Here is a 72089-nt window from a genome sequence, read left to right on the forward strand (position 1 = left end):
GTTGAGTAAGACTCAAAGCCCGAATACCGAAGCCGAAATAGCAGAGATGAGCCGAGTACCTTATGCTTCCGCAGTTGGCTCAATCATGTATGTTATGACGTGTACTCGCCTTAATGTGGCCGTCGCTTTAAGCATGGTCAGCAGATATCAAGAGAAACCTGGTAGAGCACATTGGACCACAGTAAAGAATATTCTTAAGTACCTACGAAGGACTAAGGAATGGTTCCTTATCCTCGGTGGGAGTGATGACTTAATAGTGCGAGGGTATAGTGATGTCAGTTTTCAGACTTACCGAGATATATTCCGCTCTCAGTCGGGCTGGGTCTTTAACCTGAATGGAGGAGCAGTGACATGGAAAAGTTCCAAGCAGGAGACCATAGCTGATTCAACGTGCGAATCAGAGTACATAGCAGCAAGCAAAGCATCAAAGGAGGAAATATGGCTAAAGAACTTCATTGGAGACCTTGGAGTTGTACCGGCCATAAAGGAGCCTATGGAGATTTTCCGCGATATCGAAGGTGTGGTTGCCTTTACCAAGGAACTGATGGATCATGGCAGATCCAGGCATATCGACAGAAAATATCATTTCATTAGACATCGGGTGGAAGAGGGACTCCTCGTAGTAAAGAGGGTATCGTCAGAGGAGAACCCAACAAATCCCCGTACGAAGGGACTGAGTAAGGTTAAGCACTTGCAGCACGCTAGGAGCATTGGGCTGAAGGACGATATTAGTTTTAGTGATTAGATAGCTTTTATAAGCTTGTAATAGATTAATTGTAATTAACATTTGATGATTAAATAAAGGAGTATTATTTATAAGTAAAGCGACTATCTTGTGTTAATTATTTACTATTGTTTCACTATGCATGTTTTGACTTCCTAAATAATAAGATTATTTAAACTATCCATAGTCGATCATACATTGGAAGTAAGTATGAAAGAAGACTATCATGAATTGGCTTGTAGATTGTCTAAGTGTTTATACATAGCAAAGGTTTGCTACAACATTCATGAGTGCTCATGAAATAAGATTTAAGTATTGGATTAAACCCATGCTCACATGAATCACTACATGGAATTTAATCACGAGTGATTGTGAGACGATAATATCATATAGTCTTTAAACCTAGATATATGAGTTGTTGTTTATGAGTTGGTTGTGCATTGATAATTTGTAAACGCATCAGTAACTTGATGTCATAAAATACATTGTTGTGTATGATTTGATGAGTAAATAGTACAAGAATATAAGTCGAAGTTTAGTTGTTCCTTTTATCCTATGAGAGTAAAATCGATATATTGGCCCCTCGATGATTTGGTTTGACTTATGTGTCAGGCCCGGTCAGGACTAAATTGATGTGTTTAATTAAGTTCTATGTCAAACAAATAAGAGATCGAGAAACAAACTACTGGACAATATGTATGACAATGTTCCATGTAATTGTCCACACGATATCTTGAGAACGGAGGACTATACAATCCCTTGTCTAAAGGATGTGTCAGAGTTCGACAACAGCGTTTGAGAGTTACGATTGTTAATCGGATTTTGAAGTTGTACTTGAATTTATAGTTATTAGACTTATCCAAGTGGGAGACTGTTGGATTAGGTGTCTAATCCATAACTATTTCGTATGTACTTGACATGGTTGTAGCATTGTCCTTTTGGGTTGCCTTCACCAAAGCAACTTGACTGGAAGAATAATGGAGAAAGAGGATAAATATGATTTATTGATATATTATTTGAATAATATATTAAAAGAGAAATCATATTATTTAATTAACATTGGTCAATAATTAATTTAGAATTAATTATGTGGTCAAAAGAGGTTAATTGAATTAAAGGGACTGATATTGTAATTATGTGATAATTGCAATATGGGCTGAGGAACCCTAAAGATAGGGGTGGACGAAATCCTTATGGAAGCCCACTAGATTTCATCCATGGTACGGATTCTGGAAGATTCATGTGGGATGCTTAGGGCTTAAGCAACCTGATTAGGTATTTGACTGAAACCCTAATTTTTCAGCTATATAAGGACACCCTTGGCATCCCAAAACCGGCCACTGAACCCTAAGAAGGATAGGCGGCCGACTTTTGAGCCTCCTCCCTCCCTCTCTCTCTAAGATTCTCCAATTTCTCTTGGTGTTTGTGATCCATTAGAGGCATCACATTTGAGGTGCTGAGTTCTCAAAGGTTCAAGATTATCAAGCTACAATCAAAGGTAACATTCTAACTTGTTTATTAGATGTAGTTTTCGATTTTTGTATGCTAGTTATAGGGTTTACAAGCTTTTGATGATTATTGTATGTACAATTAGAAAAACCTAGATCCAAAGCTTTAGGGTTTGCATGTGCACCATAGGATTAATGTTTTGCTCATAACCCAACAACAACAACAACAACAACAACAACATAGCCCATTGCTTAGGAAATGACCCTAGCTCATAAAGCTTTTAGAAACAAACATAGCTCACATAGAGCGTCCCGTGGGTGTGATGGAACTAAACAATATTTCTAGGCATCATAATCCTAAACTCTCCGATATAAGACTTTAGAATACTTATAATTCTCTTATATAAGACTTAAGAATACTTATAAGACTTTAGAATGCTTATAATTCTTTAATATATTTCCAAATCTTATTTTCTTTCATGACAAAATTCGAGCAGCCTAACGACTATTTTTATAACATTTCCAGTTTTCAAACAACGTGAAAACCAAAAATTCTCATAATATTCATTAAGTTGCATAATTGATACGATATATAATTTATTTGGTAACAATTCTTAAAATCTGATAATCAATTATGTTATCATATATGACGAATTTTGTATTACAGTGAAAATGATTTATATTTTTATAATAATTATGAAAATAAAATATATCATTTTATTAAAAACCATTTATACATGATGATCAAGAGTATAATAATAATAATTGATTTTCAGTATATTTTTAATTAATTATTATGTATTTGTCCGATCTTCGTTTATCAACCGTTTGAGGTAATGTACATTTCTTTTGTACATAATTATGTTGAATAGTATATTTGGTCATGTGTATAACGTTTTTTCAGGATCTCTCAACATATTCGTGCATATATACGACAAGTATTACAATTTATGATTCGTCAAATAACTTATATCTTTATAGCAATCTACTTAAAATCTTGTGATTTTTATTAACATTAATCAGTGTTGTAAAAATCTTGATTAGGTCCCGATTAATCTCTGATTAATCCTTAGGCGCTACTTGACCGATTAGAGAGCGTCTAATAATTAGTCATTGCATACAAAATGACTGAAATAGTAGAAATAGTAGAACCCGATAAAATTTTAACACTTTGAAGAGTTATATCTCAATAGAAACTATTTGAGGTATGATTAGTGTTGTATTTATCATATTAACCTATTTTGTTATGATATTAGTGGTATTTATGAACTTTTATATGATATTAGTCATATTTAATTTTTAAAAATCTAACAAATTAGCAATTAATGGTCCCCGATTAATCTCCGCCTAGCCGATTGATCCATTGACGCAAGTCCACCGACAAGCTAACGTCGAGCTCTTTTTACAACCTTGACATTAATTAATATATCACAACAAGGTGTAATTATGACATTTATAGCATTCTACTACAACTTATATAATTTATTAATGATTTATACATTTTTTTTATTAATATTTCATAAACTTTTGACTAATAATAAAGTACGATGCTATTTTGTGTATAACTCTTGAAAATCATCAAGACTTTAATAGACATGCATGTATTCTCCCCCAAATATTAAAAATGTAAAAGAGAGGCCATAGACAATCACCCTTGAAGCGTGAGTTCGATTTGTTTGGAGTTGATTCATTTGTATGAAGCTTCGCATGAGAAACCAAAATCAATACCTTTTCTAGCTAAAAAAAATACCGACATTATTTTTATAACATTTTAAACTAACGGGACCTGTTTTTAAATACTTTGTATTTAAAAAGGGCTTATTTGTAATTTATCTAACACAAGGGACAGTTTTGTGATAAATTAAATCAAAAGGGATAGCTTTGATCATTTAAAGAAGTATAGGGATAACTGTGTAATGATTTAATTAAATAGGACTTGCTTTGTAAGGATATATGTCAAGGTACTGATTTTAATTTAAAACTACAATTTACGGGTTTGTTTTTGCCAAAATCCCTAAATGTACAAATGGGGGTTGCATCTTCGCCTTCACCAAATCGAGAAGGGGACCACGGAAGTAGAACATAGGACGGCGGCAGTGTCGAATCAGAGAAGGCAATTGAATCCTTGGTTGCCGGCAGGAAATCAAGTCGAAAAGATAACAGTAGCAGCCATCATCGATAATAGAGGAGCGGCTTGGGTTGTTCGAGGAAGGTAGACATAAGTGGAGGCGTAGATTGATGATTTTCGTTGCCGAAAGCAGTCGTTAGAGGGGTTACTCTGGCAACTCCTTATCGTTCTTCTTTTTATGACCTGACGACAAACGTAAAGGAGGGGAAAGCGTATTTTCCATCACCGATCAAAGGGGTGTTTTAGTAGCACTGATCGACGGGAAGGGACAAAGGAGGATGGAGTGGGTTTCTCCGGTGACGAACCACAAAGGAAACAGGGAAACAAAGGCAGAGGATTTGACAACTAGTTTTTCCGGTGGTCGCTTCTCGACTGACTCGTCCTCATCAAGGCTTCACTGGTGTCGAACAGCAACAGGGAGCACTGGTGTTTGGGTGTTGTTTCTTCGACATGAGGATGAGGAATGGTTGCAACCGCAACTTGCTTGTTGGATTTCCTTCTTCTCCATAAATGCCCAATGAGAGAGAGAGAGAGAGTCACACCCCAAAACCGAGAACGGCGGAATACGTTTTGGGGTGGAGGACGTCATGTACAGTATCATTACAATTTCATAATAGTAAAAACAAGAAACAACAACCATTTCATTAATATAGTGATTATAATTACAAATGTGTTCTGCACAGTTAATAGACACCAAAAGTATAACAAAAATAAAAGATGAGTCTTGTATATGCTCCATCTTCTCAAAAGCTGCACCAGTACCTGTCTATCTTTGACCTGAGGATACAAGTTATTTAGAAAACGAGTATCAGCATAAAGCTGGTGAGTTCATAAGAATTTAGTGTCGTTGTTTGTAGAAAAACATTCACAATCATTGTAATATAAAATTGAAACTTGTGTATATGAGTAATAGAAACCCCTAGGAAATCCTATATTTCCCAGAAATGTACATCTGTAAGTTAAATCCTTTAAGTGTATAAAAGTATTTCCATTAAACCTTCATTTATAAAAATAAAGTGAGTAGATGTTAAGTCTGCTGATAGTAGTAGTGTTGCAAGCTTCAATTAGCCGTAGATATTTATTTACTTCGGGATGTTAGTTAGACTTTAAGTCTTAGTGTATTAATTTGGATATGTATGTAACCCCTCATGTAACCAACTAAATGATAACAGAGAGCCCGATGGCCTTCCCGGTCATACGAAGTGTAGTGATGTAGTGCCACCCATGGGCCTAGTCGGCTCGGACTGTAATTAACAGTCGGGATGTAATAGCATTCGTCCCGTATAGATCTATACGTGTAGTTTTGCTTTCCTTCCGGGAAACCCTGGTCACATGGTGTAAGCGCGATAGAGTGCCTTATAGAGAGATAGTGTGTTATACTCTGGATTAGTGTATTCTCTTGTGTTATAGTGTAGTGGACTTTTAGTGTTGTTCATAGAGTGTTCTCTTATACGTACATTAACTTGTAATAGCAATTATAGTGAGTATAGTAGTAGTAGAGGTAACGAGCAGTAGTCTTAACTATACCTATTATAGTTAACTAGAGTGTGTAATTTCATGCCTTTGAATAACAAAGGTATTGAATAAAATAAAGACTTTCATATCTAACACAAATATATATGATATGTAACTAAGAAGTCAACGACAGTCGGACAGATAACAGATACCCTAAGACCACATCAAACAAGAACAGGAAATAAAGCGAGCTATCGGTCCTAAGTCCTTCAAGTCTTACTTATATAAATATATTAGTGTGGATATATTTAAAAGAAAAGTAGTTTAGACACTGGTTGAAAAATAGTTTAGCAACAATTTAACCTTGAAATGCATTTGATAATTATTTAAAAACCGTTTTATTGATAAGCATCCAAAAGTATAGAAAACCCCCTTTTTGAGGGTAAGTTATGAATCACATATGATTTGATAATAAAACTTGTAGCATTCTACTTGTATCCCCCCCCCCTAAAACATGTAAAAAAATTTGAAAAGGTTCATTAAGGGGTATGAACTCACCTGAGATGAGTAGATCGGGTAGAAGTGTCGGATGAGCGTTTGGTGTCAAGTAAAGACTTGAACACCCTTTATGACCCTAGTAACATATGAAGACATATTTTTACAAGTAATTAGTAATTTAAACTCTAATTAAACACATATCGACATCCTAATGTGAATAAGAGTTCTACGGTTGAGTGCTAGAAGGCTAATGGGTTGCTAGGAAGGAGTTTTAGGCCTCACTATGGAGTTTACTCCTCACAAACCCATCCTTGGTGCGTTTACGGCTGGGAGACCACATCCCCCATGAGTTTACGGCCGTAAACTCATGGGAGGAGTGTAAGTGAGTGATTTCAAGCCTCTTGTGGTTCTAGAAGGGATTCTAAGGAAATATACAAAGTTATAGGGGTGTTTTAAGGTTCCAAAAGAGTACTCCCTTGGAGTTTACGGTCCTAGGACCACTCCTTGGGAGTTTATGGCCGTAAGCCCCATGGCTTAGGCCGTGAACTCTTGGGCACCCTCCAACTTCGATTTTTAGGTCCTTGGCTCATTCCTAACAAGTTCTAGTGAGGGTATAAGGCTTTTTAGGGGTTTAGAGGGTCATTTGGCATGGTTTAAAGGAGTTTATGGTCTAAGCATATGCTTGGGCCATAAACTCTAGTTTACCCTTCAAATGATGATGTTTAGGTGTTCCAAGTTCGAAATAGTAAGTCCTTAAGTCATATCTAAGCCTAAAATGTGGTTTGGAAGGGTTTTGGGCTTGATTTGCATGCTTAGAGGGAGTTTACGGTCTAAGCATATGCTTGGGCCATAAACTCTCTTTCAAGGCCTCAAAGTTGTTGATTCATAACTCAAACACTTCTAGGTTAAAGCCAAAACTAGTTTCTAAGCCTAAAGGGAGGAGTTTTGGGCATTTTGGCACCATTTTAGGGGTTTACGGTCTAAGGAGTTTCTTAGGCCGTAAACTCCTTTTATTTGGCTTTCTTGAATGATTTTTGAGCCATAACAACAAGAAATGATGTTTAGAACAAGTTAGGGTAAGAGAACTTACGTTTTTGGAGTCGGAAACTTGCGGTTTTGGGATGAAATCGGATTTGAGGAGAGAGAATAGAGAGAGAAAGAATGTCTAGTGTGGTAAAAAGGTTCTAAGGAGTGTCCACTCTCCTTTATATAGGGCTTGAGTATTGTACCCGGTATACGACTACCCGATACTTATGTTTAACGCGGTTTAAAGTTTTACCCGATTAAATGGTCGTAATTAAATAAACTTTTTCCAACTAAATGGAAATGTAAATTACGTGTTTTTATTTATTTTATTACGACAGTAATAACATAAAATGAAAATGAAATAAAAGATTTCATTGATTTATCTACCCCAAATTAACGGAAATTTTATAAAACAGAATATTTTATTAACGGAAACAGGTTATAATGACGGAATAAATTTTGGGTTGTCACATCATTCCCCAGTTAAGGAAATTTCGTCCCGAAATTTAGAATTCAAGCAGCTAAGTTATTACAGTATAACTAAGCAAAGAGATGGGGATATTTGAGTTTCATTTGATCCTCGCGCTCCCAAGTGAACTCCGGTCCTCGTTTGGCGTTCCATCAAACCTTCACAATTAGGATGCGGCTTTGTTTTGTTCGTTTGACCTCCCGGTCCATAATCTCCGCAGACTCTTCCACGAAGTTGAGGCTCTCGTTGACTTCGATCTCGTCGAGTGGGATAACGAGAGTCTCGTCGGACAGTCATTTCTTCAGGTTTGAGACATGGAAGGTAGGATGTATGTTACTCAGCTCGCGGGGTAGGTTGAGTTTGTAAGCTACGGGGCCGATTCTCGCAAGAATCTCGAAAGGCCCTACGTACCTTGGGTTCAGCTTTCCACGCTTTCCAAAGCGTATCGTGCCCTTCCAAGGTGAGACTTTCAAAAGGACTCGGTCTCCCACCTGGAATTCCAAAGGTTTTCTTCGTTTGTCTGCGTAGCTTTTATGTCGATCTCTGGCAGCTTTTAATCGTTCGCGAATTGGTACAATCTTCTCGGTCGTTTCTCGAATGATCTCCAGACTCGTGAGAGCGTTGTCAGGAAACCATCCTTTAGCTAACTGAGTGTCACCCACCTCAGCCCAGCATAGAGGAGATCTGCACTTCCGGCCGTAGAGAGCTTCAAATGGAGCTGCCTTAATGCTCGTATGATAAATATTGTTGTAGGAAAACTCCACAAGGGGTAAGTGTGTATCCCACGCTTTACCAAAGTCAATCACACAGGTTCACAGCATATCCTTCAAGGTTTGGATCGTCCTTTCACTTTGCCCGTCGGTCTGCGGATGGTAGGCGGTACTCATGTCTAACCTTGTCCCTAAGGCGCTTTGTAGTGATTGCCAAAACCTCGAAGTGAACCTACTATCTCTATCGGAGATTATAGATATAGGGACACCATGCAGTCGTACGATTTCCTTAATGTATATTCTGGTGAGTTTCTCCATCTTATCTGTTTCTTTGATGGGGAGGAAGTGTGCGGACTTGGTCAGTCTGTCGACGATGACCCATATGGTATCCAGCCCACCCGTCGTCTTGGGTAGCTTGGTTATGAAATCCATAGTAATCCACTCCCACTTCCACTCTGGTATCTCCGGTTGCTGGAGAAGACCTGATGGCTTCTGGTATTCGACCTTAACCTTCGCGCAAGTAAGGCATTTACTCACAAAGGTAGCAATCTCTGCTTTCATGTTAGGCCACCAGTATAACTTTTTGAGATCCAGATACATCTTATCTGAACCTGGGTGAACGGAATATCGAGTGTTGTATGCTTCCTTCATGACCAAGTCTCTGAAACCACCGTGATGCAGCGTCCAGATTCGGTCCATGAGATAATAGGCTCCGTTACCCTTGACCTCCAAGTTCTTATCTATTCCACGTAAGGATTCTCCCGCCACATTCTCAGGCTTTAACACTTCGAGTTGAGCCTCCTTAATCTGGGTGGATAGATGCGAATGGATAGTCATTGTTAATGACTTGACCCTTCGACCATAATACTCTTTTCTACTTAGGGCGTCTGCTACTACATTGGGTTTTCCCGGGTGATAACGAATCTCGCAGTCATAATCATTGAGTAGTTCGACCCACCGTCGTTGTCTCATATTGAGCTCCATCTGGTTCAGTATGTGTTGGAGGATTTTGTAGTCAGTGTATATTGTGCTCTTCGTACCATACAGGTAATGTCTCCAGATTTTTAGAGCGAATACGACCGCTCCTAACTCGAGGTCATGCGTGGTGTAGTTAATCTCGTGCGTCTTCAGTTGTCTCGAGGCATAGGCGATGACCTTACCTCGTTGCATCAAGACACAACCGAGCCCTTGGTTCGATGCATCGCAGTACACCACGAAATCCTCTGTCCCTTCGGGAAGGGACAATACCGGTGCGGTGCATAGGGCTCGCTTCAGGGTTTGGAATGCCTTCTCCTGTTTCTCTTCCCAGTCAAATGTCACGCCTTTCTGTGTCAACGTGGTGAGAGGTTTCTCAATCCAAGAGAAGTTCTGAATGAATCTGCGGTAGTAGCCAGCGAGGCCTAGAAATTGACGAATTTCTGTAGGCGTCTTCGGTGCTGACCAATTCTCGATAGCTTTAATCTTGGATGGGTCCACGTGGATTCCTTCCTCACTTATCACATGCCCTAAGAATTCCACTATTCGGATCCAAAATTCGCACTTAGTGAACTTCGCGTATAACTTCTCCGATCGTAGAGTTTCTAGGACTCGTCATAGATGATTTCTATGTTCTTCCTCTCTCCGAGAGTAGACAAGTATGTCATCGATAAAGACAATGACGAACTGATCTAAGTATGGACGACACACCCTATTCATCAGGTCCATAAACACTATGGGTGCATTAGTCAGTCCAAAGGGCATCACCACGAACTCGTAGTGTCCGTAATGAGTTCGGAAGGCTGTCTTCGGAACATCCTCCTCAAGCACTCGTAACTGGTGATACCTGGACCTAAGATCAATCTTGGAAAAGTAACTCGCCCCTTGCAGTTGGTCGAACAGGTCGTCTATATGGGGAAGAGGGTAGCGATTTTTGACCGTGAGTTTGTTGAGCTCCCTGTAGTCGATGCACATACGGAATGATCCGTCCTTTTTCTTTACGAACAAGAATGGTGCTCCCCAGGGTGAGAAGCTTGGTCTTATAAAGCCCTTGTTGAGCAGCTCGTTAAGTTGACTGGACCGTTCTTGTATCTCTGCAGGCGCTAAACGATAGGGCAATTTAGCTACAGGGGTAGCTCCTGGGACTAGGTCGATTCTGAACTCAACCTGACGTTTGGGAGGTAAACCGAGGAGTTCTTCTAGAAAGACGTCGGGGAAATCGCATATGACTGGAAAGTCTTTTAAATCTTTCGTTTTCTAGCTCGTGTCAACGATGTGGGCAAGGAATGCGTGATATTCCTTACACAAGTACTTCTGAGCTTGAATACTCGAGATGATGCAAAGGCTCGTACCGGGTTTGTCTCCGTAGATTAACAGAGTTTCGTTATTTGGCAGATTTAAATGGATTGCTTTGTCGAAACACAGAATAGCGGCGCAATGGAGACTCAACCAGTCCATGCCCACAATGATATCGAAACTCTTGATCGAGACTGGTATGAGGTCAATTGGGAAAGTATGATCATCTAGTGTGAGAGTGCAACCTAAGTAGATTTTGTTAGAGCTCTCCGTCTTTCCGTTAGCCATTTCTACGACGAATGTTTCTTTTAGTGGTTGTGGAGATTGCTCAAGTAAGTGTTTAAAGTTTTGGTTTATGAAGCTTCTTTCTGCACCACTATCGAATAAGACACAGGCATAAAAGTTGTTGAGAAGGAACGTACCCGTGACTACTGTGGGGTCCGCTACTGCTTCATTGTGGCCAATAGTGAGTAGTCTTCCTGTTCCTCCCACATTCCCAGCCTTCGGACAGTTTTTCTTGAAGTGGCCAACTTCACCGCAGCCATAGCAGGCTTGGCTCACTCCCGAGCCGGAAACTTGAGAGATGGGTTTGGGTTGGGATCTGCAAAACCGGACTGTATGACCCTTCCGGCCGCAGTTGGTGCAGTGCAATTCACGGCAGGGGTCGTTTTGATGGAAAGGGCACTTGGGGCATTTGGGCAGGTTCCCAACATAGGTTTTTGCTGGTGTAGGGGTAGCAGGAGTGGTGGCAGCATGGACAGCCACAATTTGTTGGTCTTTGGAGGAAGTTTGAATTTTCTTGCCCTTCTTCTGATCCCAACGCTTCCTCTTTTTGTCAGTTGATTTGGGTGGTGCAGTGGCAGTTGTGGTTGTTGTTGCTGGAGTGGAAGGAGTTTCATGATCAATCAACCTGTGGGCCAACTCCTTAGCACTGTCAAATGTTGTAGGATGTGAAGATAGAACATTTCCTTGATACGAGGGCACTAAACCCCATATGTATCGTTCGATTTTCTTGCTCTCAGAAGGGATCATGTTAGGGCACATAGCCACCAGATCGCAAAACCTGTCCGTATAAGCCACTATATCTGTTCCCTTCATGTTTAGAACAAGTTAGGGTAAGAGAACTTACGTTTTTGGAGGCGGAAACTTGTGGTTTTGGGATGAAATCGGATTTGAGGAGAGAGAGTAGAGAGAGAAAGAGTGTCTAGTGTGGTAAAAAGGTTCTAAGGAGTTTCCACTCTCCTTTATATAGGGCTTGAGTGTTGTACCCGGTATACGACTACCCGATACTTATGTTTAATGAGGTTTAAAGTTTTACCCGATTAAATGGTCGTAATTAAAAATAAACTTTTTCCAACTAAATGGAAATGTAAATTACGTGTTTTTATTTATTTTATTACGACGATAATAACATAAAATGAAAATGAAATAAACATTTCATTGATTTGTCTACCCCAAATTAACGGAACTTTTATAAAATAGAATATTTTATTAACGGAAACAGGTTATAATGACGGAATAAATTTTGGGTTGTCACATCGAGTGTGTGTGGCTTGAGGTTAGAGATAGATTGAGAGTGAGAGAAAGGAATGTAGCTTTCTCTTTACGCTTGCTGGACAATCAAAAGTCTTCATTGACTTTTGGTTAGATATTTTTGGGAAATTAAACATGTGTCAAATACACTTAGTGATGTCGTTCCCGTTTCTCGACTCGTATGATAATAAATCCCGACATGTAAAACTTTTCTGAAAGTTCCTGCTTATTGTCCCGGTCGTGGTGATTCCATAAATGCAGACGAATTTTAATTTGGATATACGGAACTTCGGGAATTAACATTTAAAGTTTCGCGATTAATTGCTTCAGATTCGACAGATTTTGTGAATATAATTTTGGTCGAGATAAAAAATGTAATAAAATAATAAACCATAGTCTGAGTCCAAAACGTGCTCAAAACAATTTAGGAGGAGCATAGCTATTTCAAACAAAGCAGGGCACGGTTCATTTCGGGAAAATTAGATAAATACTGCTTTTATAACTTAAAATGGGCATAACTTCCTCATACGATATTTGTTTTGGATGCTTTTTATATCCACGGAATCAGGAGAATGTAATCTATTCAAATTTCTTATCCATAACTATCAGATATACTTAAAGCAAAAGTTTATTTTTAACGTCACAAATAGAATTAATTTTTGATGATTTTCGATTCGATTCTCAGTGATAGATGATTTGAGATGTTTGAGATATTCTGAAACTAATTATGAATATAATATCTTTCATATACAATATAAACATAAAGTTGCCCGAAATTGGTCTTTAATACATAGCGGTTCGCGGTGGTTTGACCGTCGAACTCTGACCAATTTTTACCAATTGTTACAGCTAAAGAACAAACGCTCAACAACGACCTCTGCAACTAAAATAGCCTACATAAGCCACCTAATGTCAAACTGAGACTACAATTTAGTCGGATACTGAATTCTTCGAAAGTTTCACCAAAAGTCAAACCGGTTAAAAAGTCAACGGTCAAAAGTCAAACTCAAAGTCCACGATAAACGACCTTCACGTCATAAACCTTTACCAATCAGAATACGTAACACTAAACAAAAAAATAGCATGGAATTCTCCAAAACACACCCCTTGACCCATAGAGGGTCGCACCATGACATCCAACTTAACAACCATCTACTTTAAGAACTTAATCCATTAAGTATGGTACCTCCATGGCTCCAAATCTCATATTCGAATCACACAATGGTCCTAACTGGTAAAGTTTCCAACTTTATCCATTCTAATGGCTTAAGAAAACAATATCTCAAACCTTAGGTCCAAAATCTCATTTATAATGACAAAACTTAGTGTGTGGCTTAAAGAGAAAGCATACATGGCCCTTTTATCACATGATAGAGGTCTATAACTTTAGAAAGGCCATAACCAAGTCCTAGAGTTGATCAAACTCCAAGAACATCCATAAAAGAGATCAAAACCACATATATCAACCAATACCTAAGAAAAAAATCATAAAGGAAGGAACATTATGACTCACCCACGTCCAGAAATACAAGGGAAGGTTAAATCTAAGCTGAAGCAACACTCCAATGCTCCAAGAATCACCTACTTTAACTTCAAGATTGAACCAAAAACTCTAAACTTGGAAAGGAATGGAGAGGGAACAATATGGAGGCTAGGGTCAGGGTAAGGGATGATCTCAAAGGATGAAGGCTACCAAATTACCTAAAAATACAGAGGCAACATCATTAAATATTGGTTAAAACCCTAAAAACGAAGTGGGCTTGGGCTACCTATCTTTGATTCCGTGACACCCTAAGTGTCACGCCGTGAAAGGTCCACACTAACAAAGCCAAATTCAACAATAGCACAAATGTCATTCCTACCCAAAACTCAACTTTTGCCTAACGGCTTATACACTAGCCTAATAACCTTTTCCCCTTAAGGTCTAAACTGCATCCCTTGAAGTCCGACACCTTTTCTTGTTCAAATTATGGTCCGCTATTCTAAAATAAGAAACATCTCGAAACTAGATGTTACAGAATATATTAACATTTAACTAAGCAATCGATTCATAATAGCATCGTACTATCAAAAATATCGTAGCTTTTAGGATCTACAAACCACTGTAAAATACTTACATGCACATAATTATGTAATAACACGATAAAATGCTTTGACTCATCTCATAGCTCAACCTTCGTACCCCCCGTACACTAGTGTAACTCTTTGGTTATAAGTCTTCGGAAACACCTCCCGAGCAACTCCCCCGATCGCACATGCCAAAACTCTTCAAATGACATCATGGTTGTAGAACTCGCTACTCTGTACCTGCTTCGCCGACTACTGAGTAGCGAGTACTCGGGAGTACCTGCGGAGTACTCGGATTCGGTAATTCATGTGGAAATATTTTTAGGAAAATTATATAAATCCAAATCATAAGTTAAAACCATAAGTTGATTGAAATATATAATAAAGTTAGATATATGTACATACACAAAAACTGAAAAACACACAATGCTCTCTCTTTGTGAATAATTACTGAAAATTTAAGATAGATATATATATATATATATATATATATATATATATATATATATATATATATATATATATATAGGGTTAAGTTCAAATGAGAACACTATTTAATGTGAAAACGTGAGAACACTACTTTATGTTATTATTCTACTATGAATTTAATATGTATAGTATTGTAGTAATTATAATATGAATATATTCAATTTTATATTGCTATTCTACTATAATATATATATATATATATATATATATATATATATATATATATATATATATATTCGGCAATGAATAGTGTCATAAAGTTGTACATACAAAATTTTAATGTGAATATTAATGTGTGATTGTTCGTATATTTGTTGATGAATAATGTCATATCATTGTATATACAAAATTCATAGTAGAATAGTAACATAAAGTAGTGTTCTCACGTTCTCACATTAAATAGTGTTCTCATTTGAACTTAACTATATATATATATATATATATATATATATATATATATATATATATATATATATATAGGGTTAGGTTATTTTGTTTTTAGTAACTATTGTGTGCCGGAATGCACAGATCTGGACCATTGGATGGAATATAATCAAAGATCATGATCTGAAGGTCTATGATAGTAGAATAGGATAACATGTACCATATAATCACATAAATTTGAGCATAAGGGCATTCTAGTCAATTAACCTATATTAAAAAAGGAAATTTTCGGATTTTTAGGGATAATTAATTCATTTATTTTTAAAGATCTAAATACTTTAAATTAATTTAAAATTAAAAATCTGATTTTTATTCTGTCAGAATGATAGAAGTTTAACCATAAAGTAGTAAACATATTTTTCGATTTTATTCTGTTAGAATGACAGAATGTCAACCATAAACTAGTAAATATATTCTGAAAGAATACACAAAATCGATTCTTGAACTAATAATATACCAAATAATTACATTGTACGATTGTGATTCATTGAATTATAACAAACATTCTGAAAGAATAACAAGTATAATTCCTAAAAAAATAACAACATTCTAGATGTCTTGTGTATGTTTGACCTCTAAGCCAATTCAAAATATGCTAGCATTCTATGAGATTGACATTTTGTGACATTGACATTCTGTCAGAATTGTATTGCATGAGAATGATTTTATACAAGGAGTCTTTCCCATCAGGTCTTCAATCCATTCTTCAAGCCATTTATATCACAAATTCATTGCCAAATACTTTATAGTGATACACTTGTAACAACTGCACATTAAACATATAATTAATTAACTACAAATTCTATCAGAATAAAGCAATAATATTCTTATATAATAAACTATTCTTTCAGAATGGAAATATTATAAAAAGGTAAACAAGGTCAAAGCTATGATCAACCCATATGTCTATTTGCTTCAACATCATAAACATAAGGAAAAGTCAGTTTGCTTCAACATCAAATCTATGATCAGGATAAATGTTTGCTTCAACATCATAAACATAGATTGAATCATCAATACTTCCAGCTACAAGTTCTTTGCCATCAAAGAATGGTGTCTCTGAATTTCTGAAAAAAATAAAAAATTACAAAAACCCAACTCAAAAAACTTAATCAAAGATCAATAAAGTTCATGTAAATTGGATTTCAAAATGACAAATTGAACCAAAACAATACATAGACAAATTAATTATCTTTTTAAACAATTACATAAACCATGTGTTGCTAGTAATTCTGACAGAATGCATACCACAAAGTTAAATTCTTTATATTCTCTTTCAAGCATTTCAACAAACACTTGTTATGCATTTTCATCAAACAAGCCAAAATCCATCTACAACAATTAATGAAGTTAGAATAATAATATAGGTGCCGACAATCAAAGAACAGAGGATGTGGCTTTAAAAAAAATTGAAATTTACAGATAGAGATATTCTATAAGAGTTTAATTTTGATAAAACAAGAATTTTTGAAAAATTACCTTGTAACTACTAGATGTTCTTTTGTTTCTAACGCATAACTAAGAAATTGAAGGTCTTTGGATCGAGCAACAAATTGGAAGCCTTTGAATCAACAGTAGCAAAGATGATTTGGAAGGCAGCCAATCGTGGAGGTAAATCAAGAATAATCAGCTATTGTGTGAGGAAGAGAGGTCTGCTTCAAGAATCGGTTGTTGTGTGAGGAAGAAATGTCGATGACTTTCGTGATTTAGGGTTGGATCGTGAAGAAGCGGATCAGTCGTTCTTCCTCCTTTTATTTTGGTAATTTTAAAATCAAATCCCCCATTTATCTCAATTACCATAATTTTAGAGTCATGATTTACTAATTTACCCTTTTTAATTTATTTAATGATTAAATTATTCTTAAATTCCTATTGGTGCATTCATGCACACAATAGTTGCTAAAAACATTTGAACCTAGCTCTCTCTCTCTCTCTCTCTCTCTCTCTCTCTATATATATATATATATATATATATATATATATATATATATATATATATATATATATGTAGCAATAATCACATGTGTATGTGTGTGTGTTAAATAATAAATCATTAAGTATATTATACATATTAATCACCGAGTTAGCTAAGTTTTACAACATTGCTCGCTTTGCACCGATCGGGGAGTACTCAGATTCTGTAACTCGCATCGGTGAAGGGCCAACTATGGAGTATGCGGTCGATTAATCATACAATTCGGCGAGTTTTACAACACTGAATGACATAAACACAAACTATATATACCGGTCGAAAAGAACGTCGCAAATTGGTGTTTTCTCCGAGATATCGACAGATGTATACAATTTTAAGTAATTTTATATATGTGTTATAATTAGAATTTGTTCCTATATTTATTGTGTTCGTATTTTCGTTCTATCGCTTGTTTTTGTTCAATCATTGTTAGTTTCTTATGTAGATTATTGAAATTAATTTGATTGCAAGGATTATTTTGAAAGCCCATAATTTTCATGTTCATTAGACAATCCGTTATACCCACCACATACCACATATGTGGTGGATGTCACATCAGCACCACATTCTCCTACCATTAGTATGGGATACCTACTACTAACACAATACTCCACCTCATTTTTTTATTTAAATTTAATTCAAAAATACATTAAAATCATTATTTTGATACTAGTTTTCCATTAAATTAAAAGACCAAATTACATTAAATAAAAACTACAATAATTGAAATAAAAATAAAAAAACTAACAATAAAAATAAAAATTACATTTCTTAAAATAAAAAAAATTTAAAAAAAAAACATTAAAAAAAACTAAAAATTCCAACCATAAAAGAAATAAACTACCCCATACGTCTACGTCGGGCTCAAACCGACTCTTTCATCGCTTGGAAAAGTTCCAAGTCTTCTCCCTCGAGGTTGTCCGCTTTCATTTTCAAGATTTCCATATCGGTTTTTGTTTGGATCGTCGCTTGTGCCTAGGGGTGTCTAAAAAAACCGAAAAACCGAGCCGATCCAGCCAATCTGAAACCGAAAAAACCGAAAACCGAAAAAAACCGAAACTGAAAAAACCGGATACCTACGGGTCGGTTTCGGTTTGGATATTTAGATATCCGTGGATACCCGAACCGAACCGTCATATATATATATATATATATATATATATATATATATATATATATATATATATATATATATATATATATATATATATATATATATATATATATATAATAAAAGAATACTCAATCCAGTTTTAAATTGAAATGTTAACAACAAATTAATCAAAGATATATATATATATATATATATATATATATATATATATATATATATATATATATATATATATATATATATATATATATATAATAAAAGAATACCCAATCCAGTTTTAAATTGAAATGTTAACAACAAATTAATCAAAGATGCCCGATGCCCACACAGTAGCCACATAAATTACTAAATTAGCAATTTAGCATGATGTACATATGCTTTTGATCAACTTTATCAAACGTATGTTTTATGAAATTCATAAAATGTATATTTTATCATGTTTATAAAACGTATGTTTCAGAAAGAATTGAATATTTTTTTTTTCTGATTTTGTGAGTATTTGATTTCATAAATAAATGGTTGAAATAGAGTTACTAGTTTTGAATTATTATTATTTTTTATATTTTACCCGTGAACCGAACCGCGATTACCCGTCTTCATACGGCTCGGTTCGGTTCGGGTTTTTTAGCAATTCGGTCCGGTTTCGGTTAGTGCATGCAAGGTACCCGCCCCGCTGTCACGGTTCACAATTTTATTAATATTCGATCCGAACCGCCCCATGAACATCCCTACTTTTGCCTCTTGAAATGATGTTTGTGCTTCAATCATTTTTTGTTCCATCCTAGTCATCACCTCGGCCTTCGTTTCTTGAAGTTGCACATATCGATCAAATTTATCGCCATACATATCCATAACACTAGAATTCAAAAATGTTCAAGCCGCTTTTTTTGCTTTATTTCTTCCAACGGGCCAACGTAGAGGTTGGTCGTTTTCAAAATCTAGCGGATCGTCGTTGATGTCGATGTGTGTTCGGCCGTCCGATTGTTGGGAGGTTCCATCGGGGTTTCTCGAACGCTTTGAACCGGAAGATTGCGAACTTCCTTCCGTTTGCTCTTTCCATTTTGGAGCGTCTTTCAATTTTACTCATGGTTTCATATACGGAAAAGCTTTGCGTGTTGGCGTTGTTTTTTCAAATTGCTCCATGACCGCCTTGAAAACATCAAAATCGTTCGAGCCACTTCTGCGTATGTTTAGGAGGTTGTTGTAGATTCCTCCAAACTTGGTGCATTTTAGTCGAATATCTCGCCATTTCGACGTAATTTGATTAGCATTTCGAGTTTCACTTTCCATTAACTCGTAGAAAATGACTCGGACTTTCTCCCAAAAACTTCCGTAAGGCTGACTATCTCCTACAATTGGATCTTCGGAAGCCGCCACCCGTGCATCCGCTAACTTTTCTTCTTCTGTTTTTTGTCCATGGGACCCTTTCTTGGGTGGTAGTGGGTCGGGCCGGTTTTTTTCCTTTTTTCTTTTTTGGTTGAGGTGGTGATGAAGGTTGCGTTTCCGCAACAAAATCCAGCGAAAGTGGTGGTTGTGAGCTTGGTGGTTGTGAAATTGGTGGTTGTTGTTGTTGTGACGATTGTTGTTGGAGTTGTTGTAGTTATTGGAATTGTTGAAATTGTTGGTATTGCTATGAAATTTGTTGTTGTTGGAAAGATGGAAAAGGTTAATATTGTTGTTGGAAAAATGGTGTTTGTTGGATAGGGGAACCGGTTTGAAGTAGATTGATAAAACCACCTTGAGGTGACTCCATAGTCGGGAATTGACGATATGTTGTATCTAACGCAAAAGCGTTATCGGTTTTACGATTGCTATAGTTGGGGGGGGGGGGGGGGGGGGGGGGGTATTTTGGTTGGGATCCATGGGTTTTGGTTGTGAAGATGTAGTGTGTAGTTTGCGTATAGAGAAAGAAAAGAATGGTGTAAAAAATAAGGAGTAAAAGTGTTGTATTTATAGGTAAATAAATTGGTTAATTTTTTTTTTTAAACAAACTAGTCGTTGAACGACTATAGTAAACGGTCAAATTTTAGGCTTCGATTTCATTGGTCGTGCGATTCCGTTGTGTCGAGCACGAGAGTAAACGACAACAAGCAACCATGAAACAACGGGATAGCGTACACGCCCGTTATTCGTGGCCAGCTCAACCACAAACAACCTTGTGGTAAGTATACCACTCGGCCTTAACTACGGCCGAAAGCTTTTTGTTTAATATTGATCATAAAAATATAGTTCAGTATAACAATTAATAAAAATATTTCATAATTAATGGTTTTATTGATTTGATAAGATATATAATATATAAAACATGCATCTCCTATCAAATTGTACATGCTTAGTTAAAAACATATATGGTTAGCAAAGTGTTTGCTCCCCCGTTATTATATATAAAAACTGCTTTTATATTCCAACTTCTCATTTTCCATCACCTCAGGCCACCACCTCTTCCATCTTGATTATTTCCCTCTACTCCACCTCCAGACATACTATCACCACCACCTGTTCCACCTTGATTATTTCCCCCATCCCCTCCACCAAGCACCGGGTTCGGATTAATAATAGCAAGGACAAATTGAATAAAACTAATAAGGCCTCTAGTAATTTGGTTTACAAGTGTACCAGGCAATGTTGTAACAACTTCCGCTTGCGAGTCCTTTATATAATCCTTGAGTCCTTCTCTAATATCATCATCTAGTCCTCCTGTGAGGTTAACCACTTCATGTCCTTCATCTATATCTTTAATAACTCCACATGATATGTGTGTTTTGGAGATACAACCAATTTGACTATTACCCTCAAGATATCCACTCAGAGTTGTCTCCTCTCCAACATGATTTTCACAACAAACATTGTCAACTACACAAAGCAACAACACAAAAAGTACAGCATTAATAGGCCTAAGAACCATTGTTAAGTATTATATTACTGTTCTACAATGACATGAAAATGTGATAACAATTCGCATGGTATTTATACCCATTTAATTGGAAAGAAATTTATTAGGACAACTCACATACTAGTACGACAAAGACAAACTATATTGCGTGTAAATTGGAATCTGTTATCACATTTTTATGTCATCGGATTTTTTTGGTACCAATACTCTCTCTCTCTCTCTCTCTCTCTCTCTCTCTCTCTATATATATATATATATATATATATATATATATATATATATATATATATATATATATATATATTAACCATTTACTCGCGCCAAGGGACGGGTGACAATAATTTCTTTATAAAAGTTAGTTGCTAGAGGCGATAAGTAAGTTTATCTATAGTTTGAAGTATGATAGTTTAATGAAAATAAAAACTATAAATTTATAAAAATAATTGCTAAATATGTAAAATATTAATATATTTAAAGTTGTTTTAGCTTAGTAGCTAGTGATTACTTTTAACTAAGTAAAAAATGTTTATATAACTCGCTAAACCAACAATAGAGGGTAGGGTTGTGTATAAAGACAAAACATAACTATTGGTCCGTATGGTTTGCAAAAAAGTATCATGCTGATGAAAATCAGGCCTAACAATAATATATGGGTTGACGGGTTGGTGGGTCAGAAAACATAAACTCAACCCAACCCATATAATATATGGGTTGACGGGTTGGTGGGTTGGAAACCTCAACCCAACCCAACCCATATAACCCGTTTAAATATATGGGTTCGCGGGTTCACAAGTTAATGGGTCAAAACCAACTCATATAACCTATTTAATAAATAAACAATACATTTTAAATAAATGAGGTTTTTTCAACAAAAATTCATAAAATAATTAAAGTAATTAACATAAAAAAAGGTTTTCAACATAAATTCATAAAGTCATTAACATCCAAATAAAAATGAAAAATGAAAACATTCATAGAAAGTGGATGTGTTCTTCGTTCGTGACTCGTGAAATAACGACATGTATTTTTTCTTTTTTCTGATTAACGAAACACAAACGCAGATTAGTCACATACGAATATGAAAGGAATATAATGATACGGAATATTACGAATACGGATGAAAATCAAATTTAATTAATAATTATATATATATATATATATATATATATATATATATATATATATATATATATATACGGGTTGGCGGGTTGACCCGCAAACCCAAACCGATAACCCAACCCAACCCATGAAATAAACAGGTTGGTGGGTTGGCGAGTTGACGGGTCAAAAATCTCAACCCAAACCCATCGATTTTCGGGTTGGGTCAGTGTCGGGTTACGGGTTGTATCGAAAGTTATCACCCTTAACGAAAACTATTTGTTTGGTCCGTAGGTTTTTATTATGTGGCATTTTTAGTCTTTCAAACTTTAATTCTACTTATTTAGCTGTTTTTTACATGACAAATATGCCATTTATATTAAACCTATAAAATACGATATGTCTCTAAGGATCTTTTCTACAATACCCTCATATATTATTTATATTTATATTTATAATACTATTAATTTTGAGTTCCCTTAGGAACAGTGACCTTTGAAGTTTGACATTTTTTGCTATTAAGTTTGGTGTGATATTCATTTAATGCCTTTTGTTTATTTTTCTTTTCAAGAGTGATATTGTTTATTTTATTAGGTATGTAATTTAGTTTTTTGGTTAATTAGCTGCCAGTGACACTTGGCGTAACTTTAATATGATCCCGTTATCACTAACGTGGCATTTACCTCTTGCTTTATCATGACTCGCCGACTATGTAACCCAATCAGATTAGGATTGGTGTCAACGTATCGAAATAGTCAGCGGAAATTATCGTTTCATGAAGGAATGGCATCGGTTCATCTCCAAAACCAGTTTTACCACCGCCACTCGCCTTCCTCACTAGATTCGTCTTTTCCGCTCATCTGCTCTCGAGATGCATATCAATCAGGAGGAACAACCGACCCATATATTATGCTATGTTTCTTACTCTTATCTCTACAGCAAAGAAGCTACCGACCCTTATTTCTTATGTTGTTCTCCAAGGTCACTGATCACAGGCACCGCTTTCGACTCCTTTGCAACTTCCTTTGCAGGCCATTACTACGACAAAAACCGTCGTCGCATGCCAAAGGTGGTTCGACCAATAGTAACTTGTCGTAACTGCCATCATAGGAACCACTTCGATTAGGGTTTGGTTCCCCCCAATTCCGCATCATGTTCCTTGCCTTTGGTTTTCCCCACCTTCCATCTTAGGTACACTTACTCTATCTTCCTTATATCTATTTTGATTTTGCTTTCCCAAACATTCACTGTGTGTGATTTGTATTCCATATAATTGTATTTTCGATTCTTTAGGTTTCCTCTGTTATTTACCTGTTAAATTTGCCATTTTTGCCCTTACTTTCTTCTACTGAATTGCAAGTTCCGCCCTTTTATTAGGGGTACAGGTTTAGGGAGTTATGTAAGCTTTGATTGAAAGGATTTTCTTACCCAGAACGTCTTCAAATTGTAAGTATTATGTTTTACTTTTCCTTTTAATTTCTAAAGTTATGATGGAAACATAAATTCATAATTTCACTTAAACTTGGTTAAAGTTGGGAGAGTTTTTCATCCATGAAGGTTATCAAATTTGTGTTATTGATATGTATGGATATAAAGTTTGTATCTTATCATATTAACTTAAGAAACTTCAAAAAATAGCGGCAAAATGAAAGTAGTTTCACACTGAGGTTCTCATAATTTGATGATTAATTTGGTCGTGTCAGACAAATCGCATCTTTTCAATGCTTATTGGAGAATTTCAATTGCAGATTGAGTTGAAATTCCTGTGTTTCTAAATACACATATAAACAATATGCTGGTAAGATTTCAACACTTGCAATAATTATTTTTGATTTTTCTACTTCAGGTGTTTGGTCGTAGGGATAGTTTGATTATTTGTTTTTTCACCACGATCGCTCTCAAATATCTTTAATTATCATCATAACTACAATCCGGTAAGTTGTTATATGTATGCATGGTGATTATCTGTCTACACGACAACCAACTGTTATTGGTTTCTTTTTATCTTTACTTAATCTTCTAATTTTGATTTTTTGTTGTAATAGCAGAAGTTGAACAATGATGAAGAAGGATGAATGGAATTTATGACTTACAAGTTTGCATTTGTGTCTAATGAAGTTGCCTTAAAAATGTTGTTTTCCAAACAACATAAGAAAAAAGGATATATGTAAGTCGAAGAGGTTAATATATTTTTTGTTTGAATGAATCTATGATTTTTATGTTTATTGTAGCATGATTGTGTATTATTATTGATCTCTATATAAAGTTTTGGAGTCTGCTGGATGAAGGTACATTAATGGAGGTATGAATGAATTACAATGTTTATCTTCATCTATTTTTTTTCTCAGCTTATTTGTCTCTCATATAGTAAATTTTCTCCTTTTGATATCGATATTTCCAATAATGTGCTTTGCTTAAACCGCCTAACTTGCCATGTTTTACATCACAATTAATTGTCTCTGTTCAATGAGAAAAGGGCAACAAATTTGTTTCGACTTTTTAAGGTCAGATTAGTTATAATTTGATTTCATAACTGACATGAATTGTTTTTTTGGTGTTTCATCTTGCGGGCTCTTCTAAAAGTTTTGTGGACAGGTAAGAGTGCGGCCCTCTTATAATAATCCCTTATTTTAAATAAAACCTCTCTTTTAATTTTATAAAGGGTATATAAGTAATTTTACTCAGATATGTGTATTAATCTTGGGTTTATGTTCTTGTGTTTAAGGTTTCTTGATATGAAAGGTCACTATAATCCTAGGTTATGTTATAGCAATGAAGAAATGGCGACAAGGATTACAGGTTACTTATATTTCATTTATAATAACTAGCTATCACAATCTTCATAAGATTATTACAAAAATGCTATGCAAATGTACATATTTTTACACTTATATTGTTTTTAATAACTAGCTATTACAGTCTTCATAATATTATGCCTAGATCTACAAGGATAAGCTCCATAAACGTCCTTAGCTCACAAAACCAACCAAAATAGCCAAAAGCAAGCCAAGGAATAAGATTTATCAAATGAAATGACAAGCTTTGAACTTTATACCTCAAAAGCCAAGAAATGAAGGTGTTAAATCTGGATCTCAAGGCTCTCCTCCAAAGAATGAGTCTTCAAGCTTCTTCTACCACTTCAAGATGCACAACACAAAGGCAAGGGACAAACTAGGGTTTTCAAAGTTATGGAGGTTGGTTAAACAACGCCAAAAGAGACTATCTTATGGCTTATATAGGGTACAAGCCCTAAAATTAGGGTTTTAACTTGCTCACATACGCTAAGGGTCTAAACTGAAAAGTACAATGAATCAAGTGTTACACTTGGTGGGTTAAACCATACTCTTTTAGTTGAAACAGACCTGTTGGGTTGAAACATACCCGTTCGGTTGAAACATACATGTTAGGTAGAGATATGCTCGTTACTATTATGAATAGTCTATGATGTATGTGATATTTTGGGGAACTTACTAATCTTTGTGCTTACAATTTTGGATTAAATGTTATAGGTACTTGCGGTGATCGTGAGAACACGAAGGTATGATTGTGCATACGCATCGACAACTTTCATGTTTTGACAATTTGTGTTTATTTTATTATACCATGATTTTGGGATTACAACTTATTGAACAAATGGCTTTTATCAATATTATAATATATGGATATAGGTATTTTATCTTATATAAAAATGAAAATTTTATTGTGAAAATTGAGACTTTATATGCTTCATGTGGTACATATATGATGTTCACGTACGACCAAATTTTGAGATGATTAGGTCTCTATTTTCTAAGTATGGTTTATGTTTACTTATCTAACATGCTCTACTTGATCATCATCCCTAGAGGATAGGCCTTGCGAGTCCCTTAAGAGATAAAGGATATAGTTTAAAAGTTAGAAGTGACTTAGGGTTTTGTACATGTGAGTACATATCATGCATTGTATCCTTAACATTGTTATTATTTGAATTGTTCTATCTAACGTACTATTGAGACATGTGTACATGTTAGAATCATGCACTACAACAATGATTAAGAAGTCGAGATAGTCACGTGAATATAAAGATGATGATTTTGGGCTTCAGATAACTTACAAACTTACTTGATAAATATTTGTCTTCAGGTTTAATTACGATTATCCCTCATCTACTTTTAAATTATTTAAATCTTTTTGAAAGCTTCTTATATATTGACACCTATACCTTAGATTAAAGATTTTTATGCTATTTCAAATTGGCCATATACAAGGTGAGTTACATACCATTTACATTGATCATGATGTTGCAAAGCAAGATCGAAGACAACCTCTAAATATAGGTTTGAAGATTTAAGCAAACGTCTATAATATGCATCTAAAGTTTAAACTATTTTTTGTTTCTCACAGAAGTAAGAAAATCATTAGATTTTTTCCTTCTTTCGGTAACATATACCGAAACATGATAGAAAATCCTTCTTCGATAAACAAGTGGCAACTTAACCTCTAAGAGGTTGCTTGTTTCTTGTCTGCAATCTACATGATCACTTTTGTTTGCGCCTTGGAGACCACGCACATACATATGCATTTGTAGACTGTTTGTTTTTTTTGGAAGTACACAGATCTAAAAACATCTGTGTGAGGTCTTCTTGGCATAGACATGGATCAACATCTTCTAACATCTTCACAACTCATTTAACCCTAACCAAAAAACAAAAAGAAAAAAAAAAGAAAGAAAGATTGAACACGCTCTTTTCTTTCAGTGCCTCTATATCTTTCCTCACCATCAATTATTCCTCCACCGCTCGTCCTCCCCCTTCCGACCAACCACCAGAATCATTGTCCACCATACGCACTAGAATATCGACTATGCTCCAACGGTCAGCCACACCTTTGTTTCCAACCAATTCTCGCCCAAACCGACATCTGCTTGCTCCTCATCCGTCCACTACCGGCTTCATCCACGGGTACGAGAAATTTGTTCTTCCCTGAAATCATATGTTGTTTTTTTTCAATGTCCAATCTGATTGAATAATAATCACGTGAGTTTTGGCATGTGGAATCCTTCTAATTTTGTTTTTTGCTCATTTGAATTGCTTGGTTTTGGTATGTGAAATCCTTCTAATAATCAGGTTCATATAGAGTTGGTTTCATATTACATACCAAGTGTTTAATAAAAGTCTTCAAAGAAATCAAAAGTTTTATTGGTCAAGAACTGGTTTCATATTACATACCAAGTGTTTAATAAAAGTCTTCAAAGAAATCAAAAGTTTTATTGGTCAAGAACAAGTCTTCAAAGAAATCAAAAGTTTTATTGGTCAAGAACAAGGGCTGATGGATTTTTAAAGTTCTGTCATTGTAAAAATATTGATAGTATATGATTTTGTTTGTTGTATTTATTTATTATTATCTATTATAAATATTGGTTATATATGATTAGGGCTGATGGATTTTTAAAGTTCTGTCATTGTAAAAATATTGATAGCATATGATTTTGTTTGTTGTATTTATTTATTATTATCTATTATAAATATTGGTTATATATGATTTGTATATTGTAGCATTTATTTATCTATTATGATGAAAAATATAATTATAGATGTTGTAAATCTCAAATAAAATGTTGTAAAATTAGTTTATTTAAAGTTCAGTTTATTTCAGTAGTCTGCAGACGTTAAAAAATAAATAGACTTCTTATTGTAGACTGCAGACGTTTGGTCCCCCTCTTGTGTCGCAGAGACTTGCAGATGTGGTTTACAAATTGCAGACATTTTAGCTTCGGAAAAACAAACACCACCTAAGTAACGACATGCAAGCTAATCTTCTCACATAATAAAGAGAGAGCTTTACATCTCCTTGATCGATAAAAATTGATCCATGAATCTATAAATATTATTAAAAGAAAACCCTTAATTTATTAATGAAGCAATCAGGGTCCTTGATTATATTTCAATCTGGTGGTTGTCGAGGCCAACACAAATAATAACCTTAAATATTACACACTAAAATAGTGTATAGTGGTAAAGGGATCGAATCCACGGAGATTGGTTCAATTTATAACTCTATGAAAAATCTCTTTGTAAAAATACTTGTAAAATGACAATAAAAATAAAATGGGGGGTTTTGGTGTTTTGAAATACTTGAAACAAACTAGAATTAACTATGATTTAAATAGATAAATGCAACAAAAATAAGGGTTTGATGTAAAATCAATAAGGGAGAGATGGTTGACTTAAAGTTTCCTCACTTTGACTTTTGATGAACAGAGTCAAAGTTTCCTCACTTTGACTTTTGATGAACATATCATTAGAATCCAATGGTGCAATACTTTGATTTAAATCCTTAATTTGGCTATAGTAATCCAAGGAGTTTGAGATTACCTAGACTTTTCTTAATTGTTAAAATGGCTAGAGAAGCTCATAATAATTTCCTTAGTCAAAGTCACTAATTCCAAATAGCATGTAATTAGTGAAAGTTGTAACGCCCGTAGATCAGGGCTAGTCAATTTAGAGACGATAAGCATCAAAAATGACTTTTTGATGGAAGATTATTTAGAAGGATTAATCTTAACCAAGTTGTAGTATATGTCACAAGGTTTCCGTGCATATAAAGAACGCCAAAATCCGAGTTATAACGAAGAAGTTATGACCTGTCGAAGTTTTGCGACAGAACCGACACGACCCAGCGCGACGTAAATAGTGAATTTAAGGTAGATAGATATCTATCCTTAGTGATCCAAATGAGAATTGAAGATCTCATCGATAGTAGTACAACAACGGAAAGACGGACGGAATCGGAGTTCAGATGAAGGAGTTATGAATTTCGAACGGAGTTTTCCTGTCCCGGCCTACTAAAGATAATATATAAGTAATATACTTATAATATATTAAAAATAAAGTCAAAATTAGCCAATGGAGTCTAAAAGAGAGTTGTAGAGCATAATCTCACCTTCGCGGCGATATAAAGAACGTCGAAAACGGAGTTCGTATGCGAAAGTTATGGATTTCTGAAGTTCGGGGCGTGAAACCCCAAAACTGTCAGAGACCACGACGTGGCAAGCAGTGCCACGACGTGGCAAATCTCCTGACACCTCCGGGAGGCCCCCAGATGCAACTTGGGATGACGCATGCAGTGACGACCAAGCCCACGACGTGGAAAAAGGTTGCCACGACGTGGCAAGGGCCAAATTTGCCCTATAAATAGATTTGAAGGGCCAACCGAGTTTGGTTGCTCATTCTCTCTTCTCTCTCTCCCATTTTACCTCGATTTGCGTGTCAGAAGTACCCCGAAGCCCCGGTATCAACCCCGAGACCTGAAGCAAGTCCCGAAGCCTGAAGATCCCGAGAAGTGCGATTCCCGAGTCGAAGCTCTGCCCGCGAGAAGTTCGATTTTTGTAGAGATCTTCCAAATCTGCTGAGGATTTCTACTTCTGCAAGCCGTAGTGCTATCTGATCATCTTCTGATCAGGTGAGTGTATACTACCTTTCATAAACACGATAATAATACAAGTATGGTTTGAGTGTATTAAGTATATTGTTGTTTATATGTGTGGGTGTGTAGTTACTTTCTTCTAACACATAAATATGAAGTATTTGCTATGAAATACGTGTTATGTGTTTATATGTTATTTGTCTATTTGAGATGGGCATGGAAATTGGAGTTTTATACAGGTGTTAAATGATTTAAACTGTGTAAGTATTTATATCTACAAAATTGTTGGGTAGAACATAGGTAGATGGAATAGTTGGTGACTATGGAGTTAGCACCTATTGTATAAACCTTGGCAACGATGTGACTTCGTGCCTATTGTATAAACCTTGGCAACGATGTGACTTCGTGCCTAGTTGATGAACCTTGGCGACTATGGAGTTAGCGCTTGTAGAGTAAACCTTGGTGACTATGGATTTAGCGCCTATTGTAGAGTAAACCTTGGTGACTATGGAGTTAGCGCCTATTGTAGAGTAAACCTTGGTGACTATGGAGTTAGCGCCTATTGTAGAGTAAACCTTGGTGACTATGGAGTTAGCGCCTATTATAGAGTAAACCTTGGTGACTATGGAGTTAGCGCCTATTGTAGAGTAAACCTTGGTGACTATGGAGTTAGCGCCTATTGTAGAGTAAACCTTGGTGACTATGGAGTTAACGCCTATTGTTGAGTAAACCTTGGTGACTATGGAGTTAGCGCCTATTGATAAGTGAACCTTGGTGGCTATGGAGTTAGCGCCTATTGTAAGTGAACCTTGGTGACTATGGAGTTAGCGCCTATTGTTGAGTAAACCTTGGCAACTATGGAGTTAACGCCAGATAACTATGGATTTAGTACTTGATAAATAAGCTTTGGCAGCAATGGAATTCGTGCCGATTCCTTACGAATAAATGAATGAAGGATAGTTGGTTCTTAGGGTAAAACCTTAAGAAGATAATGGGGAAGGGTAATTGGGTTGATTGTTTGTTGATTAAATATAATAATTATATTATTGTGGGTTGAAAACCCTATATGCTCACCAGGCTCCCAAGCCTGACCCACTCAGTTTTCTTTGCATTACAGGTAATGGCACAAGAGTGTAAGTTGGTGGACTTGACGAGGGATTTTGGAGTATATGCCAGTAGTTATGAATAACTGTTGTAAGGTCTATTTTGTTCTGTTTATGCTTTTGGTCTGTATTGAACATGACATCCCGTGATTTTGTTATATAATGAAAATACATTTCTTTAAGGAAATGCTTTGATAATTTTTATCATATTTTGTTCTGGGAACAAATTCCGCAACTGTTTTCTTTAAACGATCACTCTGATTTATAAAACAAAGCATAAACAAATGGGTCTTTTCTGGCCGTGAAATTGGGAATGTCACAAAAGTCAACTAGCATTAAGAACCAAAAGTCACCAAATCCAAGAGGGGTCAAATGCTTTCACCACCATGTTGGAGAAAATGTTTTTATGATTGTGTGAAGCAAAAACAACACAAAAATCATTTGTTGCTTGCTAATTTGAGGATCCTTTACTTAATCAAGAAATTAGTCAACTAATCACCACAAACACATTTAAACTCATGAATAAAAACATACTAGTAGTGATAATATGATAAAACACAAAACATTTCCATAAAGCTTTAAGAACAAGTTCATGGATTCTTCAACATTCAACAAAAGTTCAAAGGATTCAACAAAAAAGTCAACCAAGATTAGTTTAGCCAAGCATGGCTAAACTCAAAGAAATAAAGTTAGAGAAGATTGTACCAAACATTTTACAATAATCAAGAGGTGAAATCAAGATGTTCTTGAGGTGTTCTTGGCCTTCAAAAGCACTCCAAACTCCAGAGAGAACAAGTCAAACTCGGACCTTCAAGATAAGGCTAAAGAGGCACACCAACCTTCCCAATATAGAGCTCTTAGCAAAATCCCGAAATTGCCCTTGTCAAGAATCCACTCGGGCCACGGGCTTCAACGGGATTTTTGGGCTTCTTCAAGTTTTGGGCCCCCACAGCTAATCCATTGGCCCAGTTCGAATCCAATCAGCTCCTAGCCCATTTTTCTTCAATATTTCTTCAATTAAAGCCCAATTTGTCTTTCCACATCACTCAAAACTTCCGCAAACTCCCAAATATTGATCTTGCACACTCAAGAATTCTCCCGCGTCTTTCAAATTGAAAGCTCAATTCTTCCAAGCCTTCAAGCAATTGACAAGTCCACTCCATGAATCACCTCCATAGCCATCAAGCACGAAATCCCCATTTCCCTTCAAGCCCAATCGCCTCCCAAGAGTGCCGCTCTGCTAGTTTCCAAGAAAATCTGCAATAATGCTCAAGAAACTAGAAAGCACCTGAAAATGGTCATAAAAATAACAAAAGGAAAAATATGCATGGAAATTAACTAAAATGCGAATGAAATGTGATAAAATAAACTATAAAAAGAAGTAAATAAAACAAACTATCACAATCCTATGATTTCCACCGTTAGATCAATTTGCTGACATCATCTTCCCAAAATATAATCCGAACATTTAATTATAGAATCTTTAAATTTAGCAATTACATTTCAAACACAATTGCATTTAATTATAGAATCTATACATACTTTCTAAAATATATTTCACAATTCGAACACAATTACATTTAATTATAGAATTTTTAAAATCAACAATTATGTTATCGATTAAAGCATATCATTCTATTTATATATGAGATATCAGTTTCTCCATAAATCTGGCCAAAAAACATGAATAGCCGCACCATCTTTCTCCTTTATTTTTCTATCTTAAACCATAATTCCCTAATACTCTTCGTCCTCATGTCAATTGTCGTGCTTCAATTGATGCTTTTTTTGTTCATAACATAATGTAGCACCATGAGTTGGTTCTTTTTTGCTCATGTATTCTTAGAATTTGCGAATTGCCTCTTCCTTGCATCTCCAGTTATCATACCTCTATTTTGCTTCACACAAATCTTTACAAATTGAATAACGCATCTCCTTCAAGACATCTTTTGACGAATTTATGCCATCATTAACCCTAATTAATATTGTTCATAATTTAACTCCATTATTTATAGCTTTTCGCTTCAAAATTCACATCCGTTTAGTTTTTTCTTTTTTAAAAAAAGTCATTAAATGAGCATATTAATAATTATGTTATCTTTAGTATATATTAAAACAAAAAATCTTATGACATCATCGTAAACAATCTGGGTCTTGATTGTGTTTCAATCCTATGTTTTCCACCCTTAGATCAAATTGCTGATGTCATCCTCCCCAAATGGAATGTATTTAATTCCAATAAGAGCTTTCCACAAAATTAACTTAAATCCATTGAAATTGAATGTATTTAATTCTAATAAAAGATTCCTAAATTTTAAATCTTGAATTTTCGGTTATCAAGGTTTTAAAATGGTGAACTTTAAAAAAATATTAATAAAAACAATTTCAATTAAATATCAACCATTAATATAAATCCGTTAATATTAGTAAACCTTTAATATAAAAAACTTTTTTTATTGGGAAACCATTAATACCAAAAAATCAGATTTAAATTAACACATACATATACGATTCATCTCTGAATCTGCGGCTCACACTTATTTTCAATCGTTGCTTTTCTTTAAGCCTTCTCCTACAACATCATTCTTATTGCTTATAACTTTCATCATCATTCTCTGCTTCAAACATTCGTTGTTATACACTAGAAGGTTAGTACCTTCTTTCGCTTTTTTATATTTTTTTCGATTATTTTTTTGTTCATGTATCAAATATATGTATTTATATATTTCGATTTTCTTTGTCACAAATTACATGAAATCGGTTAACTACTTTTCTGATACTTTTCAAATAAATAGGAAAATATATTACATACCTTTAATCTATAAAAAATAATAATGTACTTTGATGGAAAACAGTTAAAACACAATATAACAAAGTACTTTGATGGAATGACAAATGCACCCTACCCGTTTTCTTGTTCATTGTAATCAAATTTTTTATGTATTTGTTTAGCATGATACTTCCATTTTTTTATCGAAGGGTAAATCATTATTTTTGAATGTACAATGTTCATCAGAATGGTAAATCAGTAATTTAATTTAAACATTGATCAAATCATGAGTTGCTACTATTTTTGTTTGTTTGATTATCTCAACCTGGCTACTGTTTTGGATTGTATAAAATATCTTAAATTGCTGGCTGAATTACAGGGATTGCAATCTTGATATAGAACTCAAATAATGTATTGTTAAGATAAATATATGGTAATACCGAATGGAAAATGGAGGATAAGGGTATAATAAGAATAAAGATATATTTTTTAGTGTTTGAATGTAAATTAATTTCCTAATATGATGGTTGAATTACAACATTTCTAAGTTTAAATTGAAATCATAACTAAAGGTTATTGATATTGTTGGATGGATTTTTTTAACTGTTAAGTATGATTTTAAGGTTTAGGGGCAGAAAGGTAATTTTATTTGGGATAGAATAAAGAAGGAAGATTCGAATTTACCTTCTAAAGGTATCAATAAACTCCTAAATTTATGTGATTTATTTTAATTTAATTGCAAATTAGATACGTGAAACATTTACGTAAGAAAATATAAGGGCAAAAGGGTAATTCAACTTAAGAAACTAGAAAAACATTGGGCTGGAAAAGCAATTCAACAATAGATATTGAGATGACACGTGTACTAAATTGATTTTTTTTACATGATACTTCCATATTTTATCCTAAGGCTAAATAAAAAATTTAGTATGGATAATGTTCATCAGAAGGGTAAATCGGTAATGTAATTTAAAAATGGATCAAATCGGTTGTCGCTACTATTTCTGTTTGTTTGATTATCTCTACTTGGTTACTATTTATAACCTTATTGTCGAATATAATAACTTCATATTATACCATTTTTAGGAATATACTTTAAAGTACATTGTTATACCATTTTTAATAGTAACCTGTTGTGATTTTTTTCATGTTTTAGATGTCTCTTTTAATTTATTTTTTATTCACTATTAAGGGGATGAATTTTATAAACAGTTTAATCTAGAAAAGGTTAAACTATAATTATTCAAATATTATATATTTATGTACAGTAAATACAACCATTCAAAGATTGTTTTCTATGACTAACAAAATTATGTTTCTATTTTTCAAATCTCATAAAACATTACATAAGGTTTATTTTAGCTTAACATATTACATCATTCAGACTAGATTAAGTTAAACAAAACAACAATGTATAACTTTTCATATTAAATGTTTAACCTATTAACTTGGACTCAATCCTTAACAACATCTACAAACTGCAATGGCTATGTAATTTTTTTTTTACAAATTATAGCAACATACTTACCATGAAAAAAAATTAAAATAAAACTTAGTAACAACAAATATACAACACTTAATATCAACATTCTTGCCTATCGGTTGCTCTAAATATTAATACATGAACCACATCAAAAGTAGGCTAAGAAGTTAGAATCTAAATTTGGAATGATATTATTTCCTTGAATATTAGATTTACGGTATTATAGACAAAATTTTTATTTGATTATTAAATTTTCTATGTGGTCGTATTTATATGGTAGAATCAAATTTTATAATTACAAGTAACATTTTTTTTATTAAACTTTGTATGTAGGTATGAAACAATAATAAGTATATTTTTGAAGGGACATTGTTCAAAATAATTTGCATAATCTAAATACATGTTAATTTAGTTCATTTCCTACACTTTCCTGTGACATTGGATTTTTTTTTTGTCATGTTACATTCAAAAGATAGGTTATTAGAAGATGCATCTTAGATGTTTGACGAAATGTCTCAAAGAATCTGACAAAAGTTCTCTATGCTCACCTCACAACCTGGTATAAATTTTTGTTTTTTTTTTTCTAGATTTTTAGCATCATGTGTTTTTGTTTTTTGCAACTTTTTAGTGTTACATGTTTTTCTTTTGTCTTGTCCTCAGGTTTTTCTATCCCTGTTAGGGCTTCATTTTTATATTTATTGTAAACTATCGATTCAATCTATTGCACTTTGTTATGACTTTTATCAATGTGATAGGATTCTAATAAACTGTCTATTTCTTGATATTTTAAAAAAAGATGTTCTAACTGTATTACCATCTACGACTGTGGTATTCTATTTTATTGATTAAGCGATCTATTATTTGGCTATGATGGTTTTTACGGATTATGTTTGACCTGATAATTGTTCCTATCATCAAAAAATACATCCAACAAAAAGTGAAATACGATTTTTTAAATTAATACCCTCATCTAACTATAAAAGATATTTTTTTCAACTTTGATGGCATGTAACTGAGTTTTGGCTGAAATTATCAGTTTTTCGGCATATAACAGATTATGACTTAAATAATGATATTATATATTTTGGCAATCTGGTTTTCTTCGGTACTTAAATTATTTTGCAGAAAGTGGTCAAATTTGGTATTATTGATCTCACAAAAGGCGAGTCTCATGTCTTTTTTAACGTATCCATTGAGTTTAAATGGTTTTTTTTGTCTATATTTGTTTTAAAAAAATGTTAAATCTTGATTTAATGAATGTAAGTCAGTAGGTATTAAAGGTGCAAGAAGAGAAAATTATTAAATATGAGATGATCATAACTATGTCAAGCCAAAATAAAATTCTAAAGTAACAAATACTAAATTCAAAAGCTAGACACTTGTAATGCAGAATACATATTATGTTTCCTAAATAAATAACCAAAAACTAACATCTTCCACAAATAAATTACATTTGAACTAACATCAATAAATTATGATTACATTATCTTAATTTTTAATTATACATTATAGAGAGTCGGTTAATATATAGTCAGTATTTTTGTGTTCGTATCAGTTTTGAACTACAAAAACTATATTCAAATAATAAAAATGAAATGGAACATATACGATGGTAATAATGCGAAAATAACCTTCAAATTTGGTTTGATACAAAAAATTTGTCTGAAACTTATTTCTAAAAGCAATAAGAAATAACAACGAACTTTAAAGAATAAATGAGAAATTGCAACAAACTTTTCAAAACTATCAAGAATGTATAATACAGGATGATAATAATGCTAAAAAACACCGAGTTTGGTCTGGTGCGAAAAAACAATTTTATATGATAGTAGGATTGTAGTAATACTAAAAGAACATATATGTTTTTTATCTGTTGCAAAAATGGTCGAAACATACTTCTAAACCGGCAAGAAATAGCAACGAACTTCTAATTCATCTTGAATAACCATTTAATAGCTATATGTAAGAGATATGAATACTCAGCAGTTAAGACCATAGACCTTACTCAAATGTTCGCAAATGTCTTGAAGTAAGCATTTCTTTTTCCATTATTTTATCATTATCATAAAAAAAAAAAAGACATTCTCATGTGTTTCAGTTGTTTAATTCGTATCATAACAAGTAAGTTGTGTGCCAATTATGTATTTTGACATTTTCAATAAATCATGGACAATATGTAAATCAAACAAACATAATTGTTTTTATATATTTTTGTTAGAGTTTCTTTATATTTAATATTGTTGGGGGGGGGGGGGGTAGGGGGGGGTATGTGTTTCGTTTCCAATGAACATAAATAAGTTGCTATTTTTTGAAATAAACAATTATATTTCGTAATATAACCATAAAATAATAATGTATTTTGAAAATACATTTTCACATGTTGGATTATACTTGCGTACACCTGTTTTCACTCATGGTCAGTTATGTAGTTGTTTCCCGTGTCATAAGTAAAAAAAGTTTGAAGTTACTTTGTGACGAGGAAGGTCGTTCACTTAATAAAAAAAATATTGTCTACAGAGAGGTCCTTCGACGACTATATATATTTATCGATTTCAGTGTATTTTCTATACATTTCAATAATATTAATAACACTGATTTTTTTTTTAATTATTTTGCAATATCTATATACATTTATATTTTATTTATAAGTCCTCGCGTTTAACGCGAGTCATAATCTAATTTTCAATAAAAAGAAGATGACTTTGTCGATAACCGACCCAAAGTAGTTGAATTTTTTATGCGGCAATAAACCACAAATCTAGAATTCTAGATCGACCAACAAGAATGTCAAATTTAAGATGTTGACACAAATATTTCACAAAAGGAAAAAACATATAACAAAATAACAAATCAAAAAATATCTATTTATTTATTTATTTTTTTTTGTCCTATAATATATATAACCACCAACTTGATAGGATCTATTTTGGTATAGGTTAGGCCGAAATCCCATTTTTCAAGGAGAGTTATTTTACATTAATGGGATATAATCTTTAAGGCCAAAATGTATCTAGAACACCAAAAGTAAAGCTATACCAGGATTTTGTAGCCCTTGAGAGTTGAGAGTTGAAACCCATTTGGCCATTGGGCAACTAGTGGCCTAAAGCCCAAATTTTGCAGGTTCTTACATAAATTCCCATGGTTGCTGACCTGTTTTCGGAACTTCCAAAGCTCTCCAACGGCACACACAAAGACAGCGATATAATTCAGCTTAGTTATTATCGAAGCTTTATTACCATATATAACCAACCAAGGTGTGAGTAGGAATTCGAAAGATTGATTGTTCAAGGTTTTTGCAGATCAGATAGGTCAGTGACACTCAACCCTTGTTTATAATCGTAAATTGTCCTTCCGATTTGGTGCATTGCATTTGATCGTGGTTTTGCTTTCATAACTATGCGAATTTATTGTTACCTTGATCTAAGTTCAGGTTTATCGCTGTGGGTTTTAGGGTTTAACTAAACGTTGCTGATTTGTGTGGTTTTTGTTCATGATATCAAGTTGTTTTCTTCGAATTCAAAACTGAAATGATTTTGTTCAAGTTCGGAGTAAATGCACCACTCTGAAATGAAATTTATGATCTTTTGGTGAATCAAAGCAGCTCACTGGCGTTTTCAAATAGAAAACTAAAATGAGTTTTTTCAAGCTTATGTAACGAATATTTTGCAAGAATGATGTTTTCGAGACTTGAATCCATGGTCTTTTGGCCATAGTTGCCCAAAAGCTTATTCCCTTTTGTTATCTTGAAAAACTATAGAAGATTTCAAAGATATCAAGTTTGATCATTATTAGATCCAAGAAATATCAACTTACCTTCATTTCTTCCTATTCCAACATTACAGTTTGAAAATTTTATACAAAATTCTTTCTTGGACCAAATGAACCATTTGAATAAAAGTAAATGATCATGTTACCCTTCTTTAACACCTCCTATAACAATTCATTTACTTTCATGACTGCAGTTTTTGATATTCAACATATAGCGAAATGGCAACTGCGACTTCAAACATGCATGTTGCTATAGCAAAACCCTTCACTTTTGCTTCATGTGAAGTTTCAAAGCCAAGTGTTGCAGTTTTCAGCAGTGGGATTAAAGAGGCGCCATGGATGAAGCTTAAGAGCTCTTGTCACATCTCTTCAACACATGTAATATCTCAGAAAATTGCACCCAACACCCTGAAATTTAACCGAATTGTCACAAAAGCAATGTCTGAGTCAAACGACACAAAACCCCTCCCTGGATTGCCTGTTGATCTCAGAGGTTAGATTTCCAATCTTGTTTTCTTTTGTCTAAATGCAAGAAAAAGTAATTTGCTTTCTTTTATTTCTTTCTATTAAAGCATTATACTTCCAATTTTATTTATTTATTGAATGAAAAACATGATTGATTTTATGAAATTATTTGTAGGAAAAAGAGCATTCATTGCTGGAATAGCTGATGATAATGGATATGGATGGGCAATAGCAAAATCTCTAGCTGCTGCTGGAGCTGAAATCCTTGTTGGCACGTGGGTCCCGGTAAGAATTTATTAAAATTGGTTAAATGCAAGAAATAACAATGTACTTTCATTGATTTTTTATTATTGTAATTGAAAGCATCCTACTTTCATTTCTTCCTGTTAATTTTACATCACAAATTATAGCAATTCCATGATCTAAATACAAACTAATTTCATTTCTATGATTTGTAATTTTTTCAAAGTATTAAGAAAAAAAATGTTTTTTTTTTGTTGTTGATGAATGTTCATTTGTTGTAGGCACTCAATATTTTTGAGACAAGTCTTCGAAGGGGAAAGTTTGATGAATCACGTGTGTAAGTCTCTACTTTCTACCAATTATTTTTAATAAATATAATTATAAGTTTTTTTTCTTTTTTTTTTGACTTAATACAGAAAGAATGACTTAACAGAGAAAGTCAAGGAAATGAAACTTTCCCCTTTAAGCCTAACTTTTTACAAATTTGCCCTCATTTATTTTTCCTTCCATTACACCATTGGTCTTTTCAAATTTTCTCTTATTACTAATAAGGTTGAAAAATATCCAATTACGCCATTTTAGCACTGAAATTTGCTTTGTATGAATTGCTAAAAATAGTAAGATTTTCAAAGTACAACTGTTGTAATAGGAAGAAATGAAAGTAAGATGCTTTAATAAACAAATCAACAAAATTTTATTGCTATTTCTTGCATTTATAACAAAAAAAAGGTCTAAAGCAAGAGTGTGATTTTTTAACTAACTAGTAAGTGTTTTTTTTATTATTATTTTTTTTAGGTTGCCAGATGGATCTTTGATGGAAATTACTAAAGTTTATCCATTAGATGCAGTTTATGATTGCCCTGAAGATGTTCCTGAAGATGTATGTTTAATTTTCAAGATAATATTCCTCCAAATTTTTTTGCATTATAAGCATCATATCGTATATTTACATATGTATCTATTTATATTTTATAATAATACTAAATTATGCAGGTAAAAGCAAATAAACGTTATGCTGGATCCTCAAAATGGACTGTTAAGGTATGAATTCCCCTATTATCTATGATGAGGATGAGGAAGGGTATTTACGTCTTTTTGTTAAAACTTGTTGAATAATTGGCTTTTGTATTTATGTTATGCAGGAAGTTGCTGAATCTGTAAAAGAGGACTTTGGCACCATTGATATTCTTGTGCATTCACTAGCTAATGGACCCGAGGTATTTTCTAATATAATCTTATTGTTTTTTTTGTAAATTCCAAAATTAATTAATTATAATTAACAAATGTACAAAGTAGAGTTAAAATTAAACATTCTATTTACATGTAATATAAAATTTTCTTATGACAAACCCTTATTTTTTATCCATTTGCTTGTTCTTTCTTGTATTAAGTAATAAAGAAACAATACTGTTGAGGGTATTTTGGTAATTAAACAATTCACAAACAGGTAAGCAAACCACTATTGGAGACATCAAGGTATGGGTATCTTGCAGCTATCTCAGCATCCAGCTACTCTTATGTATCTTTACTCCAGCATTTTATCCCAATAATGAACCCAGGTATTTATTTTTTATTTTTTTTTATTCTTCAAACTACAAATATAAATAAAAAAAGTTATATATTTCTAACATTTATAGTTGATATCTTTTATGTAAACAGGGGGTGCTTCAATTTCTTTAACCTACATTGCATCTGAAAGAATCATACCAGGGTAACTAACAGCTTATTATTTACTAATTTGCCCTTATTTTGTTTTTCCTTAAATATTTTAAAATCATTTATCTGTTCAGAGAACATTTTATAATTGTATTTTTTTTTATGATGCAGATATGGTGGAGGTATGAGTTCAGCCAAGGCTGCTTTAGAGAGTGACACAAAGGTTAATAATTTATTTTTATTTTTATTTTTTTTAATTTTTATAATAATGGTGGTGTTTTTTTTTTTTTTTATAAGAATTCCATTAACTGTGATTGGTCATCACTTTATTTTCAGGTACTTGCTTTTGAAGCTGGAAGAAAACATAGAGTCAGAGTGAACACTATATCTGCAGGTAATTACAGATTACACTTTTGCCCTTTTAATGTGATATATTGTTGTTAATTAATTAATTAATTAAATATGTTTTAACAGGACCATTGAGAAGTCGTGCTGCTAAAGCTATCGGATTCATTGATATGATGATTGATTATTCATCCGAGAATGCACCTCTAATGAAAGAGCTATCTGCAGGTCAGTTCAGTTGTGTTAAATGACCATTTTACCCTTGCATGAAAAATATATATAAGTATGTTGCTATTATGGGTCCTATTTTTAGTCCATGCTTGCTAAGCACAAGCACAGTACAACTCGTTCTTCCCTAATATTGCTAGTAAAATGACCATTTTACCCTTGTAGGGTTTTAAAAATTAACTGTAGTAAATGACGATTTTACCCTCGTGTACTAATAGTGTGATAAAAAATGGAATTAAGCACAAGCACATGCATGGTACAACTTGTTCTTCCCTATTCTTGCTAGGAAATTGACCATTTTACCCTCGTATGGTTTTGAAAAATTAACTGTAGTAAATGACGATTTTACCCTCGTGTACTAATAGTGTGATAAAAAATGGAATTAAGCACAAGCACATGCATGGTACAACTTGTTCTTCCCTATTCTTGCTAGGAAATTGACCATTTTACCCTCGTATGGTTTTGAAAAATTAAATGTAGTAAATGACGATTTTACCCTCCCATACTAATAATGTGATAAAAAAAATGGAATTAAGCACAAGCACATGCATGGTACAACTTGTTCTTCCCTAATCTTGCTAGGAAAATGAGCATTTTATCCTCGTATGGTTTTGAAAAATTAAATGTAGTAAATGACGATTTTACCCTCGCGTACTAATAGTGATTAAAAAAATGGAATTAAGCACAAGCACATGCATGGTACAACTTGTTCTTCCCTAATCTTGCTAGGAAAATGAGCATTTTATCCTCGTATGGTTTTGAAAAATTAAATGTAGTAAATGACGATTTTACCCTCGTGTACTAATAGTGTGATAAAAAATGGAATTAAGCACAAGCACATGCATGGTACAACTTGTTCTTCCCTATTCTTGCTAGGAAATTGACCATTTTACCCTCGTATGGTTTTGAAAAATTAAATGTAGTAAATGACGATTTTACCCTCGCATACTAATAATGTGATAAAAAAAATGGAATTAAGCACAAGCACATGCATGGTACAACAACTTGTTCTTCCCTAATATTGCTAGGAAAATGACCATTTTACCCTCGTATGGTTTTGAAAAATTAAATGTAGTAAATGACGATTTTACCGTCGTGTAGTAATAGTGTGATAAAAAATGGAATTAAGCACAAGCACATGCATGGTACAACAACTTGTTCTTCCCTAATATTGCTAGGAAAATGACCATTTTACCCTCGTATGGTTTTGAAAAATTAAATGTAGTAAATGACGATTTTACCCTCGTGTAGTAATAGTGTGATAAAAAATGGAATTAAGCACAAGCACATGCATGGTACAACAACTTGTTCTTCCCTAATATTGCTAGGAAAATGATCATTTTACCCTCGTATGGTTTTGAAAAATTAAATGTAGTAAATGACGATTTTACCCTCGTGTAGTAATAGTGTGATAAAAAAATGGAATTAAGCACAAGCACATGCATGGTACAACAACTTGTTCTTCCCTAATATTGCTAGGAAAATGACCATTTTACCCTCGTATGGTTTTAAAAAAAAATTAAATGTAGTAAATGACGATTTTACCCTCATGTAGTAATAGTGTGATAAAAAAATGGAATTAAGCACAAGCACACGCATAGTATTCTTCCCTAATCGTGCTAGTAAAATGACCATTTTACCCTTGTATGGTTTTAAAAAAATTAAATGTAAGTAAATGACGATTTTACCCTCGTGTACTAACAGTGTGATAAAAAAAATGGAATTAAGCACAAGCACATGCATAGTGTTCTTCCCTAATTTTGCTAGTAAAATGACCATTTTACTCTCATGTGCTTTTAAAAAAATTAAATGCAAGTAAATGACAATTTTACCCCTCGCATACTAATAAATGGAATTAAACAGAGGAGGTGGGAAACGCGGCTGCTTTTTTGGCGTCCCCATTGGCTTCAGCCATCACAGGGACAGTTCTGTATGTGGACAACGGTCTGAATGCAATGGGAGTTGGAGTCGATAGCCCGGTGTTTAAGGATTTGAACATTCCAAGAGACAACAACAAAAGTTAGAAAATAGCGAGTCAACTCATTGAGAGCACATTTATGTTTTCGCTTTTTTTTTATTTAAGTAAAACTTGTGTAATGGATTTTCGGATAGTTGAGTTGAGTTGAGTTGAGTTGGGATTCTCATTCGGAGATATTGGTGTTTAAACTTAGCTACTCTTTCTTGACTTAATTCGGTAAAACTATATATAAAGAGTATCCGTTTAAATAAAACATAAGCATTTAGGTAATGCATTAAGAAATGTATTTTGAGCTTTCATATGAGAAAAGTAATTGCTCATTCGTCTTATTCTCTTATTAAGAGATGACAACTTGAAATCCATTGAGGGACAATGTGCGCGCTTTAATGGTTGTCTTATGCAAAGTGACAAAAAACGAGAAAATCATGCATAACAGCAAGAGGTATTTTTGGTTTCATAGCAACGAGGTGCTATAAAATCCTCAATAGAGTCCAATGGGTCAATAATATTAAGCTTTATCTGTGAATGAAGTTCTAAATGAGTTAATTTTGCAATCCATAGAGGGTTAACAGTAGCCTTGTTGTTCGTTTGTCTCGATGCAATTTATGCATTTTGATTAAAATTAAAATACTCTCTCATCTTCTATGAATGTTGATCTAGAGTAATATATCTCTACTTGCAAAACTCTTTAACACCTAGAAAATCATTACCATTATGATCAAATTGCAAACTCTATACAAGCAAATGTTATGCGATCATATGAATGAATTCTAAGTCGTTTAAAATTGGGGAACAAATTAGCAAATACCTGCCTAAATAAAGGAAACTACAATTAGAAAACGTATCATTGACAAGCCTCGAAGTCGCGTCTATTTGTTGTATCTCAAACAACAAACATGTCACCTAATTCCTTAGCCATTGGCAAATCCAATATATTGGATGGACCCCACTTGGAATTGGATTTCATCATATATTTTAATGAGTTAAACTCATATTTTGGTAAAATAACATTTTTTGTCACTCTATTTTGCTGAAAACCCCTCTTTTGCATCATTTTTTTTCCCTGTAAAAACCCCCAAAAAAATCTCATACTTTCAAAAATTAAAATAAAGTAAAGTCTCTCGCGTAGCCACCCGTTGTTTCTACATTTGCTTCATTTTAATAAGGAATCACAATTACAAAAAATCCAAATGTCACTTTTGGATTTCCAAAACATTTGTTTTTTCACAAAATGTATAAAATTTATGCCCTCCATGACATATATCTTACTAGTTTCAACAATAGAAATCGAAGTGTCCATAAATATATTCTTGAAAGCAATTGTTTCTACAGCAAATCTATAGAAAAATCTCAGTATTTTGGAAAAAATTGTAATAAAGTCCTAAGTTTTATTTTTTGAATAGAAAAGTACCGACTTTTTAACTTTTTGAATAGAAAAGCTCATGAAACCGGTTAATTTATTCACTTTAGTCATTTTTGACCTGTTCAGCAGGTCATAGGACCAAATCGTTAATTTTTCCAAAATAATGAGACTTTTCTGCAGATTTCGTCAAAACTTATATATAATATATAAACGTATTTCTTTTACGTATTTATATCTATTATTACGTACTTTTGTATTTTTTTTAAGTTTTTATATGTATATGTTTATGTATTTTAAATGTATGAACATATTTTTTTATGTATTTATATATATTTTTAAGTATTTACACAATTGTTTATGTATTTTTATGTATTATGTATTTATTTATATTTTTACATATTTATGTCTTTTTGTAAGTTGTTATATGTATATGTTTACATCGTTTATGTATTTTAAATTTATAAACATACTTTTTAACGTATTTATATACATTTTTTAAGTATTTTATAAATTTTTTATTTATTTTGATGTGTTATTGTTTTATATATATTATGTATTTATGTATTTTTTAAAGTTTTTTTTTATATAGATGTGTATGTATTTTTATGTATTTTAAATGCATAAACGTATTTTGTTACATGTTTATATGTATTTTTAAGTATTTTATATACTTTTATGTGTTATTTTATGTATTACGTATTTATATGTATTTTTATATATTTATGTATTTTTTTTAAAGTTTTTTATATAGATGTTTATGTATTTTAAATGTATAACTGTATTTTTTTTTTACATATTTATGTATTTTTTACTTCAAGTCGTCTTCACCATTTCATAAAATTTATATGACTTTTTCGAGTATGTTTAAATGGTTTTCCTACATACCCATATATTTTAAGCTATTTTCATTAGCTTATCTTGAAATTAAACATCGAATGGAAAAAGCTTAAAATATATGGGTATGTAGTAAAACCATCTAAACATACTTGAAAAAACTTTGCGAATTAAATGAAATGATGAAGATGACTTGAAGTAAAAAAAATACATAAATACCTAAATACAATACGATTAAACATGAAAAATACATAAAAATCTATATAAAAAACTAAAAAAAAATACATAAATACATACAAATACATAATACATAAAAAACACATAAAAATACACAAAAAATATGTAAAGTACTTAAAAAAATACATATAAATACGTAAAACAATACGTTTATACATTTAAAATACATAAAGTTCTATAAAAAAAATTTTAAAAATACACAAATACGTAATACATAAAAAAACACATAAAAATTACATGAATTGTCCCTATGGTTTGGATTAATTTGCGTGTTTGGTCCCTAACTTATTTTTTTAACTCGGAAAGTCTCTATTGTTTGTTTTTGTTATGCGCTTGATCCATTTCTTATCTAAAAAGACTATTATTTAAATAGAGAAAAATAATGGGGTAGGTAATGTAAGGTGAGGGGGGTTAGGTTGAGGGTGTGTTTATTTAAATAAATTAAAAAATCAATGGCAAAATAGTTTTTTTAGGTAAGACAGAGACCAAACGCGTAACAAAAACAAACAGTAGGGACCTTCCGAGTTAAAAAAAATAAGTTAGGGACCACACACGCAAATTACCCTAAACTGTAGTGATTTATGAACATGGTTTGACATGCGGAATTAAAGAACACACAATGAACATGGTGATTTTGGTGGTTAAGAGATGCATTCGATTATGTATGGTGTTACACAAAAAGGGATCTAGATTTAAATCTACATAAATAACACACACACACACATTCAATGTTACATCTCTCAAGCACCCCTCTACGAGTGGTATGAACCCACCTTATATAGATGTGTTTACTTGTCTCTCTCTCACTCTCTATCTCATAAGTCAAAAGGCTAATGCACCACATGCAAGTGGGTTTTACAAAATTCAACACATTTACAAAGTCATATATGGATAACTTTGCACCCAACATAAACCATAGGGACCATTCGTGTAATTTACTCAAAAAAATATGTAAAATACTTAAAAATAGATATAAATACGTAACAAAATAACACATAAAAATACATTAAAAAAATATGTAAAATGGTTTAAAATACATATAAATAAGTAAAAAAAATATGTTTATACATCTAAAATACATAAAAATACGTAAATATATACATATAAAAACTTAAAAAATACACAAATATGTAAAAATAAATATAAATACATAAAAAATATGTTTATACATTATATACAAATTTTGATGAAATCTGCAAAAAAAATCCATTATTTTCGAAAAATTTACAATTTAGTCTCATAACCTGCTGAACAGGTCAAAATAGGCTAAAATGAATAAGTTAGTCGGTTTCTTGGGCTTTTCTATTCAAAAAGTGAAAAAGTCAGGATTTTTTTGTTCGACAAATAAAATTTAGGACTTTATTAAAGATTTTTCCAAAATATTGAGACTTTTTTTTGAAGATTTCCCTTGTTTCTATATTAGTATGCAATATCAATTATCTTTCGAGTATGGTCTCACTATCGCATCAACTCAACAACTATATATTTTTAACAAATTCTTAATTATTGAATAATAGAATAACATGAATATAATTATTTATAATTTAAATAAACAATAATTATTAATATATATTATTCAAATAATAATAAATTTTTAATTAAACTAACTAAACATTTCAAAAATATTAACATCGGAAAAGCACTTTATCTTACTCTTAGTTATAATATATAAACAATTGATTTTAAAAATATAAAAATTAAAGGATATCTAATTTATAAATACATTTATATAATAAAAAGTTAATATATTAAGTATATTAAATAAAAAATAAAAAGAATTAATATTATTACAAGTCTTTCAAGTTCTAAAGATGTAATCATAAGACCATCCGCATCATCTCTTTCAAACATAATTTGCAATATCACTAAGCAAGTATTTAATGTCACTTAGTACTTAGTCTTTCTATATTCGAAAGACTTGGCAAGTGTTTTTATATTATTACTAGTTTATAACCCTTGGGAACCACGGTTATAAAATTAATCAAACTTTTATAGTAAAAACTCAAAATTATTAATAAGGTATTTTAAATAAATTATTAATTTAAGAGATATTTTTATTAGTTATGTGGAATTATAATCATTGATTCAAATAAATATATAAAATTAATTTTTAATATATATTAGATATTTTTTATTTGTGAATTAATGAAAACAATAATTTAAAATTTAAAATTTAAAATAGAATCACATTAATGAGGATGTCTAATAAATTTAAAATAGAAAATTAATAAATTGATAAGTGGCAACACATTAATTAAAATGTCTAATATGATGACACATGACAAAAGAGCTGCTCTTTTATTAGTATATGAATTTTAATCTAATAATCATATTTAAATATTAAAAACCAAAATGTTTTGCCATTATTTTATCTTTCTAAAAATTAATAGATATGTTGAGTTGGCTCACCATTTGCTCAATATTATTACTAGTCTTAAAGGTTAAAGACAGAGATTCGGTTAGTATAAAAAATAAACAATTTTAAACTTCAATTCCAATAATTACCAACCTTGTATTGATATATTTTTCGCACGGTTGATTGCATACATATATATGCTATCGTGTATCAATTTTTTTATTCAATTTATACAACAAAATAATGTTCATAATCATGCTTCGAAATATTATTAAAATAATGGGATTTATGTCTTTGTTTGTAATGCATTGAACTGAGAGTAAAATTAATATCAAGAAAACAAATATTACAACTTTTTGTCCACCTAAATAAATAATTTAAAAAACACACACACACACATACAATCTCACTTTCTTTCCAATATGTGAAAGACATAAATACCCTTCTCACCTTCTCATCATCAAATATTGAAAGTAACATTCAACCATTTTGAAATCTAAAGTGGATAAACAAGCATCAATTTCCATATTGTATAGCCAACAAAGGGTAACCCCCAAAAAAGACTTAGAGAAAATTTTGTTTTAGTATCCAACAAATTTGCTTGTAATAAGCAAAAGGATGATGTTATTCATACAAGAATCCAAGAACATGTTTTTATTTGAAAACCAACACATAAAACAAGACTTAGTCATGGGGATTGAGATGTTCATTAGTAGTTGGAATTGTAGAAATTTTTGAGAAATGGAGATAATCCTTCATCCTTTGTATCCACATCTTGAACAAGCCCTTTATTACCAACCACATATTGGCCAATAATATGATGTCGTTGCTTTGCATGTTCTGTTATGTTGCTTAGCTCTTCCATTCCCTTGAATAGCAGCATATCAATCACCTACAAAATGACCATTTTACCCTTACACTCCCAATAAAAAACAAATGTCACAATATTCATCAATTTTAACATGAGAGGAGTATTATCAATTATGTTCAATTATCAATACATCAAATAACTTTTACTTGAATAATCGATAAGTTGATAATTTTTGCCATTTAGACTTTTTTATTCGGAATAAATATGGTAGTCATTTTACATTAAACAATTATTCTAGACAGATGTGTAGATCACTATCAAATACCTCAACATAGGTTTTTGAAAGAAATTTCTCCAAAATGAGTTTCTCAAAATTTAAAATTTTTAGTTTTTTCTCTTTTCATTCAACATGCATTTCTCAAATTTTCATTCTTTCTCTTTTCAAAAGAATTTCTCAAACAAATCAAGGAAGATGAGGTTTTTGGAAGGACCAATTAAAATAAGTTAATAAGAATTATACACGAGTAAGTATATAAAAAAAATAGATAGATTAGGTAATATGTAATGATAAGATCATAAGAATAAAGGATTAAATCATTAAAGAAGCCAAAAAGAGAGGGAAAGTACTTATTTTGGGTGTCAAGTTAGGTTCTTTTTTTTGTTATAATGATTTTTATGTTTTTGAAGGAATGCTTGCTCTTTGGAGGAATGGAGTGTAGTTTTGTTTGTTAATGAAAGAAAATTTTGGTTGTTTAATGGAGGGAAAAAAACTAAATATGAAGCTTATATGTAGAGATATTAATAGGAGAAGGAATGGAATGGTTGATTCCAATAAAATAGTCATTAAGTTGACTAAACTCCCTAAATCCATACAAGTAAGCCTTCCAACTTAGGCTACATACTCCCAACAAATCCAGGATGATAAAGATGTTGCAACGAAACCTTAGTGAGCTAATTTTCATTTAAATGATTTTTACTAACAGGAATTTGTAAGTGAATTACTTGAAAAGGACCAAGAAATGAGAAGAGTAGAGGATAAATCTTTAAAAAGATGTATACAATACAGCATTCTAGATGGCATAACCATTAAAACCCTTTAGGCATTTGACAAAATCTATAAAGCTTCAAGACTCTTAAGAAGTAAATAAACAACTTATAGCAAAATATAACTAATAAAGCTTTACCTTATCAACTTAAAGCTACGACATTTTACATACACGATTAGTATAGCTCAAAACGACAATGACAGAAATTGACTGAAGTCCAGTGGGAGGAACATTACTCTAAATCCCCAAAACACCAAAACCCCTACAGAATTTTGAAATCCAAACATACCCATCAAATAAATAGCTAGAACCACAAATTTACCTAGTCTCTTACCTAGATTGGAGATGTACAACAACAAAAATGAAATTAAAGGCGATATGGGGTTAGGAGATACCTTAGGGTTAGTGATATGGGCGTTCTTGCGGATTTGGGCGGCGATGGTGGAGCGAAGCTCAGAAGGGTTTACAACATCGTATAGGTTATAAATATCCATGATCGAAGGAATAGATCTGCAAGCTGCACGGAAGAAATCAAAAGTTCGATGCCTAGCTTCTTGCAAATTCGCAGAGTTTGGTGGAACCTTCACTCTCATCGCGAACGCCATTTTCTCTTTCTTGTTTACTTTCGATTCGTCGCTCCAAACGAAAACAAAGCAGTGAGGAGGCGGATCAATGTGGTGTGTCGCAAGGCTGATCTTCCAATTGGTCTTTGTTTGTTATATTTACCTTAACAGCCCTTAAAGTTTCTTTGTTGTGCAAAAACACTCCTTCTTAATGAACTTAATGCAAACACCCCTTCTTTTTTCAATTATGTCTTTTCTTTTGCTTGCTGCAAAATTCCATAAAAACCACTATCATTTTATATTTCTTTGTTTAACTACTGAGAAAATATTTTTTTTCCTGATTTAATAATTCAGACTTTGGAATTAAAAAAAAAAAAACCGACAAAACCATGAATTTTGGAGAAACTGACTAAAATTTGCAATTGTTAACCGTCTAATAGTTTTTTTTTTTTTTTATCATTTAGCCATAAAAACTATAAATAGTGTGGGGCCATTTTAATTTTAATAAATAATAAATAGTAAACAATAAATAAATAAATTATGAATTAAATTATTAAAGAAAAATAGTATTTTTTTTTTATATCATGGGAAGAGGAACAACGCAACAAAAGCATAATAGCATATGAACTATCGATAAAGAAAACATTCAATGCTTTTGTTAAAATTATTAAATCAGGAAAAAAAAATTTCTCGGTAGTTAAAGAAATATAAAATGACAGTAGCTTTTATGTAATTTTGCAGCAAGCAAACGAAAAAAGGCATAATTGAAAAAAGAAGAGGTGTTTGCATTAAGTTCATTAAGAAGGGGTGGTTTTGCACAACAAAGAAACTTTAAGTGAATAATTGAACTTAAAATCTTGCACAATATTTTTTTTCTACAAATTTAACTATAAAGTCATTCTGTTTGCATTAAAATGCCTTTGTTAAAATTCAAACAACAGGTGTCTCAAATATGACAAAGAACAAAGTAGACGCACATAACAAAATTATAAAAATGGTCCGTTGTCAAATTTATGTGTTTTTGGTCTAAAACGAAATGTTGGTGTACCACTTGTTTAAAACTGGATCTTTCTTTTATTTTTAGTCTCTATCTTCTTAAAAAGACCATTATGTCCTTATATTTTGTTTTTCCATTTTTTTATTATCTATTTTTATTTATAAAAAAAAAAAAAAAAAAAAAAAGAAAACCACCATACTCGTTTTCCTTTCCCGTTCAGACCCTTAGCCTATTCCCAAATTACAAAAAAACTGGTTGTTGTCTACAACCTTGATCGCAGAACCTCCACAGTCGTCGGTGCATCTACACTCATCTTCCACCATCGGCAATCTCCTCCACCGCCTCCCCCTCCCTCCTTTAGCCTGTCGAAGCCTTCTTGATGGGGAATGGATTTCTAAAACCATTTTCAATTTTTTGGATCTGAGGGGGGCAATTATTGGAATTGAAAAGACTTGAAAAGATTTGCAGGCTTTGATATTGGTTGCAAGTTGCAGGTTTGTTCTTGATTTTGATTTGGTACGGTTTGGTGTTGAATTTTAGTTTGATTTGAGGATATAAGTTTGTGGTTGTCAGAGATGAAACGTGAAAAGTGGTATGAGATGGTATTGGTGGGTAGAGGTTAATCGAAAATGGTTGCTGATGAGAAGAGGTTGAAAAACACACATACACATATTATACCTACTGTGCCCACCCCTTCTCTTTATCCCTCTTTGGACCCTTTTTGTTCATAGATACATGTACTTAACACACACATACACACACTAGTATAAATCGATAATAAAAAAGATCACATTCCCATCTTATTCGAACAGAAATCAAACAACAATGAAAAAATCGAGCATAAATAGAGAACATTCTTAAATTGCTGAAATCCTCTAAGTTCTTGAAGTGCTTCGATGTATTCCATATTCAATCTAATATTTTTTCACTTCTAATTTTCTAGTTATTGTGCTTTGATTTCCACATCGAGGAGACAAAATTAAACAGATATTGATGGTGTTGACGGGTGGTAGTGGTTGTGATTGGAATGTGAATGTTGGCTTTTAGTCGCTTCTATGGTGGAGATGAAGATATGGTGGCAACAATTGATTGAAGATTTTGAGGTTATAGTGGTTGACGATGGTGGATTGAAGTTTGGTGGAGAGAGAGAGAGAGAGAGAGATATGTTGACTAAAGGGAGGTGGGGTGGGTTTTTTGGTTTTTTTTTTAATTAATTAAATGAAATTTAAAAAAAAATCAGTTAAGGGCATAATTGTCATTTTAGGTAGGTTATGAACTAAACCCACAAGAAAATGATAATCATAAGGACCAAACCACACAAAGTATCTAAAATTGGACCACACTTGTAACACCAAAATTTTTTGGACCAAAACCTTTTGGACCAAAACCACAGAATTTTGTCAACCACAAAGATCATTTTTGCAATTTTGTCAACATAATATTATAAAAAGTTCAAAAGGGTGTTCAAAAATATCTGAATCCGAAAATCTCATCCATACATTATCTAAAATTTCAAATATCCAATTGTAAGCACCCTTTCTTTGGCTTAGCTAGTAGTGCTCTACATTAGATCAGGGTTATTTTAGTCATTTCACTTTTTTGGTATAATAACTAATGTAATAGATCACATCACATCTCCCCACATTCAGCGATAATGCATGGCAGTTTAGGGCGGTTATTTGGTCCTGTCGCCACATTCTCAATTTTCCTCACCACCAAAAGACCATCACCAAGAACTCTCTGAATATAAATAAATAAATAAATAAATAGCAATTAAAGTGTTTATTTACTTTCATTTAAATACAAAAATTGCTATAATAGGGTAAACTTTTTGAAGCATAATGTTTTATCAAGAAAAATAAATCAAAGTACAATAATACTATTATTAGGTAGATTTTTCAATGTGTTAATAGGAAAAGAATTGCAAGTAGAATGTTGAAATAGAAAGAAATGAACATAGGATAATCTAATACACATCATATCTTATATTTTTGTGTTTTTTCCGGATTAAACCTCAAATTTATTTTTTGCGTGAAAAAAACCTTGTATTTTTTTCCGAAAAAACCCTCAACCTTCCAAATGCTTCAAAATAAACCCTCAACTTTTTTAGTTTTTCTTGAAAAAACCCTCACATTTTACAAATTTTTTAGGCAAAAAATGACTAAAAGGGCCATATCGGAAAAAATAAAAAAACACAAAGCCTTTTTCAGGTAAAAGAATAAATTTGAGGTTTAATCTGGAAAAAAAAACACAAAAATATAAGGTCTTTTATGAGATTAACCCAAAAAATAATGTTGAGGTTTAATCCAGAAAAAACACAAAATATAAAGTCTTTTATGAGATTAACCCTATAAAGTATGTTGCATTTTCTTGCATTTAGCCCTAATATTTAAAAGAAAAAAAAAAGGTTTGATGTCACTAATGAAAATTGTTTCATATTTGAATGACATTTGCTATAAAGTACATGGTAAATTTTTCAAACTATGATGAAAGTAGTTATTATTTATTTATTTAATTTCATTTTGCAGAAGGTGAAAAAAGGAACATACCCCAAATACCACATGCTTATTGTCAAGCCAATCACATTTAGCACAAGTCAAAAAAAACTGCAAAAGAAATAAAAAAACATTACAAGGTAATTCTTTATTACAAATAATATGTCATATTATTTTAGTAATAAATATTATAAAGAAAATAAAAAATTACAAGTACCTGGCACCCATTAGAATTTGGTCCACTATTGGCCTGCAAAGATTATAAAAAAAAATGCATAAATCATGTGATATTATGATCAATATTATAAAACCATATCAACTTCGGTAAAAATATCAAATATTAATCTAAAAAAAATACCTTTTTTTACAAAAGATCTATTTTTTGGGGATAGAAACCGAATTTCTTCTGTTTGATTTCAGTTTTAGGCAAAAACCGAATTCCTACATTTACGCTATGGTTTTTCAATTGAATATCATTCCAATGTTTATCTCTATGAATACATGTATGCTTCCTATTCTCAAGGGGTGTTATATAAAAGTTGCTTAAGTTTATTGATTTATTCTTCAACAAGTGTACTCCATCAATTTAACAAATAAAAAAGAAAGAAAACAAGAGAATATAAACCAAATTCTACATAGAATGAGTAACAAAAATATAATGGTGAAATTTTACTTACCATTGACAAAAGACCAGGTCCAGTATGTTTAGCAATAAAATTTTCATCTTCAAATTTACTTCCATATATGGATACACATCCACTGCCATCCCCCTGCATACAAGTCTTCCTTTATTATTTTCTAATTCTTTTCTTCCTTTCTGATTATAAGCAAATTCATTGTGTAAATTACTTATTATCATGAATTCATGATGTTTCTTTCTTTAAAGTAACAGATACATAATTTGAGCATCAACAGTTGAGATACTAAGAAGTAGATAAATAAATAATTGTCATTCAACTTCAGGAATTCCATTAGCTTTATAGTCACACTTGAAGATAAAATGGAATGAATAGTGAAGCATAATGTATGGAAAGAAAAGAAACAAACCTTTAAGAAATCACCAGCTTGTATCATAAAATCCTTGATTATCCTATGAAATTGGCATCCTTTGTATCCAACAGGTAGTCCAGATTTCCTGCAGAATATCCAGTAGATAAAGTAGATAACAAATTAGTAGAAAGGACTTGATAACATGGAAGAAAAAAAATTGAGGGTAGAAAAGATGAATTGTGTAAAACTATTCACAAACCAATTTCTTTAGTAAAAAGAATAGTCATGTTTTACAGGTTATCAATTATGTCACTCATATCTTTTGTAATTCCATATGAAATGTGAAACTCTTTCCACTTTGGAAGGGTGTCCAAATGCCATGAATATGAACATTTCAAATAATTTTGATTGTTATGAAGTTTAAAGCCTAAAGACAAGTCTAAAACCCTAACCCAACAAAATTGAATGCATAAAAAGGACTGTAACATTGAAGAACATAGAAAGGGAAGATATAGATACCACTACCATCAAAGAAACAATTTAAACAATAACAATCATCAAAGTAATACTCGTAATCTGCCATAGTTACAGGAACTTTTGATTTTAATGATTCAACCCTAAGTCCTTTATTAGACTCGAAATCCACTTTTGATATTTTGAAAACTTTACCTCAGAATTCTATCTATCGTAATGACTTTGTCGTTTACTACGATTATCAATTTTGTTCTTGGTTTTTTGTATCATGAGAATTCAACATAAAGCAACATATTTGAGACCTAAAAGTGGATTTTAGTATCGAGATGGATGGAGCAATGGAAATAATTGTTTAATAAAAAAAACTCTATAGAAGAAGTAACTTGCCTATACTCTCCGGTACAGAACTGCCGGAAGTTCTCGGCCGTTTTAGGAACGATGTCGGCGAAGAGCTCCATCTTGATACGGCCGGCGGGTATGCTTCCGATGGTTACGTCGAAGAAGACGATCGGGTTCCTAGCATTTGGAGGCCTCTGGTGCCACTCCACTCCCCCGCCCGCTCCTCCCCCTGCTATTCCACTCGCCATTCTCTTCTGCTTCTGCTTCGACTATGTTTCCTGTTTGTTCTTCTAAAACCCTGTTTTAAGTCTAACCAATTATTTGGGACAAAATGTGCCAAATAAGATCGCAACCTACTTGATTTTTTATTTAAGGATCGCCCTTCTCTAGTTTTAGCAAACAAAAAAGGAATATTTTTTTGGGATTTTAAAATTTAGTCATAGAAAAACAAAAAATTTCGGCTATAAACATACATTTCGCGGAGCTCCCCTCTACGAGCTCCACGGACCGACGAATGCTCCGCGAAATCAGGGTGTTTTGGTAAATTCGTCTCTCCCCTCATTATAAAAACGGGTCTCCTCTTTGATCCCCTGCTCCCTCAACTTCAATTCAATTCTCCGCATCGACAGCAACTCCCCTTCTTCCGTCGGTAACCCTCGTCGGCATCCCTTTCTCCTGACATCGACTTCAACCTCACTTTGGAACACATTTTTCGGCGACAACAGATTGATCGATATTTCCCCAACATTTCCGCCGATGGATATGGCTCCTGGGTAATCCGTTTTCACGTTCTTTATATTAATGTTTCCTTTTTTCATATTGACTAGATTTATGATTAAAATGGTATGAATATGCAATTCATAACCTGCAAATAGGCGCAAATGGAACTGAAATGGATTTGAAATTGCGAATATCCATTCCGCGGAGGGATAGGTCACTCTACATAGGGCGCTCCGCGGAGTGACCTATACTCTCCGTGGAATGACCTAATATTTAATTGAAATGGTGAAGATCCATTCCATGAAGGGGATAGGTCACTCTACATAGGGGTTTCCGCGGAATGACCTATACTCTCCACCAGATTTGACCTAAAATTCCATTTTTCCTTTTTTTGGCCCTTTTATATCAATTAATTTCAAAATGAACCTTTTATAGAAATTAATTTGAAAGTACATTGCTATTTAATGTTTAATGTAAATTGATGTGAATGGTATAATTGGGTATTTTTTTAATTTTATAATGTAAATTGAAATTACGTTGCTATTTATTACCTTAACCGAATTTACTATGTAATTTTAAAACCTTGTTTTTATTTTCAGTTACTAATGTTTTATATTAAATTAAATGAATATGTTTTGTAGCACAATGATCTCCAACAAAAAGCTGATTTAACTTTAAAATGCGTGGTCGGTACAATCAGTAAAGACTATTTTTCGCGGCTAAGTCAATCACAACGAGCATTATTTGAAGCTTCATCATTTGGAAGATTCTTAGGAATGCATGTCCCCAATGGTGACCCCTTACTCGTGCATTTGATGATGTTGCATGAAGTACGGTTTCAAGAAGTGTTTGAATCGGGGAGGTTTCTGTTTGAGATACAGGGGGTGCAGTTGAATTTTGGTGAAACTGAGTATATTTTGATTAGTGGATTAAGATTTGGTCCTTATGTGGATTTACTCCATGACGAAAGAGGTCAGTCAAATTCAAATCTTCAGGCTCGGTTGTTCCTAGACATTACAGATTCACGTTTGCGGCCCAAAGATTTAGAAGAATACATTATGTCTCCAAATTATTTGGCACTTCAGGATAAAGATGCGGTAATGCTTATCCAGCTTGTTTTTATGTTGAAAGGTCTCCATGGATGGGACGTTAAATCGTGCATTCCCACGGCAATATACAAGCTTGTTGATAATATATATGATTGGAACAGTTATTACATTTAAAAACTGTGTATAAATACAATAATAATTATAATATATAGATTGAAAATTGCAGGTTTGCATGGGATACATATTTTTGGACCTATACTTCGGGGTTGATGCGTGGAATGTTAAAATAGAAAATTTTAGAATATTTAAGCAGGTCAATCCCGAATCGACGAAAGTACACAAGTATATCGTTGCTGGTTTTATGCTTCCGTTTAAGGTTAGTTTCTAATGTATTTAAATAGTTATCATACTTTTGTATTTTATACCATAATAGCATTGTACTTCTGTTTGTACTATATAATACCGTTGTACTTTAATTTTATACTATAATAGCATCATACTTACCTTTTTTTTCATAGATATTGATTCTGGAGACGTACCCAGAGGCAAGACAATATTATGTTCGTATGTTGTGATGAGTTGAGAACTCCTAGATCGATTAGATCTTCAACGGGTTAATTAATAAAAACAAACAAACACAGTAAACACGAGATGGAATCATAGTGTTGCTTAATGATTCAAGAATAGTCACGCCTCAGCAGAGCTCGATAAAGAATTTCCACTGTAGAGGCGAGCTAGGGTTTGTAGTACAATTATGAGAATAATAATGAAAGCGATCATTACAAAGGATGCATGCATGCACCTTAAATACTAAACCCTAATAAAAATAAACACGGTTGGACAGGCCCATACCAGTAATAAACTTAGGCTAAGGAGCAAGCCAAAGACGCAACACTTCAGGTCCCAACAATCTCCCTCTTTGCGTCAATTAGGGCGAGACTTCACTTATGTTGATTTCTTGCAGTACGCTTCACCAGTTTGAACAGCTTCAGAATGATAGCAAGTAGGACTTGACGAAAATCGATATACCATCTAATCATGCCAGTGAAATACTTCTTGTCACCTTCACTGTTCTGCTTGCACCTATGTATGATATCCAAAACGTGTTCTAAGCAAGTTGTAGTGAAAAGATGTTTATCAATTAGACCGAACAAGCACTTTTGACCTTCGCCTCTAGTGAACATCACAGAGTTGAGCTTTGGGTCTATCTTCCCTATCTTCATTTTGTTGATGTCGCTAGATGAACCAATGGGTACCACCGTTGGCTTCTTTTTAAGGACCGAAGCAATTTCTTGATCCAACTTTGCCATTTCTAGAATGTAGCACACCAACATCCTCTTGATGTGATCGATGATTGGCTCATATTCAACTGGATCGGTGAGAAAAAAGTTGTATAGCACAATCCAGTCGTAGGGATTGAGATTTGGTAGATCAGCCAGAGAAATTGTATGCTCAGAGTTAGTTGAACCTCTGGTCACCTTGAATTTAACATTGATGAATTTCCTTTCTGCAGTCGGTTTTAGTACGCTGACAGTCGTTATCTTTTGAGCGCTCCAGGTAAGATATTGAGGCTGAGCAAACTCAAGATAGTAGTCAATCAGATCCCTGTCGACTTTTGGGTCAGGATGGGGAACTTCAACAATAGGAAGCAAACAATGAAAGACAAATGGCTTTCGGGTTATAGGCATGTCAAACTGAGAATCCCTACAGTTCTCACGGTCTAGTGACACTACTGGCTCAAGTCAATGTGTGCTTGGACATTCGATAGCTTCCTTAATCAACTTTTCCACCGACCAAAGAGGAAAAAGCGTTTTCCTGCTTTCCAAGAGATCGTGAGCTTCTTTCATTTTTCTCTCCTTCTCATCGGCTTCCCTAGCAGCCTTAGCATTGAGATCAAGTTCCCTGTCCATTTACTTTCTCTTCAGAGCCTCAACAATGGTCTTTTCTTCTTCGTCACTATCTTTTAGAACACCTTTTCCCTTGTCCTTCGCACTAGAACCCGAAGCTTCATTACCCTTCGGTCGTTCAGTGGTGACCTTCGGTGGAACAGTTTTGCTTGTAAGAGGAGGCTGATTAGTGCTTGTAATTCCTTCTCCCCCTTATTTCGTAGGGACAAAAGTCTACGAAACACCCTCTATGAGACTTAACATTTCAAGTGTCGGGCCAAGCTTTTTTTACAAGATGACGTCTGACAGAAAGAGTGAGAACTGAGTCGTGAGCTTCCAGAACATTGGAGAGAATGACATGAACATCTGAGACACAAGTCTTGACGATGATCCTCTCAGAGCGAAGGTTGTCAAACTTCTTGTTTGCCTGAGAAAGTTGCAGTGACTTGGTCTTTAGTTGAGTTGTTTTAAGAGCCACTTCAACCATGATCCTGCTTTCCATGGCCAAATCTTCTTGGAGTTTATTGAGATGCTCATTTATAGAGGTCTGCAATTAAGTGTTATCTGTTTGGATATTTTGACACATGGTGGAAAAGTACTGCTTTTCGGTCTCAAGAGACACAACAAGCTTTTCCACAGTGGTGTTCACCTTGTTTGCATTCAACTCCGATGCACCTTGTAATAACTCCAGAAAAATGTTAGCATCATGAATTAGTTTTTCGACTTTTTCGGTCGCTTCTTTGCAGGACTTGGGGGAGGCATCTATAGCAGAGGTTGCCTTAGCAATTGAAGCCTCATGCTCTTTTACAAATGTGGCCATCATAGCCTTCACTGCAGCTTCTGAAAATGAGTCTTGGGAAGAGGAGGAAGATGCCACAAGCTTGTCAAGCTTTGCGTGCAAATCCTTGAGGTGCCTCTTGGTTACAGGAGCATCATCATCATCATCGCTCTGCACCCTGTATGGACTGTAGTAGAAAGTATCGAAATCAACATCCTCACCACCAAGAATGGTATTGATTTTTGTCGATTGGGTAGGGGATGGAGGTTTGGTGGTAACAGGAGTTTCGGGTGCTGAAGTACGAACCGCCGTATCAGATACATTGGTCTGAACTCCAGTAGTGGTTGTGGTTGTAGCTTCAGAGAATATAGGAGTAGGAATGGGAATGGTGGAAGTAGGTTGAGATGTGATGATAGGGGAAATGGGGATGGAAATAGATGGAGGAGAAGGTGCTTGGGAGCGAACTGTTACCTTTGGTGTAGGCGAACGAGGTGGTGTTTCTCCACAAACCGAACCTTTGTCATCTGAGCTTTCGCTCTCTGATTCGCTTTCATTGGGTTGATGACCAGTAGGCACGTACCCGGAGTCGCTTGATGAAGAAATAATGAGCTTCCTAATTGCTTTCTTGGCTTTCTTCTGCTTGGGCTGGGATGGTGCTGCCTTCTCAGACTTTCGCTTCTTTGGAGTCTGCACCTTTGATACTTTAACTCCTTTTTCGCCCCTTTTTGTTTCTTGCTTTTTGCCCCTCTAAGAAGGTTTGTCTGCTTCTTCAATAGACCTTATCATTTCCAAATTGAGTTCACATGGACTGGATGAAGGGAGCTTCTTGTACTCCTGAATAATCTTGCTTTCAGTGGACACATAAGCATACATTGACTCTAGAATCGAGCCAATGAAGAGATACTTCGAGGGATCAGTGACAATGATTTTCATAGTGTGAAATGTAGCGATGAAGGAGAGTAGTAAGTCTACCATAATGGGAACATGATAGCACTCAATTGTCCATTGAGTGACAATGGTCCAGAACCAGGCACAAGAAATTTCTGTGTGGCGAGAGGTAGATGACAAACTTTGAACCAGTTGTAGCCGTAGAACCGAACCATAATCCAGGTTGATACCACTGTAGAACCCATAAAGCAGATTGATGAATGACTTGCTAGCACCATCTGAGCCGACACTTCGTTCTGAAAGCCCTTTGAAAAGGAGGGTGAAGAGTCCATTCCATTGAGGAGGAAGACACAATTTCTTGACCTTGGTCACAGTAGTTAGCGTTTCAGTATACCCCATGTTGTAGAACATCGAAAAGAGTTGACCTGTGGATATGGAATCATGATTCACTATGGATGCTTCATAAGTAAGCCCTAGCAGCGAGCAGAATCGATTCTTGGAGACTGAGGCCTTCTGGTTGAGAATGTCGAAATAAACCCTTTCTGTAGCTTTGTCATAAGTAGCAGTGGAGTAGATTTGTGAGAGGCAAGCCATTGGTACGACTTCCACCTTTGATAGAGCGATGACGAGTGGGGAATACTTAAGACATTCCACCACTTGATACATGTAAGTATCGTAGGTGAATGGTGTGAGATCGATCAACAAGTTTTGGTTAGGCTTGATTATGAGAAGAGTGGAGTGAGCAAAGGTTTCTTGAACTGAAGAAGAGTCTGCCATTGTTGAAGCTTAATGAAGAGGAAGATGAACAGTGAACACATAATCGCCTGAAATCGCTTTCTTTTTCTTTAGAGAGTTGAAGAGTGGTAAAGAGTAAGACCACAGTAATCAAAAGCCTTATATACGATTTTATAGAAAGAGAAAAATTTGGAGCAATGATTCCACCTTTTTGGGAAACGACGCCTAAAAAGGCGTGATTAGACAACAAGCAACCTCAAGAAAGTAGCTGATGATGCATGATTGGGTAAACGGTTCAAATTCACGTGCCTTTCCATACTTATCCCCTTTTTCAAATCTGCAATTGATTAGACTTCCTGCTGATTCACCTCTTGTGCCTTTAATTGAATCGTCACCACCATAATTAATCGAGGCTATATACTGACTCATCCCTTCGTTTGTAAATAACTGCATTACACCATTAGAAACCGAAGTTACATATTTGTGAATAGTTTGTGAGTAACTGAACTAGACTTATGGAAAATCCAAGATTTTCGTGCAAGATAGTGTCAAAGATAAAGAAATAAATCAAACTATTTGTGGGATTTTGTGATGTCATTTAAGACACAAAGTAGTGGATCCCGGGCACAAATATCTTCCTTTAAAGTCAAGAGAGACTTCAAAGTGCTTGTTTGGACTCCCGTTGAATTACGATCAAGTACTTATTAAGAAGCATTGAAATGCATATTTTATATATAAGGCTATTAAGGGTGGCTTTCGCTTCAATTCAGGTTTCGGTTCTTGACATAAGACCGAAATAGAACGAAGTACTTGTGTAACCGATGTGGCCTGTTAAACAAGTACGCTTGGAACATATTCAGTGACATGTTGACATAAGTTTATTAGAAATCTCAAAGAAAAATCAAAACTGGATCCTTTGGGAAGAAAAGTCGTGGTGATAGACATTTTCATAAGGATCTCTCAAAATAAAAGGAGATTTCAAGGTACTTCCACAAAAGTGGTTTCATTAATTCAAAGGTGAAAACTAGAACATTTAGTTGTTCACCGTTAATGCATTATATGTATTGAATTTTGGGTTTCACTTAGCACGTAGTGGCACGAAACTAAGATCATTAACACAGAAGTTGTGTAACCGTAAACCTCAGTGGTAGTTGCTGAGAGTCTCAAGGGTTACTTTCATGAAATGAATTATGATGGAGAATAAGTTTGAGGTGGTTAAAGAACCGAATGTACCTCTGCTATAAAAGATAGACCAAGCAGAAAAACTCTTAACTCAATTGGAGAAGAGTAAGGTAGCTCATGATTAGAGTGAATTTGACAGCCTAATTGGGAAGACATGATTTGTATATATCAAGTCATTAAGGCTTCACTCAAAATCTTTGGAGGCTTGGGTCAACATGCAACAACATGCTTCTAGGGACACTTAGATAATACATAGATAAAGAATTATATCTGCCCTAACTCCATCATTGAGAATGGTCCTTATACACGAATTAGATTAAGACTGAAGTAAATTGAAATAAAATGAAAGAAAATATTTTTTGAATTATGATTTGAATTTTCTGAAAAGAAATAAAAACAGAAATGAAAAATATTTTTGGATTTTATAAATTTTTCTGGAAAAGAATTAAAAACAGAAAGAAAAATATTTTTGGATTTTATAAGATTTTCTGAAAAAGAATTAAAAATAGAAAGAAAAATATTTTTGGATTTTATGAAAATAAAAGGAAAAACATAAAATAAATTACGAGAAAGAAAAAAAAATGTACATACTATACAACTGAAACCATCACTAAGAGATAAGAGGTGAACCGAGCCCGGTAGGACCGAACCCAAAATAGACCGAGCGTTCGGTTTATTTCGGTTCCTGGGAGAACCGAACCCGAAATGGATTGAGCGTTTGCTCTATTTCGCTTCCAACTTTTATTGAGGAGAAAGTGATTTTGGTACAAATTCAGCTTCCATCATTCCTAAGCCTTGTAGGATTTTATTTAAACTTGCTTCAGGCAAGGCCTTAGTAAAGATGTTAGCCAATTGATCAGTGGTTCTTACGAAATGAATTTCTACATTACCATCTTCGACATGATCCTTGATAAAGTGATACCTCAGTGCTATGTGTTTCGTCTTTGAGTGTTACACTGGGTTATAACAAATCCTAATAGCACTCTCTGAGTCATAATATAGTGGGATTTTCTTCATGTTCAGGCCATAGTCTCGATGTTGACTTTGTATCCAAATAACCTGAGATGTGCCCGATGTTGCAGCTATGTATTCTGCTTCGGCTGTAGAGAGAGACACACAAGTTTGTTTCTTTAACTACCATCTAACAAGTTTGCCATCCGGAAATTGGCATCCTACAGTGGTACTCTTTTGGTCCAGTCCACATCCTCTTAGATCAGCATCTGAGAATGCTTGGACAAAGAACCCTGATTTGGCTGGGTACCATAGACCGAGAGAAGAGGTTCGCTTCAGGTATCGAAAGATATTCTTCATAGGTAGCATGTGAGGTTCGCGTGGATTAGCTTGAAACCTAGCACAATAACAAACAAAGAACATTATATATGGTCGACTTGCTGTTAGATACATAAGGACCCTATCATATGACGAGAGGTGTCATGTCAGCAGCCGGTTTGTCCGGAGAAGGTGTTAACTTCGTGCCAAACACCATGGGAACCTTTACTTTCGAATCTCCCATCATTCCAAACATGGTAAGCAAGGTCTTCGTGTAAGCCTTTTGATTAATGAAAATGCCTTCGGGTCCCTGTCTAATATTCAAGACAAGGAAAAAGTTAATAGGACCCATTGAGCTCATTTCAAATTTATTCTCCATCAACATCCTAAATTTAGTTGTTAAGCCAGGATTTGTGGAGCCAAAGATGATATCATCAACGTAAATTTGAACGATCATAAGGTGGTCACCCTCTTTCTTACGAAAGAAGGTTGGGTCAACCGAACCTTGTTTAAACTTTGACATTTTGAGAAATCTAGTTAGCGTTTCATACCATGCCCTTGGTGCTTGCTTGAGACCATAGACTGTCTTGTCCAAAATGTAGCAGTGATCTGGATACTTCTCGTTCACGAAACCCTATGGTTGCTCTACATACACCGTCTCTTCCAGTTCTCCATTTAAGAAGGCACACTTCACATCCATTTGGTATACTTCAAAGTTCTTGTGTGCAGCATAGGCGAGAAAAATACAAACTGATTCTAGCCTTGATACTGGAGCAAAGGTCTCTTCGTAATTTATGCCTTCTTCTTGACAGTAACCTTTCACAACCAATCTTGCCTTGTTGCGAATCACAATTCCTTCCTTATCCATCTCGTTCCTGAAAACCCACTTTAGTCCAACCACAAAAGCATCCTTTGGTGCTGGAATCAGTCTCCACAATTTATTTCGCTCGAACTCATTGAGTTCATCCTGCATCGCCTGTACCCAATCAGAATGATCTAGTGTAGTGTTGATCGTCTTCGGTTCAACCTTGGAGACGAACGAATTAAACATGCAAAATTCCACTTTAGAGAATAGTGCAGTTTGTTTCGCTTTCAGTTGTGATCGTGTGAGTACCTTTTCTGTTGATTCACCAATAATTTGTGTTTGTGGATGATCTTTGGTCCATTTGGTGAGAGGAGGGTAATTAGGATCATATGAGGGATCCAGTTTAGCATTCACTTCTTCGAATTCTGACTGAGTTTCGTCATCGTATGTATTTGCATTCTCCCCCTCGAATGATGATACTTCCTCAGCTTTAGGCTCAGAATTCTCCCTCTGGACTTGAATTTCGATTGGTATTGATGATGATGAGCTCTCCCCCTAGAATGGTGAATCTTGGTTATCTGGAAAAGACGAACCCTCCACCTGAATATGAGAACTATCTTTTGGAGGTTCGCTTGTGTCAGGCTATTCGGTTGTTATCGGTTGGTCTTCTACCATTTTCTTTGTAGCATCATCGATTATCTTCTTCAAGTTGTCTATGTTGTTGTCTGCAGCTTTGGATTCAGAGTGAATAGCCTTTTCTGGTTCATCAAATAGCAACATGTATTGCTCAAAGAGGTTTGAAATTGGTACCGCAAGTTGATCAGATTTTGGAAATATTTCCTCCACAGAACCTTCGGTTGTCTTCAGTTTTTTGACATAGTTATCATCGAAGGTGACATAATAGGTCTCTTTAATTTGCTTTGAACGCTTGTTCAGAACCCTATAAGCTTTGGAGTTTAAGGAATAACCCATAAAGATTCCTTCGTCTGCTTTGACATCAAACTTGTTTCGGTGCTCCTTTGAATTGAAGATAAAGCATCTTGAACCGAACACATGGAAAAACTTTACATTAGGCTTTCGGTTGTTCAAGATCTCATAAGGAGTGATGGAGAAACGTTTGTTGAGATAAGATCTGTTCTGCGTGTAGCAAGCAACAACAATGGCATCAACCCAGAAATATAGAGGTAAAGAAGCAAAACTAAGCATGGTTCAGGCTGCTTCACACAAAGATCAGTTTCGCCTTTCGACAATCCCATTATGTTGTGGAGTATATGGAGTCAAGAAGTTATGAGTTGTCCCCGTCTCTGCAAGAAAATCTTCAAGGTATTTGTTCTTGAACTCCAATCCATTGTCGCTTCTTATGTTTCGAACTACCTTTCGTAGTTGAACTTCTACCTGCTTGATAAAGAGTTTAAGCTTGGGAGTGGCCTCTGATTTCTGCCTCAAAAAGAACACCCAGGTAAACCGAGAGAAGTCATCCACTATTACAAGTACATACTTGTTACCACTAATGCTCTCGATTGAAGATGGACCACATAGATCAATGTGAAGTAATTCTAGTAGTTCAATAACTTTTGTATTGACTCGAGAAGGATGACTCTGTCGACTTTGCTTTCCCATTTCACACGCAATACACAAGTGTTCTTTGTCAAACTTCAGAACAGGAAGACCTCGAACATAATCCCTAAGCACTAGCTGGTTGATGTCTTTAAAATTGAGATAGGAGAGTCTTTGGTGCCAAAGCCAGCTTTCGTTTGAGTGAGCTTTTGTTAGCAAGCAAACAACTGGTTTCCCTTGTATGGGATTGAGATTCAGAGGGTACATCTCTCCTTTTCGCTTCGATTTCAGTAGAATATTGTTCATCTTCTTTTCAATAATCTCTGAGCCATCGTCATCGAATGAAACTTTTAACCCGGTACCAACCACCAGTTGAGAAACACTGATAAGGTTGTGTTGTAAGCCTTCAACGTACACCACCTTTCGTATCGTGAAATCACCATCGGTGATCATACCATAACCTTTGATCGTGCCTAAAGAATTATTACCATAATTGACACATCCACCATCTTTAAGGGACCGAACTCCCTCAGCTCTTCCCTTCTTCCTATCATGTGACGCGAGCAACCACTGTTTATGTACCATTTATCGTCGAACTGCTCATCACGCATAACCTGCAAAAATTAAGCAGATTTAGGAACCCAAAGTTTCTTGGGTCCTTGTGAGCCTTTTACAGAACAAGGAATTGTAAGAGAAACATCAACTAAAAAGGTTCTTTTTATTAATGTTGTATCATCTTTTCTTTTTATGGTGAAAACTTTGATTTTATTAGATTTGAGTACTTTAGGCTCAGTTTTTGGATCTGTGAATTTGACGTTAGTAGACTTTCGATTCTCTACTTTGGGTTTAAACGTTGTCTTCTTTTCGTTTTCTGGAAAGAGCTTTCCTTTTCCCTTTCGATCATTCTGTGAGTGAGAGTGAGAATGAGAAAGATGGGACTTGGGAGCAGAATTAAGTTTTCGGTCATTGCTCTTACTTGGTTGAGAGCCGAAACTACCTTCCCTTCGGTTCTTCTCATTGGTTGGTCTAAGACCGAAACCATCCTTTCGGTTTCTCTCACTTTGAGGACCGAAACTCCCTTTTCGGTTGTCATATGTCTGAGGACCGAAACTCCTCTTTCGGTTGCTATTCTTTTATGGATCGAAACTCTGTTTTCATTTGTTTTGATTTTGGGGATCGAAACTCTTCTTTTGGTTGTTTTCATTATGTTGAGTATGAGAAGCTGAGTTTGATTTTTCTTCTTCCTTTGACTTAGTGGTCTTTTCATAGCGAACGTAATTAGGGTTTTGAGATCGCCAAAATTGTTTCCTTTCAGTGAGATTCTTCTTGTATCTCAAATTACGTTGATGCTTTCTTTCTAACACATGTTTTGGAGTTTTGTGGATGTTGGCCTTTTGCTTCGGTCTTTGAGCATGAGTTTCGCTCTTTAGCGAAGAGGTTTCGCTTGACACCATGACCGGTTCGCTTGAAGGAATTTTGGTACCACTTGTGCTTGGCACATTAATGTGTGTAGGTTTATTAAGTGGTTCTGCCACATACCTACCTTTAACCCTCCATGATGTTTTCTTAGATAGACCTACTAATTCATCAACGTTATCAATCGGTGCTGAACAGAAAAACTCATCACAAACATCAGCATTATCTTCTTTTACAAATGTTGTCAGTTCGGCTGTCTGTTACTGAGTAAATCCTTTAACTGTATAAACTTGATTTGGAGTTGTTTGGACCTTTTGATATACAACAACCTTTTCCTTGAAGACTTTGGTCTTGTCTTTGGACAAACGAGCGAACTCAACATAAGTTTCAGAAATAAGATTTTTGTTGGTTTCAGGTTCGCTCTTGACAAATTCGGAACAATCCACCTCATCTTCTACAGATATTTCACTCATATCATCTGTAACATCCATAAAATTTCCAATAAATTAAAAATTTTCAAAAACAATCCAAATCCATTAATTATTACAAAAGGTTTTCAATTAGTTTATTATCAGAGTATCCCAGAAACATCAACATAAAAATGAGGAGCGGTACGATCACGCCTTCGCCTTGCCACGATCTCCTGATGTACCTGAAACAATACACTGAAACTGTAAGCCCGAAAGCTTAGTGAGTTACCCCCCAAATACCCACACACATACAACCATACACTTACAGTAACAAAACAACATACTATGGGTCCAGTCAACCATCAGGTTGGAATACCCCTGGCCCTCAACCGTCGGGTTGGAATGCCCCTGGCCCTCAACCGTCGGGTTGGAATGCCCCTGGCCCTCAACCATTGGGCTGGAATGCCAACATATTATGAGTCCATTCATCCTACCAGATGGAATACTCCCGGCCCACAACCATCGGGTTGGAATGCTCACGTCCCTATACCTACAATAACTACTATGGGTCCAATCATCCTTCTGGATGGAATACCCCAGGCCCTCAACCATCAGGTTGGAATGGCAACATACTATGAGCCCACTCATCCTACCGGGATGGAATACTCCTGGCCCACAACTGTTGGGTTGGAATGCCCACACTCCTACATATATTCTAACTACTATGGGTCTAATCATCCATCAGGATGGAATACCCCAGGCCCTCAACCATCGGGTTGAAATGCCCACCTACTATGAGTCTAATCATCCTACCGGGATGGAATACTCCTGGCTCACAACCATCAGGTTGGATTGCCCACATACTATCAATCAAACATGTGCACCAATATCAGATAACCATATAACAGTCTAACTCGATATACTAGGGTCCTATCTTCCTTAGGATGGAATACCTCACAACCAGCAAACAATCATGTGCACATATAATAGGTGATCTCCTACTAGCATACAGACAGTCAGACCTAACTATAGGTCATGAAGCATAACCGCTTCTACTTTACCAAAATACGGATCTAACCAATCATACCAGCATAACAACCATCCTATCTACCAGGATACAAAGCCATCAGATCATAGTGTAACTATCTCAAATACAAATCAAAGGGCCGACCTTGGTGCCTTAGACCCTTCAGTATAGTGAGGATAACTCACCTTGCACTTGCAGAGCTAGAGAGATATAATCAAAACTCTCGATCACCGCCACGAACACCACCACCTAATACTCCAATGAAACCATAACCATCAGAACCCAAATTACAAACATACCCTCGAAAGTTAACCGGTAAACTCTTGGTCAAAGTCTCAGTCCTGGTCAAAGTCAACCTTCCTGGTTGACCCTACTCGCCGAGTCAACCTAGTGACTCGCCGAGTTCACTTAACTTTGAAACCCACCATACACGACTCGACTCGCCGAGTCACCCCATGACTCATCGAGTCCATCAATCTCCGAGTCCTATCCTGTCCAACTCACTGAGTCACCACTCAACTCACTGATCTGAGCCTTAACCAGAAAAGGTTGGGGGGTTCTGTGCTATGACTCGCCAAGTTCAAGAACAAACTCACCGACTCCACGAAAATCTTCAACAGACTCGCCGAGTTGTTCATCCAACTCGTCGGGTCCATGCCCATCATTATATGACTCGCCGAGTCAACCCATGAGACTCGTTGAGTCTCTACGCGACTCAGTGCCTGAAACCCCAGACCAACTTGCCGAGTCATCTCCCAGACTCGCCGAGTTCATACGGGCATTCCCATAATCGAAATATATAGAGCTACTCCTTTGCTCCAAACAATAGATCTAGGTCCCTAGAGTGCATTAGCAACATAAAGTTGCTACCTTTACGTGCTTTCATGTCCCATAATTCAAAAACCAAGCTAGAAAGGAACTTAACTCATGGGGGATGGCTTTTGCATAGCAATTCAAAGGGCTTTCTGTATATTGGATCCAAATAGAACTCAAATCTAGAGTTTCAACTCCAGAACTAACTCATCCACCAAAATCTCGTCATGTTATCCCAAAACAAACCCTAAAACTCCATGAAAGATGGATCTAGAAAGGAGAAGGCCAAGATAACGATTCATTACCTCCAAAACGACCTCCCACTGAAGAATAATCTGAATCTCCACAAATCTCCTTGATCTTCAAGATCTCTTCACAAAATCACTTATCTAAGCTCCAAATTGCTTCCAAGGACTCTCACTCACGATTTACAGTTTCTGGATCTCAAAAGGGTAGTAAGGGGGCGGAGGGGTGAACAATAGATCCTTTAAATAGGGTGCAAACCCTAAATCTTAGGGTTTTCTCATCCCAATATTGACTCGTCGAGTATAGCCTCTAACTCGGCGAGTCAGGCCACTTAATCACGTGCTCTTCACACTCTCCGAATCGATGAGTTATAGCTCCAACTCGCCGAGTCCACCCTCCTATTTACACTTTACACCCCTGAATTCTTGCTTCTAAACTTGGGATGTTACAATTCTCCCCCACTTAAATTAGGCTTCGTCCTCGAAGCCGGCTGCAGCACACGATTCCAAAAATCATTTCTACAACGCAACCTCCCTCCTTGAATCGAACCCCGGTCTCTTCAGACATTACTTAACACATCTCTTATGAAACAACTGTTGGATTAGTGTCTAAGTCCATAACTATTTTGGTATGTACTTGACCCGATTATGAGCATGGTCCTTTTGGGTTGCCTTCACCATAGCAATATGTAGGATGAATTGAGGAGAGAAAGGTTTAAATATGATTTATTAATATATTATGAGAATAATATATTAAAGGAGAAATCATATTGTTTAATTAATATTAGTCAAGAATTAATTGTTAATTAATTTTTGTGGCTAAAAGAGATTAATTAAACTTAGGGGACTGGACTGCAATTATTGGATAATTGAGTTATTGGGCTAAGGAATGCTAAAGGAACAAGGGGTGAACGAAATTATGATGGAAGCCCATCATATTTTCGTCCATGGCCTTATCCAGAAGGTTCCATGGGCTGCTTAGAGTTTAAGTTGTCCATTAGGGTTTTGACTGAAACCCTAGC

General features: G+C 34.3%; 3 protein-coding genes and 1 long non-coding RNA gene across 11 annotated transcripts; 2 read left to right on the forward strand and 2 right to left on the reverse strand.

The window, feature by feature from the left end:
- The first annotated feature begins 23050 nt into the window (after positions 1–23050).
- Positions 23051–27745, forward strand: LOC145103067 (uncharacterized). 8 transcript variants are annotated; one of them, XR_013706345.1, is made up of 6 exons: positions 23051–23530; positions 23717–23785; positions 24186–24273; positions 24388–25746; positions 25849–27279; positions 27445–27745. It is a non-coding gene; the product is annotated as an uncharacterized LOC145103067 (long non-coding RNA). The 8 variants fall into 8 exon arrangements; XR_013706359.1 differs by lacking the exon at positions 27445–27745 and having other exon boundaries at positions 23058–23530; positions 24388–25138; positions 25250–25746; positions 25849–26048; XR_013706351.1 differs by lacking the exon at positions 27445–27745 and having other exon boundaries at positions 23058–23530; positions 24388–24934; positions 25065–25746; positions 25849–26048.
- Positions 27746–38125: 10380 nt separating this feature from the next.
- On the forward strand, positions 38126–43956 carry LOC145103090 (enoyl-[acyl-carrier-protein] reductase [NADH], chloroplastic-like). Its single transcript, XM_079040634.1, has 13 exons — positions 38126–38407; positions 39062–39360; positions 39508–39617; positions 39857–39912; positions 40371–40455; positions 40569–40616; positions 40718–40792; positions 41023–41134; positions 41235–41286; positions 41403–41454; positions 41568–41625; positions 41706–41804; positions 43668–43956. Exons 2-13 carry the CDS (start codon positions 39087–39089, stop codon positions 43826–43828), a joined length of 1182 nt encoding a protein of 393 aa, XP_078896760.1. The 5' UTR covers positions 38126–38407; positions 39062–39086; the 3' UTR covers positions 43829–43956.
- A 5118-nt stretch (positions 43957–49074) lies between these two features.
- LOC145103101 (LYR family of Fe/S cluster biogenesis protein) lies at positions 49075–51119 on the reverse strand. Its single transcript, XM_079040644.1, has 2 exons — positions 50825–51119; positions 49075–49464 (listed from the first exon to the last, which is right to left on the reverse strand). Exons 1-2 carry the CDS (start codon positions 51032–51034, stop codon positions 49282–49284), a joined length of 393 nt encoding a protein of 130 aa, XP_078896770.1. The 5' UTR covers positions 51035–51119; the 3' UTR covers positions 49075–49281.
- Positions 51120–53405: 2286 nt separating this feature from the next.
- On the reverse strand, positions 53406–56605 carry LOC145103110 (Cyclophilin-like peptidyl-prolyl cis-trans isomerase family protein). Its single transcript, XM_079040654.1, has 6 exons — positions 56336–56605; positions 55532–55619; positions 55162–55254; positions 54702–54734; positions 54539–54595; positions 53406–53729 (listed from the first exon to the last, which is right to left on the reverse strand). Exons 1-6 carry the CDS (start codon positions 56533–56535, stop codon positions 53619–53621), a joined length of 582 nt encoding a protein of 193 aa, XP_078896780.1. The 5' UTR covers positions 56536–56605; the 3' UTR covers positions 53406–53618.
- Positions 56606–72089: the final 15484 nt, after the last annotated feature.

This window comes from Lactuca serriola, chromosome 1 (genome assembly GCF_051521515.1).
Source record: "Lactuca serriola cultivar US96UC23 chromosome 1, Lser_US96UC23_V15, whole genome shotgun sequence".
NCBI classification, from domain to species: domain Eukaryota; kingdom Viridiplantae; phylum Streptophyta; class Magnoliopsida; order Asterales; family Asteraceae; genus Lactuca; species Lactuca serriola.

What these genes read in the sequence shown, in the direction of transcription:
- LOC145103110 (XM_079040654.1), bottom strand. Translation starts at nt 56,535, where the DNA reads ATGGCGAGTGGAATAGCAGGGGGAGGAGCGGGCGGGGGAGTGGAGTGG. An exon ending in GACCTGGTCTTTTGTCAATG is followed by an intron (nt 54,735 to 55,161) that starts GTAAGTAAAATT and finishes TAATCTTTGCAG; the next exon opens with GCCAATAGTGGACCAAATTC. An exon ending in CAAATTCTAATGGGTGCCAG is followed by an intron (nt 54,596 to 54,701) that starts GTACTTGTAATT and finishes TTTCTTTTGCAG; the next exon opens with TTTTTTTTGACTTGTGCTAA.
- LOC145103090 (XM_079040634.1), top strand. Translation starts at nt 39,087, where the DNA reads ATGGCAACTGCGACTTCAAACATGCATGTTGCTATAGCAAAACCCTTC. An exon ending in CCTCAAAATGGACTGTTAAG is followed by an intron (nt 40,617 to 40,717) that starts GTATGAATTCCC and finishes TATGTTATGCAG; the next exon opens with GAAGTTGCTGAATCTGTAAA. An exon ending in AGTGAACACTATATCTGCAG is followed by an intron (nt 41,626 to 41,705) that starts GTAATTACAGAT and finishes ATGTTTTAACAG; the next exon opens with GACCATTGAGAAGTCGTGCT.
- LOC145103101 (XM_079040644.1), bottom strand. Translation starts at nt 51,034, where the DNA reads ATGGCGTTCGCGATGAGAGTGAAGGTTCCACCAAACTCTGCGAATTTG. An exon ending in CCCATATCACTAACCCTAAG is followed by an intron (nt 49,465 to 50,824) that starts GTATCTCCTAAC and finishes GTCATTTTGTAG; the next exon opens with GTGATTGATATGCTGCTATT.